Genomic DNA, 72,089 nt, shown 5'->3' on the forward strand with positions numbered 1-72,089 from the left:
TTGAGACTCGCCGAACGGCATTGAATTCACAGAAAAAAAAGATGTGGGTTCAACTTTCATTTTGGAACAATTTTTCAAGCAAGGGAAGGGAATGATCTGAGCATGCAGGAGGACTGACCCATCATAAACCTTTGTCAGCTGTGCTGAAGAGAAAGGTACAGAACCAAAATATTTAATTAGATGTGCGTTCTCCTGTCCTCTGTCCTCCGGGCCACACAAACACACACACACGGGACTGTCTCAGCTGTTATTTTCGTTACGGAGTGTGCACGTACAGCATGCGCGCCTCGTGCACGAGCCTACTATTGAAGCTGCCGTTACGCTTTTGGCCAGAGGGGGCAATCGCGAGCATAAAAATTCAAAAGTCTGTTAAGTCCCTTTAAGTTAATTAAGTTAAACTTGGGGAAAAGTTGGATTTTGTTAATATTGTTCAAGATGAACCAAAATTGGCCAAAAACCCATAATGGCAGGTCAGATATGTGCATGAATCCGACATCTGTATCGGCTCTTAGAACCAGAATCGGTGCTGTTCTCTACATTATTGCAGCATTTAGACAAAAAAAAAATTTCCAAAGGCATCAAAAGTGCAGACGATTGAAATTCAGTTGTAGTGAGTTTAAAAGGAAACGTCCCTCATCGTATCTCCTCTGTTGTAACAAACCCAGATTACATATTTTATTTATTAATATTGTTAATGATGAACTAGTTAAAACTTTTTTAATGATGTGCTTTTTAATTTAATGTTGAGATTTGTTGGACAGTGCTTGTGGTAATTAGGTAGTTTCCTTTATGTAAGGTAACTTTGATCCAATACTCTGATTACAAATCCGATTTTTAAACATGTTCCTGTCAGTGATGCTTGTATTTAAATCTGAGTATTCAGCCAGAATGTGAGTCACCAGAAATGTAAAGACTCCATTAGCAAAACAAAAGAAATCACATTTATTTTCTAGACAATGCAATCATTTGCTACTTTAAGACCATTTAGAATTATTCCTGATTAAATGTTAGAGATGTACAAAAACTGTCGTTTCTAAAGCATGTCTGGTAAGAAAAAGATATTTACATTTTTACAGAAAAACTAAAAACAGGTTAAAAAACAGAAGAGGGTGTAATTTACAGTGTTCAAATGGCTGACACGGACTTCTGAAACTGAAAAATGAGCAATAATCTAGTCTTTGTTGTGTGAAAAAACATGAAACAGCACATTTTCCTGTCTGAAAACAAAAGATGAAATGTTTTTGTTGTTTATGGTCAAGAGGTCATCTACAATAATTTTCCCACCTGAATTTCCAACAAATACAAAAAGATTAAGTCACATTAGGAAGCATAAAGCATCCAAACAATAAGACATCAAGTGTTTCACAGATGAAGGCGAGTGGGAAAGATCTGTTGACTCATTTCAGTGCAGATGTAATGAAATATAGTTTAAATATTCATTAAAATCCCAGGAACATTTAGGTCGTCCTGCTGAGTGACAAATACGAGCAGGGAAATAATCTGTTAAAACAATTATGGTAGAAAAGGAGGATTAATGGAGATTTGAGGATTATTTAATCTCTGAGATCAATTGTTCTCTCAACTAGGATTAGAAGAAGGTGCTTTATATAAGCGAGCACATTTAGCCTTTTGGAGCACTTTTACAGTCGGACACTCTCAGGTAAAAGAACAAAAGGTCACCTTTTACACTTTTCAATCTCTAAAATGGGTGAGAATGAACTCATCACTGTTTACAGCGGTGTGATGTCAGACAGGTCAGCGTGCCATTGGACACTGCGGTGTTTGAGGTGGTGAAGCCAAGCATGTGGGTGGACAGCACAGTCCGTGAGGACAGGAGTCCTCGTTAGGACAAGAGTGTGAAGGTGTACCAGGGAATCAAAAACTTTCTTCTTCTTTCTATTTTTTAAATACAGCATTTTTATCTCTGCTTCGTTTTTTACACTCGAAGTTCTGTAATGTCACCTTTGGTCTCTTAACCCTGACTGGTCCACCACAACCAGAAGCAGAAGATTCCCAGCAACGTTCACAGGCCCAACACTCAAATAAGACATTTGTCCTCTTCTTTATGAGTCTCTTCAGCAGGTGGAACAAAAACAAACGTTCCATTAGGAACCTGGATTGTCTGGGATTTCTGGCTTTATGTGAAAAGAAATATATGAAGTTGTTTTTCAGAAGAGATCCTTGTTTCTTTCCATCTTTTCAGTAGATGACCTCATAAACAGTGGCCTTCTTGTCCCCTGAACCAGTCACTATGTACTTGTCGTCCACAGATATGTCGCAGCTTAGAACCGAAGATGATTCTTTAGACTGAGGAGGAAGCAATCGAAGAAAAAGGGAAAAAAGTTAGTTTGTGTGTTGAACTCATCTCTTAGAAATCTTTTAGTTTTAACTGGAGTGTTGGTACAACTGTTCCTCACGCATGATTAAAACTAACTGCACAACCACAAATTCATCCTAACTGTTCACTATCCTGACTCCTTATAATCCTGTGACTGTCAACATCATGGCAGGAAGTGTTTAACAATGCTGCGGTTTTATACAGCACAAACTTTATTTGACTATAAAGAGAAACAATGTATTCCAACCTGGAAAATACTGGCTCCGTAAGGCGTTCTCCATGCATTCAGTAGGTTGTCCTTCCCTGTACTCACAAACCATTTGCCTGCATAGAAAAAAAAAAAATCATACAAACACTGGAAGAAATCAGATGAACATGAACTCAAATAAATCCTTAGAAACCTGGATCTGGGGGTTGAAAGAATAATTTTTGGCTGAAATAAAACATAAGGGTTGGGAATTCTTGACCTAAAAGAAAAACATCCACAGCCAAATTTCAGCTCAAATCTAACTAATTCCCTTAATCCTCTCAGTTTGTTTTCTAACGACACCTATCCTAGAGTTAGCTGGAGGCGAATCAGACAAGCAGCTCATATGTTGGTATGGAGACATCCTCACCACAGTAAGCAAACTGCAAAGAGAGAACACAACTCTCATGAAGGTGCAGCTGGTACTTGTCAGGCTTGGTGACATGAAGAACCTCAACGTTGCTGCTCTCCATTCCAACTGCAAGCCATTCTCCGGTAGGACAGTAGCCGAGCGAGAAGATCTGAACGGAGGGGAGAAAGTTTTAGCTACGCTGAATGGCTTTTTGGGTTTGGTAACAAGGAAGACGTTAAAGTGCCAACACGAGTGTGCACCTGTGATGTAAAGTCATGCTGCTGCAGCTGCCGTCCCTCCCTCAGATCCCAGGAGCGAACCGTGTTATCCAGGCCTCCGGTCCACAGCTTGGTGCCATCATTGGAGATATCGATGCAGCTGGCTCCATCTGTGTGGCCCTGAAATTGCCTGCAAAATACACAGACAGTTTCTTGGTAAAATAAAAGAGGAGGAGTCCAAACAAAGACAAAACAAAACTCCAGGTTACACGGGTGGCTAGCGGGTATCACAGCTGGAATGATTTGAAATCAGTTGACAATGTTGTAGTAAAATAATTCAATGTTTTGTCTCTTTGTGTCACACTTGTACAAACAAAAGCTCGACTGGGACTTTTTGTTTGGGGTCATTCCTGATGGCAACAACCTAATAATTCTTATTTATAAAAACTGACACTGAACACGGGAACACATCCCACACGCTGGTGTTCCTGTTGACTAAACACACGCGTGTATCTTCTTACCTAACTAGTGTCTGGTTGTGTAAATCCCACACTGCAATGTTTCCGTCGCTGCAGCACGAGAAGCAGACCTTAGAGTCCGGGCTGATGGCCAGAGCGTAGCATGCTGGTGCTGACGACGTTAGCTCTGCTTTAATCCTGGGAGTGGGCGTGGCCAAGTCCCAGATGGACAGCGTGCTCGCCTCACCGCCCACTATAAGCGTTCGACCGTCAGGGAGGAGTCGACATGAGCGGATGTAGTTGTCACGGTTCTAAAATGATGAGCACAGAGAAGATACTTTTCAGCTCTTAACGACAAACGTTTTCTACTTCTGTAGGGCCTGTACTCACCAAACAGTCGAGCTGGGACACGGGGCTCTTGTTTCCAGGGTGACTAATGTCCCAGACTTTGACACAACCCTTTCCACCGGTGTAAACGTGTCGGGTGGGGTTACTGATGGTGACAGCACACACCACCTCTCCGTGGTTCAGAGTGTTGATCTGACGAGCGTGACGGGGTATTCCTGGTCCCACTAACGCATCGGGAGGGAACGGAACAGGCTGCATCTGTCCATCCGCCGCCACGTGGAAGGAGTAGGCTCTGATGACGCAAAGAGGAAGGGGAGGAAAAACAGAGAAATTCAAGGAGGAGGAAAAGTACAAAAAAGAAATGTTCAAAAACTTCAACACTTACGGCTTTCCACCTGGGATTCCTGTAAGACTGGGGGGCATGCCAGGAACTCGCATGTGAGGATGAGGATCAAAACCAACCTTCAGGAGGGAAGACATATTTCTGAGTACAGAGCAAATATGAGCTCATGGGAAATGGAAGAAAGCACACAGGTCAATATTAACCAGTGGAACGAAGCACAAACACCTTTCAGCACAAAGCAAACACAGGCAGAGCTCTCAGTGCTCACACTACCACCTCCTCACACACACACACACACACACACACACAGCGGCTGAGTACACAACCTGAGGTGCCATCAATTGGTGCCCAGACACAGCTGTGAGTCTCTTAAACCTATTTAAACAGCATAATGAACACTTAGCAAACACAGCCAAGAGTGATAAGGTGATTGAACGTAATGCTCACTAGCAGCACGCCATTTAAATATCGTCACAAGGAATGGAGCAACACTGTGGAGCAACTGTTGACACTTTAAACACTTTGCAATATAAGACAGTCAGTGTTTGAACCCCTAAACATCCAGACTTGGGAGTTGAATGTTTTTGTCTCCATGTTGAAATTAGACCTGGCAAAGTAAATTTACTGAAGTAGAACAAAACAAATACACAGAGTGAGTGAACTCCCTGACGTGTGGACGACACCTGCGTTTAATCGGGACGTGACAAGTGATTTTAATTTGCACGTCTGGAAGGTGAAACCGTTCCAGCTGTCAGAATCTAAAAGTAACAAAAAAATCAGAAGCAGGAAGAAAGAAAATCTCCATCCTACTGAATATTTCATCAGGGGACAGGTGCAACAGGAGGAATAAAATCTTAGACGAGATGAAGATTACTTAAGCATTCTCGCATTAAGACTGTTGCACAAATCAAGGATTAAGTAAAGTAGAATCATAAGAACAATATTTAAAGAGTCGAGTTTAAAAAAAGGGTCTTGCTGAATGATGACTCACCATAGGAGAACGCCCATACGCAGCCACCGCGACTGCAGCTGCAGCGCTCATCTGAGGTGACATGTTGTGCAATCCAGCAGCATAAGCTGCAGCTCCAGCTGCTCCAGCAAGCTCCCCGTTCATCCCTGCTGCGTGGGGCAACATCCCAAACGCACCTGGATACGGACCTGGAACCGCCAGAGGAGTTCTCAAACCTGCAGCTGAAAGAGGAGAGAGGAGTTATCGCTAATCCTTAGGATTCTCTCTGTGGTCAAAGATATGTGAAAGGGAGACTAGGCAGTTTGGACTTGCTTTTAGCACCCCCTAGTGTCCGTTAGTAAAACCAAGAGTGAAACTTATTTCCTCGCTGTGCGTTTGTCTTTTTAACACCTTAATCAAACAGCTGCTATGTCTCCTCAGCCTTCCTTAATGTCAGGAGTGATTCATCAATAAATTAAACAAATCATCGGTGTTCATGATCCAAACATGCAGGAAACGTGCTGGAACTTTATTAAAACTAAAGCCTGACTCATGCTTCTCCGTCTGCGTCGGTGCGGAGACATGCAACATCCTTGCGGGCCTAATCGAGAGCTCTGCAAGGACGGACAGAGTCGAGCTCTCTTTTCTAAACATCCGTCAGTCGAGACGGAGAACGCAAGCTTGTGATTGGTCAAGACGCCGCTGTCATCTACACCGCCGCCATTGCGCCCTCAAAAACATAAAGAGAGCCGAGGATAACTAGCGGCAGACACGGAGAAGCTTGAAGAATACCTCGCGAAAAAACTCTAAAAATATGAACGTTTAATTCCCCCGTGACTGGAGGAGTGAAAAGATGCGCAGCAAGCGTTTTATTTGTGGACGGAAATGACAGGAAATGTGAGTTTAGAGGTGGCGAGCGCATGAACAGGTGGAGGAGGATGAGAGACAAATTTGCCCGTGTTAAAACGTCTCTTATATACAAAAACACACAATATAAACACACTATCTTAGACCGGATACATGACAGCATACCACAGAAGAGCGCTACGCCCTCTGTTGTCCTGGTGGGGAATTGCTTTGTAACACTCCCCAGGAGACGGAGAAGTATGAGAGCAAAACGCTTCCGGCAATCCATACGTGTTTGTCCCTTGCGGAGCTGATGGAGAAGCATGAATCAGGCTTAACAGAGACTGGACCAGCTCTCTAAAGTTGCGAGTGTGATATTCTGGCTACAGGGGGCGGTGGTGTCTGAGGGACATTTCATTGACCTTGTACAGGGTCATTTTTGAACATACTTGCTCAAGAAACTGATTTAAAAAATATGAAAAAGTTGCACAGTATGCCTTTCAAGCACATTTCTAAACAAACAGCAGAAATTACAAGAAAACAGCAGAAATTACAAGAAAGGTTCCTTCAGGGTATCTGCAGGTTTAAAGGAGCCAAATTTAAGACTTTTTAAGACCTTTTTTAAGGCCACTTTGACCAAATTTAAGCTATTTTTAAAATTAAATAAATTTAAGCTATAACTTCCAGCTATTTCCTGGAACCGGTGCTAACCACATCGCAAACGTGGGATTAGCCATCCAGTTACCATAAAACTTCCCCAAGGCGCAAGCTCCCACTAGCTTAACCAGCTAATGTGCTCATCTAAAAATAGCCCCCTTTCACAACCAACTGAATGTGTACGGTTCCGCTTACGCCAACATCGTACACAAAAAATCCTGAACACTAACTAGAAATTCACAAAATTTTTATTGAAATAAAAGAATCTTGTTTAGTGGACCTTTGGGAATTTAAGACCTTTGGAAACTGTATTTAAGGATTATTTGTCATTTTTAAGGATTTTTGAGGCCTTAAATTTTGAAAAGCAAATTTAAGACTTTTTAAGACTTTTTAAGACTTTTTAAGGACCCGCAGATACCCTGTTTCTTTAATATTGAGTATGTTGATTTTTTTTTCCATGGATGTGTAAAAACAAGTTCTTAAGACCAGTTTATGTCAGTTTACATTGTTTAAACAAAGACATTTCACAAAGTGTACAAACAAAATTATTGAATTATTTCTAATTCCCCACCCAAAAATATAGCCATGTTAAGCTCGTGTATAGACATACTGGGCGGATGTGGTATCTCCATAGATGGGGGTTTTGATAGACTGGGTCGGATTCCAGGTGTGGAGCTTGGACCAGGGGTGGAGTCACCTCTAGGTGTGGGGGTGCTTGACTTTAGACCTGGTGTACCTGCCTTTTCTCGCTGCCACACAGAAAAATTCACAAGCATTGTGTCACTATTAAATATTTTAATGGATCTGTCCGACTATAGGCTGAGACGGATTTCTACCATGGTCATCTCTTTGGATTTGAGAGAGGAGGAGCTGGCTGATGAGGCAGTAGACGCTGGACTACAGGGGTCCTTCTTCAGGAGACGTGCTTTATCCAAGCCATTTTCTCTAGGGGAGGCAAGAGGTGTCCCCCGGGGGGAGGCTGCGTCCTGGTGGGTAAATAAACAACGTGAATGACCTGACAACAAAACTGCAAGATTACAGAGAAATTAAGTCATACCACCTTCAGAAAAGATAGCATTCAAAGAATCCAGCCATTATTAGACACTGACCTCATTTGACACGTCCACCACCAGGTTATCATCACTTTTTTCTCCATCACTGTCCTAAAAGTCAATTAAACCACAAAAGACACGTTCACATTTAAATATTAGTATTTGGAAGGGGAAAAAAGGAAAAATAAAACTAAGAACTATATCGTACATAGTGGCTAGAGTCTTTGTCGTCCACTTTGCGTTTCTTGGTGTCGTTTGTGAGGTCGGGACCATTGCGTCGCTTATCAAAGTTCCTGAGACTTTCCGGTAACAGCGAGTTACTCTGTAGAAGGAGAGATGAGTGTTGTAGCAAGAAAAGAGGAGAAGGAACAGATTAGTAGACAAAAGAAAACCATTTCATAATGGGGCACTTATACATTTGATTGCATTTTGCTGAGTGTACGTTGTCCATGAGTTTGCTCAACCACCAGATCAATAATTACAAGAGCTCCTCAGCTGTGTGTGGAGCAGGTTAGAAAAACAGACCCTTGCTCACATATGGGTTAACAGTTCAGCATGTATTTAGCAGCGCTAACACTTACAGCAGCCTCTTTTCTCACTTGACCAAAGCCAGTCAGAGTCAAACACAAACACATGCCTCTGAAGCTGATGATTACATTAAGTGGCTCTCAAAATCTATCAGTGCTCCCTCTCCTGGCTCTGACAAGCTCCAGTGTGTGTGTGTGTGTGTGTGTGTGTGTGTGTGTGTGTGTGTGTGTGTGTGTGTGTGTGTGTGTGTGTGTGTGTGTGTGTGCGTGTGTGTGTGTAATTGACTGTGAAAGCATGTGTGTACTACTGAGTGTGTAAGAGATTGTGTATTACTTGCATAACATTCCAGTGTCCCTCTGTGTCCCAAGACTACACACATGCTTGTAAAGGTGCATGAATGCACACACTGACTCTGTCTCTCCCTCTCTCAGACAGACACACACACACACACACACACACACACACACACGCACGCACGCACGCACGCACGCACACGCACACAGAATAGGATTTGCTGGCCTCCTGACCAAAGGATCCTATTGTTAATGGATTAAGGCCTCATGTTGAGTCCATTATAGTTTCAGCCTGTCAATGAAATGTGCATCCAACATACACATGCACACATATGGGGAGAGAGAGAGAAAGAGAGAGAGCACTTTGAGGGGGAAAGGGTAAATGAAGGGGAATCAACTAGGAGAGATGGGTAGGGAGGAAGGGGTGAGAAAAAAAGGAGGAAAGGGGGGAGATTAGATTAGAGGAGGGAAGATGGAAAGAGAGTGTGAGAGTATGGAGGAAAAGAAAGGTTGACATGAGACAAGAGGGGGAGCAAAGGAGAGGGAGGACTGCCAAGGCCCCTTCCTTCAGCCGCCCTCCCTCTCCCCAGCCCTCTTCACCTCCTCCTCCCCTTTTATTGAAAGGTTTTAGTGAGCTGAGAGCAGAAGCACTGACCCGCAAAACATAAGCACCCCCACCTCCATGCTGTCGTTGCCCCCTGTTCATTTTCAGCATGGTGTCTCAAACACACACACACATACAGCTCAGTGTCATATGACTGCTGCTCCCTCACTCCCACCCTTTCCCAAGCGACCCCCCCCCCCCCCCACACACACACACACACACCCTCTCTCAGCAGCAGTGATATTAAACACAATGAGAGTCTTTAAGGGGGAGGGGGTAATATGCTCACTGAGGTGTTAAATAGACACAACAATGCAGGCTAGGGCTGCAGGACTGCATGCATGAGCACTAGCGCGCGCGCGCATGTGTGTGTGTGTGTGTGTGTGTGTGTGTGTGTGTGTGTGTGTGTGTGTGTGTGTGTGTGTGTGTGTGTGTGTGTGTGTGTGTGTAAGCTCACTTTGAGGAGAAAATGAAACCTAACAGTTCACAGCAGATTTGGGGCAGAACTAAACAAGCAGGCCAAATCCCTACCCGAGAGGTCGCTTAAAACCATAGACTGTACATATACACACACACACACACACACACACACACACACACACACACACACACACACACACACACACACACACACACACACACACACACACACACACACACACACACACACACACACACACACACAGGATGAAAGTTCTTTGGGTGTGAAACACTGTTGGAAACTACGAGGTGCTTTTCTTTCCTAATGACGGGGCGAGATGAATTTTATTGATCTCTGAAAACTGGGTCATTGCGGGAGGAAAAGAGCTGGATATCTAAGAAATACAATTAAAATGAAAAAGACTGACTAAAAAGGACACGTCTACATGTATGCATTATTTTTTGTGTAAAAATGTGCTGCAACTTGTAACTTTATTTAAATAACAAGTGAGACAATCAAGCGATTCACATTTTATCAGGAGTTCTGTAGATGTCACTAATCCAAAAATATAAATTAACTGAACAGAGACAAATTTATCTTACATCACAAAGCTGGTCAATCCACTAAAGATGAAGAAGAAAATAAACAGAGCTGCTGGTCAGAGCAGAAAGCATCGCTGCAGAAAGAGGAAGTACTCACCGTGCCAGGCTCTCGCTCTGTTGCCAGTGGAAAAAACATGCATGTGGTTGTAGTCACAGGGTTGGATGTTCACCAGATCAGAACAGAAAATAAACAACAGAAAGAGAAAGAGTTGTGTGTCTTTCTAACAAACAAGTTCTACTTCACACTCAGAAATTCCTAGACTTTGGCTTTCACACATATAATTTGCAGCACAAATGTCTGTAGGTAAACAAAACCAATTGTTTATTTAAAGTAGAGTTAAATGAGCTGAAGTGAAGGTGACCTTTCTTTACCTCTGAGGTGTTCAGGTCCTGCAGGGTGGGAGTCTGGTCCACTGAGGTGAGGTTTTTTGTCAGTACCTTCTTTTCCAGCCAGGTGAGGAGGAACAGCACCAAGAGCTGACAGAGCAAGGAGACCAGCTGAACCTCCTAACTGGGATGGGTGGAGGCCAGCAGGATGAGGCATAAGGGGAACAGGGGCTCCACCGTGGTTATGAGCTAGATGTTGCTGCTACCCCCAAAAAAAATACATGAAGATAAAGGCGATTAGTTGGGGGAAAAAAGTCAAGGATGCTGCAGGACAAAGATTGCAATCACTTGGTTTACAAGGCCAACACTGTCATAACATCTTAACTATTGCAAATATATTCCTGCTTAATTATGTCAATATAATAAAGTAAAAATTTAGTTATTTTCTTTGCTAATGATCCAGATGACCCAATGAATTACAGACCAATATCTAACCATCCATTTTTATCCAAAGTCCTTGAGAAAATAGTGGCCATCCAAGTATGTGAGCATTTAAACACTAATGCTCTGTTTGAGGAATTTCAGTCTGGTTTTAGAGAGTATCACAGCACTGAAACTGCATTAGTGAGAGTTACAAATAATATTCTCATGGCCTCAGATAAGAATCTTGTGTCTGTTCTAATCTTGTTAGATCTCAGTGCTGCCTTTGACACAGTAGATCACAATGTTCTTTTAGAAAGACTTGAACATGTTGTAGGGATCAAAGGGACAGCGCTAGGCTGGTTTAAATCCTACCTGTCTGACAGATTTCATTTTGTAAATGTACATGACAAATCTTCTTCATACTCCAGGGTTACTTGTGGAGTACCACAGGGTTCAGTGCTTGGACCAATTCTTTTTACTATATATATGCTCCCAATTGGTAAAATCATTAGACGGCATGGGATAAACTTCCACTGTTATGCTGACAATACTCAGTTATATTTATCCATTAACCCTGATGAACCTAATCGGTTGGGTAGATTACAGGCTTGTCTTGAAGACATAAAAAGTTGGATGACTCAAAACTTTTTGCTTTTAAATCAAGACAAGACTGAAGTTCTCATCTTTGGACCAGAACTCCAGAAAAGGAAATTGCTTAATTCAATCACCTGACCTGAATGGCATTAAATTAATCTCCGAGAACAAAGCAAGGAACCTTGGTGTTATCTTCGACCAGGACATGTCTTTCAAATCCCACGTTATACAGGCTTGTAGGATTTCCTTTTTCCACCTTCGGAAAATTGCTAAGATTAGAAGCATCCTTTCCAGGAGTGATGCTGAAAAACTAGTTCATGCATTTATTACATCAAGACTGGATTACTGTAATTCATTACTCTCAGGAAGTCCACAGAATGTAGTTAAAATTCTCCAGCTTGTCCAAAATGCTGTAGCTAGAGTTCTGATGACAATTAAAAAGAGAAATCATATCTCTCCTGTCTTAGCTTCCCTACATTGGCTACCTGTTAAATTCAGAATAGATTTTAAGATCCTTCTTCTCACATATAAAGCTCTTAATAATCAAGCTCCATCATACATCAGTGATCTGATTGTTCCATGTGTTCCTAACCGAGCACTTCGCTCTCAGACTGCAGGTTTACTGGTGGTTCCCAGAATATCTAAAAATAGGATGGGAGGCAGATCTTTTAGTCATCAGGTTCCTCTCTTGTGGAACCAGCTCCCAGCTTTAGTCCGTGAGGCAGACACCTTGTCTACTTTTAAGAATAGGCTTAAAACACTTTTATTTGATAGGGTCTATGGTTAAAATCTGATGTTAGCCTAAATCTGGACAAGCGGGGGAGTAGAGGGAGGTGGAGTGTACAGTCGGTAAAGACGGCTCTCCCTTGCCCTGCCTCCAACATGCCTCCATCTAAATAGGACAGATTATCCAGTTATCTCTATAGTTATGCTGCTATAGGCTTAGACTGCTAGAGGATACACTGACCACTTTTCACACTCTACTGCTTTCTTCTACAATCTGCTCTTTAACTGTACTATTTTCTGCAATTTCAGCTGTTAACTTTATTTTCTCTCAAAGTGTTTTTCTCCCCAGAAGAAGCTACAATGATGTTCTGCTGAGCTGTGGTGGCCTCATGGAGGGGGCCATCGTCTAGCACACTGCTGCTAACCACTTAATCATTCTCCCTCTCCTGATAATAACTTTTTGCTTTCCTTGACGTTGGATGTGCTACTACTAGTTTATCCGTTTAATTATAGATCCACTAGGATAAATACAATTAAGTTTATCTCTAGCCAAATAGAATATTTACTAAGAAATCACAATATAACCATAGAAACATTACTTGGTGCGTGCATGCGTGTGTGTGTGTGTGGTCTGCTCTGTCTTCACCATCCCCAGTGAGTCGTGGTGGATGGCTGCTTATACTGAGCCAGGATACTCTGGAGGTTTCTTCCTGTTAAAAGGGAGTTTTCCTCTCCACTGTCGCTAAATGCTTGCTTAGTATGAGGACTGCTGTAAAGTCACTGACACTAGTCAGTGACTTGATGCAATTTGCTGGGTTCCTTATACAGGGAGTGCAGAATTATTAGGCAAATAACTATTTTGTCCACATCATCCTCTTCATGACAATGACATCAACACCCTATACCAGGTGTGCATAATTATTAGGCAACTTCCTTTCCTTTGGCAAAATGGGTCAAAAGAAGGACTTGACAGGCTCAGAAAAGTAAAAAATAGTGAGATATCTTGCAGAGGGAAGCAGCAGTCTTAAAATTGCAAAGCTTCTGAAGTGTGATCATCGAACAATCAAGCGTTTCATTCAAAATAGTCAACAGGGTCGCAAGAAGATTGTGGACAAACCAAGATGCAAAATAACTGCCCATGAACTGAGAAAAGTCAAGCGTACATCACTGGAGTGCCCAAAAGCACAAGGTGTGCAATACTCAGAGACATGGCCAAGGTAAGAAAGGCTGAAAGACGACCACCACTGAACAAGACACACAAGCTGAAACGTCAAGACTGGGCCAAGAAATATCTCAAAACTGATTTTTCTAAGGTTTTATGGACTGATGAAATGAGAGTGAGTCTTGATGGGCCAGATGGATGGGCCCGTGGCTGGATTGGCAAAGGGCAGAGAGCTCCAGTCCGACTCAGACGCCAGCAAGGTGGAGGTGGGGTACTGGTTTGGGCTGGTATCATCAAAGATGAGCTTGTGGGGCCTTTTCGGGTTGAGGATGGAGTCAAGTTCAACTCCCAGTCCTACTGCCAGTTTCTGGAAGACACCTTCTTCAAGCAGTGGTAAAGGAAGAAGTCTGCATCCTTCAAGAAAAACATGATTTTCATGCAGGACAATGCTCCATCACACGCGTCCAAGTACTCCACAGCGTGGCTGACAAGAAAGGGTATAAAAGAAGAAAAACTAATGACATGGCCTCCTTGTTCACCTGATCTGAACCCCATTGAGAACCTGTGAGATTTACAAGGAGGGAAAACAGTACACCTCTCTGAACAGTGTCTGGGAGGCTGTGGTTGCTGCTGCACGCAATGTTGATGGTGAACAGATCAAAACACTGACAGAATCCATGGATGGCAGGCTTTTGAGTGTCCTTGCAAAGAAAGGTGGCTATATTGGTCGCTGATTTGTTTTTGTATTGTTTTTGAATGTCAGAAATGTATATTTGGGAATGTGGAGATGTTATACTGGTTTCACTGGTAAAAATAAATAATTGAAATGGTATATATTTGTTTTTTGTTAAGTTGCCTAATAATTATGCACAGTAATAGTCACCTGCACACACAGATATCCCCCTAAAATAGCTCAAACTAGAAACAAACTAAAAACTACTTCCATTAACATTCAGCTTTGATATTAATGAGTTTTTTGGGTTCATTGAGAACATGGTTGTTGTTCAATAACAATAATAATAACAATAATGTTGTTAATGAAGAATGAAAACTTTAGTAATTATGTGACATAATTACAGTCTGCTGAACTAAAAACACAAACTACCTCAAGCAAGAAATCAATCCCCAATTCATCATATATTCAGTCTTTAACTGACCAGCAGTCCGCATGATGCTGACACAATACTGATGACCTGACTGGAGCCTTAACAACCCCTCCATAGCTGCATAAATGTGGAAATCATTTATGTCCCGAACTCAAAAATGTGTCTAAAAATGAAACTGAGTCATGAGCCAAAAACACTTTGTAACCCAATCAATGCAGGCCCCATTAAAGCCATAAACAGATGGGATGGTATCCATGATGTCTGAGGTTTACACCACCTCAACAAGCTGCTGCACACATCTACCCCACACTGCTGCATACGTGCGTGCACACGCAGGCACGCACACACACACACACACACACACACACACACACACACACACACACACACACACACACACACACACACACACACACAGAGAGAGAGGAGAGAGAGAGAGAGAGAGAGAGAGAGAGAGAGAGAGAGAGAGAGAGAGAGAGAGAGAGAGAGAGAGAGAGAGAGAGAGAGAGAGAGAGAGAAAGAGAAAGAGACTCCTCTCTCTTTGACCAAACACTGAACAATACTGACAGCTGGGATCACAGCCCAAAGCCTGAGGATGTGGATGAGAAGAGGAGGGGGAGGGAGATGAAGATGAAAAGGAAGAATGACGGAGAAGGAAAAAGAGGGTAGATAGTCAAGAGTCCCAGCTGCTGCTTGCACTGTCAGGTCTTGTGAGGGAGTGAGGCGGCTGAGGAAGGAGGAGAGAAGGGAAGGAGAAAAGAGGGTCAGGAAGACAGAAAGGGAGGGCAAGTTTGGCTGGCAGCCCCGCTCTCTTTCACACCAAATCAGGCGCTCGTCTGAGCGTGAAATGTCTTTGTGTTCCAAAACATCATTATTGCCTCCTCAGACAGCAGCCGCGGGAATCCAAGCTCACTGATTCGCCACGAGAAGGGGAGGAGGAATTTTGGGGGGATGGGGCTACAGGAGGCGACTCAGCAGGGGTGGGAGGAGTGCTGAAGGTCAAACCGACTTTTATCTCACCTAATTGACTAACCCACCCCACCCCCTGAGCTTCCACCTTCTTTTTTCCTCTCTATCCATCCTTCACTCCCTACCTCCACCCCAGTGAATGAGAGCATAACAACTAAACAGTCTTCTAGCCCCCACAGCTGCCTGATGCACGATTTTAACAGTTGGCATGCATGCCAAAAAATGAAACACAAACACACCCACACATCACACTTGAGTGCACTAACATGTATGTGCAGAGTGGAGATAAACAAGGCAGGCAAAAACACTCTCAGTCAACTAACCTACTGCTGCCTGCATGTTGTTTTCTGAGGATAACAGAAATGCACGCTCTGCTTCACACTAACGCACAATTACGTACACAAAGTTACACAAAAAGCACCCCCGACGGGAGTAAATGGAGGGGAAGCATTGGTGCAGACAAGAGGAGCCCAGTTTTGTCATTGGATGGTGTGTGTGTGTGTGTGTGTGTGTGTGTGTGTGTGTGTGTGTGTGTGTGTGTGTGTGTGTGTGTGTGTGTAGAGGCAGGGCAACATGCTTCATTACACTCATTTAACTCACAAACGGGGTGAATGACAGGCTGGCGTGGGAGATGAGGGGAGATGGCGGGGTGCGAGGGCAACGACGTGACCCCCCCATTACAAACACAAAAATCCTGCAATTAAGACCAAAAAGCAACTGCCAAATCCACCTCTCACCCCATTACACAAAAAAACAGACCCCCATCAGTCCACACCAACTAACAAGCCCACCCCACATCTAAGCCAACTACACTCTGATCCCACTAAAACCACAAATACCCCCTCCATCTTTCCCACATTTCTTTTAAACCTAAACTCACACCCCTCCACACACACACACCCACACACACACACCCTTTTGTAAGGGTCGATATTATTGTCAAATCCCACCTCAAGAGTCATCACCACCAAAAGATCAGCTCCCACTCCTAAAAGCTCTTTCTTGTGGTGAATAAATATCACCACCGTAGTCTGATGCTGTGTAGCGCAGGTATCTAGTTTGATACCTGTTCTATGATTAAACAGCTTGAAGCCAATTAGCTGGGCAGATCATTAAACTTCAGTTAAACAAAAATAAACAGATATATGTCCTTTCATTTCATCTCCTGTTTCTTTATACAAGACTGAAGAACAGAAAATGGTCATAATGTTTTTTGATTGTGCATTGTAAGAGTCTCAAAACAACTTAAGTGAAATTTCTACAGATTTTAAGAGATCAAGCAGAGGAAGACTGACTTAAAGAGTAAACATTAAGATACGGAGTTAAAAAGAGTAAGTATTTGTGCAGAGTACTTATGCAAATTTGTAAACCCTGTAGACAACGCCACATATCAACCCAGCCTTCGTTTGTTGTAGCAGCTACTTTATATTTTATTTAACTGCAATTTTTATGCAGGGATTTTTTTCATATGTGTTAATATTCTATTTTTAAGGTTTTTACTCCAGTCTTATTATTTGTGTCTATTTTAGTGACGGATCTTGCCATTTTCAACTGCCAATATTGAAATTAGCTAAACTCCATTTAAAGGTTTCTGAAAAAAATACAATATAATTGTATTCTTTCTATTAGACCATTGTTGGAATCCTATTAGCAAACTGGGAACTTTCAAATCTAGCAACAAAAGCCATCAAAACCACAATAACAGCTTCCAATTCCACACCAGATCAAAGGAGGGAAAAGCACGAGGCACTGAAACAAACACTGAGAATTGAGAATTAGTGTAAGCATTTAAAACAATGAGATAAAAATATGCACCGTAGGTGGAAGACCTGGCAGTCCACGTACCCCGATGACAGCATTAAGCTCTGCCATGGTCACCTGTTTGGCTCGCTCCACAGCTTGAACCACCTGCTGCTGATGCTGGAAAGCAGGCAGACATACAGAACCATGCATGAGACACAGATTTGTCAGGACAGAAAACAGTGTGTGTCTCACACACACACACACACACACACTTACCTCCTGTGAGAGGAAGGGAATGACTTGTGCACAGATGGTGTTTAGTCTCTTGGCAATCTCAGTCTGATGACAAAAGAGACACAGAGAGATAAAAAGAGACTCAGTTGCTAATAACATAATTGCATCCATTTACAAATGACAGCTGTTCAGTTACACCAATAAAGTAATACAAGCCACACACACACACACACACACACACACACACACACACACACACACACACACACACACACACACACACACACACACACACACACACACACACACACACACACACACACACACACACACACACACACACACACACACACACACACACACAAAATATCAGATGATGACACAACAACAAAACTCTTCCACTCTCTTTTGCACACGGATTCAATGTGAGGTCATTTCTAGCACTCGGTAAAATATGATTTCGCTCTCATTTTCAACAAGCTCTCGTCTTTTTTCTTTTCGATTTTCTCTAACTCTGCCTCTGTCCTGTGTGTTCTTGTCCTCCTTCCCATCAGCACTTCAATATAATCTAATCAACGACTAACTTCATTTGCTCTCCCCTCGTATCCATGCCAACACATCCGCCTGCCCCCCTAACCCCCCCGAGGTGGCTACAATTGGCTGAAACCAGATACCCCCTTGGTGGCATCAAATCAGATAAAGAATCTTGAGTTACACATCATCCAATCAAAAAAGATGCAAAGTCCCGCATGAGGAGAGAATCGGAGGAGCCATCAAACGAAGGAAAGGCTCAACATAAACCAACCCTTCAGCATAAATAGAAACACAAAAACATGCTGAATGAGAACCACCTTGTGAATGTATTAATTCTGTAAAAGTATTTTACATGAAGCAACACAACAGCATTGAAAAGTTTCTCAAAGCAAAACGTTTTTTAAGGATACAGTGTTCCAGCGGACTGATTTAGTTTGGTACAATCATAGAAACATGACCCGGGGGCCAGGAGGATCATTCTGACCGAATCGATCCAGACCCTAATGGCCTCAAATCAAAACAAGCAACATTAATCAACAAAGAAAATATTGAAATGGTTGGAAATTACATTTAAAACTTTAGGACTGAAATCATTTTGAAATGTTGTTTAACCAGTTAACTGAAATAAGAACTAGATGGGTCCTCATGATTGTGCGTTTTTTTTTACATGATTTAACTTCTACATATTATTTTATCAGCTCACAGACATGAATGTTTGATATGCCAAAAGTAAACACTTTCAAACAAAACTATTCAACAAACTTATCCTAAAAGTCCAGAAAAAAACACATCCACCAACCATCCAGTATTCAGAAACCCAGAATGGATTCCCGATGTCAGTCAAGTTACTTGTGATGTTCTGGACAAGAAGTCAGTTTAGCTTAATCACTTTACCACTCTAGAATATTAAAGACTTTGTTGTACTAATGTAACATGCTGACATTTACCCTCGACATGTAGAACAAACTACAAAAATTAAGAAAGTTATGAGCACTAGAGATGGAAGTTTAATATCAAATTCAATTCCAAACAATAAAAAAAAGCTAAAGAAAGTTGCTGAACCGTCAAAGAGTCACAAAGAGGCGGCAGCAGTAGCTCAGGAGGTAGAGCGGTGTGCCTCATGATCGGAGGGCCATGGGTTAGATTCCAGCTCCCACCAGGGGTATTTTGCTGTTGTGTCCTTGGGCAAGACACTTCACCCAACTTGCCCATGTTGGTGGTGGTCAGAGGGGTCAACGACACCAAATGGCAGCCTCGCTTCTGTCAGACCGCCTCGGCGGCTGTGGCTACGTAGAAGCTTACCATCACTGGCAGTGTGTGAATGTGAGAGTGCATGAAATAGTGTCCTAAAAGTGCTACATAAGTTTGATGTATTATTATTATTATTATTTATCTGCCACAACATATCAGTTTGATTCAGCTCTGAAAATCATGAATACGTTCCAACCAATCAAATAGTTGCAGGGATATTTCCAGTCCTTTAAAAACGCCAATCTAGGTCTCTGAATTATTTAACTGTTTTAATGGGTTTGACGATTCCAGAAAAAACGAAGAGGAGCTTAACTCTTAAGCTGAAACATACGAGCGCCAACAGAAAAGCTCTGACACACATACAACTGGCAGTTCACCAGAGAGCCGACCCCGCTACGGGTCAGCCGATTATGTACTTGAGCAAGCTTAAACAAGACCTAGTGTGTTTTCTAGAAGTCTTGAAGCAAACATGTAACTGCTTAGCCTCGTACGTAATGTGGCAAATACCTGAAAGTAAATAAAAACATAATCCTTGACGAGATTAAAAATGACACTTCTTAGAAGAAGGGGAGTTAGGTGGGTAAAAACTACAGGAGGTAATTCATTAGCAAGACACAGTTTAAGCTTCATCATCACTGGGGTGGCCCGAGTTGCATTACAGGCAAATATTACAGAAACCTCACAAAACCTTTGGTTGGACGATAGGAAAAAAAAACCAGAAGATCATTTAAGTAATCTCAAGTGCAATTCAAAAATAAGTTTATACAGTTTTTAAGTAATAAGCAACTTGATGCTTTTACAAGCACAAAACTAAATACAAGCACAGAAAAAGGAGGCCATAATAAAATTACCTCTAATTTATTCTATTAAATTATGGGCTGCATGGTGGCGCAATTGTTAGCACTGTTGCCTTGCAGCGCGAAGGTTGCAGGTTCGAAACTCGGCTGCAGCCTTTCTGCTTGGAGTTGCGTGTTCTCCCCATGCCTGCGTGGGTTTCCTCCGGGTACTCCGGTTTGCCCCACAGATCACAACATGCCCTATAGGTTATACACTGTAAGTCGCTTTGGATAAAAGCATATGCTAAATGAATAAACATAAACATAAATGTTTATAGTGAAAGGCCTTATGGAGGAGTGGTTCGGTATATTAGATTAGCAGATACTTTTCTCTCAGATGGGTGCGATGGAGCCTTATCAAAACAGCTGATCTTCTCCACCTTCTTCAACCGACACCCTGCAATCTGCTTTGCTTCTGTCACAACTTGCTTTTATGTTGTCAGAAATCAGAAATGGGGTTTCTTCTCCAGTCTGTTACAGGCTGGACCCATTACAAATGGCAAGAAAGATTACTTCAACAGTCTAAACAATTACACCTGTTTAAAATACACTAAAGTAAAACAATAGCATTTTTAATGTGATAATGCACTTTAACAACTTTTCAAATAGAGAATGGACTCTTGATTCCACATCAAAAGAAAAGCATCCACGCCTGTCTTTGTATCAAGAACAGCATGTATATTTGGACATTTATCAACTAAACAAAGAGCATTTGGGTACAACAATAAAACTGTGTTGTGTCTTTATGTTTTGTGTATGTAGTTTGCAGCCATCATACCCAAAACATGACAAATGCAGTCTATTTTATTTTAATCTACAAGAACTGATTCTTATAAAATGTTAGCATTTTAATTTGCACATCTGAATTAATTTCAGTGCTTTCACCTGCAGACTGGTTTTATATTTCTCTAGTTATGGAGATCTGTATAATCTGTAATGAAAACAAACCGTTTACATATAAGGACTCTCTGAATTGGGTGGAAACTATTGGACATAACCTTATAAAACAACGAGCATGACCTTTTAAATTCATCCTGAGACAGATTTTCAAATGGCAATTGGCTTTGTTTTAACTTGAACATGTTCCTTTATACTAATATTGGTTGTTGCATGGAGAACAACACCAACACGTCACACAATGTACGACGAGGGATTCAAACATAACACGTAGCTGTTAGCCAGCAGACTAACGTAGAGCTAGCGTTTCATCTTAGAAAAGTGGATATGCCTCCAGTTTGGACGTGTTTTAAACCGGACAGTGAAGGCAGCACAACAGCTATGTGTAATGTGTGCAAATTGGGACTTTAAGGTGGTGGAAAACACAGAGCTGCATTTAACACTACAAATCTGATACGCCACCTTTACAACAAACCCTGGTCAGCTCACTGAAAGACATGCAGCCAGCCAACAATGATCATATTCATTAAAACAAAAAATAATTGCCTACGACAGGAAAAAAAAAAATTAAAAAAATTAAAAAGTCACAACCAAGATAGCAGTATATTTATTACACTTGATGACACGTCATCACGGCTGCACAGTGGCATAGTGGTTAGAGCTGTTGCCTTGCAGCAAGAAGGTCCTGGGTTCGCTTCCCGGCCTGAGATCTTTCTGCATGGAGTTTGCATGTTCTCCGGGGTTCTCTCCGGGTACTCCGGCTTCCTCCCACAGTCCAAAAGCATGACTGTTAGGTTGATTGGTATGTCTAAATTGTCCTTAGGTGTGAGTGTGTGTGTGCATGGTTGTTTGTCCAGTGTGTCTCTGTGTTGCCCTGCGATGGACTGGCTCTCTGTCCAGGGTGTACCCCGCCTACTTGCCCGTTGACTGCTGGAGATAGGCACCAGCCCCCCCGCGACCCTATGTGGACTAAGCGGGTTCAGAAGATGGATAGGTGGACACGTCATCACCCTTTACAGACAGAGCTCTACAGGTGTTTAGAAGAAAAGAGCGAGCCTGCTGGCAGTGACGTGCCTGCCCTGTCGCAGGTATATGAATCATTCAGTACAGCCGCACATTGTTTAACTATTAGAAATAAGAGCAAGAAACAGCTTTTAAATATATTTGTAATAGGATCATGTTTCTCCTCTGCGTACTTTCTGAACGAGTGATATTCTTTAGCAGATAAACTGAGGGAAATACATGAGTACAGAGAACAAGAAATACATAAATAATTATAATAAATAAATAATTTTGAAGTGTTCTCTTTTTCTTATTTGAATGCATTGCTGAAGTTTCAGATTAGGACTCTGTATCAGGAGATACTGAAAATCAAATGGCTCAAAAAATGGGATTGGAACATTCAATAGATCTGTGTGGGGCTGTATTTATGTTGGTAATGTTCTCAGTGCTATTCAGATATGTGGTTCTCGAAGTTGGTGTTGGGACTCCATTATGGGTCAGAAAATACCAACTTTATGGTCGAACAAGCTGAAAATGCCCTGTGTGAATGTGTGAGTGTATGAATAATGGAAAGTGGTTTGAGTGCCTTAAAAAGCACTAAATAAATGTAATCCACTAACATTGTCAAAATGACTCCTAACAGAAATTATTCACTGTAATTAATGCATAAATGGACAAATAATAGACTAGAGTATGAGAGGGTAGACACTGTTTGGTCTGGTTTAGTGAGGTCACACATCTTTGACATTGATGTTCTGTGGAAGAGAAGCTGAAAACTGTCTAACTAGTCTAGGTGTACCATATAAAATAAACTGATACATTGACTTAATTAAAACGATGAGGTAGGCGCGTCCTGCTAAGCGTGAGCATACCCAACTTATGCAAAGAGATCTTTAAATAAAGTTCTATTTCAGGCAGACCATACATGTTCATCCATTATAGGATCCTGCTGTAAGCCAATAATTAGATTTGTGTAAAGGTTAAGTGATTATGCTGTCAGAGAATAGTTTGACCAGCTACTATTAGGTTATCCTTGCTAATCAAATTTACTACACAAAGCCAAACACACTCAAAGTTGCAAACATCATGTGAGGCTTCATCACAAACTCTTCTGAGAGATTCTTAAAGGGAAAATAAATAAATATTTTACTGCAATTCTGGAAAAACAACAATGGAAATTTTTCACAGAAGCTTTCATGTTTCTAAGTTGAGAATGGTAAAATGGCCTGTATTTGATATAGCGCCTTCTAGAGTCATGGAACCCCTCAAGGCGCTTTACAACACAATCAGTCATTCACCCATTCACACACAGGTGGAGATGAGCTATGATGTAGCCACAGCTGCCCTGGGGCGCACTGACAGAGGCGAGGCTGCCGAGCACTGGCGCCACCGGTCCCTCAGACAACCACCAGCAGGCAACGTGGGTTAAGTGTCTTGCCCAAGGACACAGCGACAGACTGAGCGGGGCTCGAACCTGCAACCTTCCGATTACGAGGCGAGCACTTAGCTCCTGAACCACCGTCGCCCCAATATAGAATATAGAAAAAGTTTCAAGCATACAAACAAAATGTCCATTAGATGAACAGGCTTCCTATTACACATATAATTGGAGCATTATTGCAACACAACACAACACATACACACACACACACACACACACACACACACGAACGCACAACACACATTTTCATGCATCCCCAGCAGGAGGTGGGTTGTTAGTCTGTATGCCCGTACCACCCGCCCACAGAAGCTTGTTGCTCTGACAACTGCAGCCCCAAGCTAATGACCTCCCCTGAAGCTTTAGTGTGTGTGTGTGTGTTTACATGTGTGTGAACAATAGGAAGAGCTGCATCTCCTTCACAATGAAAGAACAGCAGCTTCACATGGACGTAGAAAGAAAGAGGAGTCAAGGAAAAACAAAGAAAGAGGAGGAGGCAGCTTGGGGTCTGGGTGAAAACCAGAATAAAAAAGGACTGGAGAGAGAGGAAGCGATGAAAGAAAATAGGGCTGCACGATATTAGGAAAACCTGCGATATTCGATAACAGTGCTTAATATTGCGATATCGATATTACTTGCGATAAATGAACAAATACTAAAGTATGCAGTGTTATGTCATCTGGCGTGTGACGTCTGCTCTGGGTTCAAAGCAAACAAAAACTAATGCATGAATAACATAACATTTTTATGGCAAAAATATGCAGCTGCACCTGCTACTGTATTAGCAGCAAAACAACAAACTGCATGCATGCAGTTCCTCAGTGACTTTAAAACATCACCTCCACCATAAAACTTTTCTGATGCTCCAAATACAGAAAAACATCCCTCACCAGGGTCTTTTGAATAAATTAAAAAATCAGAAAATTACTTTAAATGTTAAATAATAGTTAACATCACTTAAATGCAACAGCAAATTCTCTCATTGCTACTGAGCATTTTCTCCACTTATGTGGTTATGATATAAGGCTGTTGCTGTAATTGGGAAGTGAACTGTGCTGGGCCAAACTAGGAGAATATTAAGATTTTCTGAGGGAAAGAGAAAAACAGTTGTCTACCTTTCAGAAGAGGAACTGGCAAAAATCTACATGGAAAATATGTGAAAACGTTTGTTTTTAACCCCACATTGAACAAGTTTACCTAGATCTTAAAAAGCAGCTCAGATGATGAAACTGCAACTATGATTCTGATAACAAGCTAACTAATTGAACTAGCTCCTCTTAAGATAACCAGCTAGCAGAGCTTCTGACTGACAGTTTATGTGCAGCAGCAAATCAACTATCCTGATTAACAAGGTTATAAAAGCTCATAAATGAAAAATCACATTGATGTGTGGGGGAACTTTTCCAGGCCCTCTTTAGCAGGGTGGGACTGGGAGGAGAGTGCTGTAGCCTTTTAGCTGGAAGCTAACCGGAGCCTGGGGCTAACATCACCACCCGGTGGAACACTAGCAACATGAAGGTGGGTTGGTTCACCGGCACGTGTAGGAGTCAGCCCGGTTATTATCAGCTGCTTAACGACACCAAGCGGACTCACGTTCACGTTTGAAAGCAGCGCTTAGGGATGGGTACCGAATTCGGTACTTTTTAAGTTACCGACCGAATTAAATAGTACCGACCGAGCACCGATTCACGTCGTTTCAAACGGTGCCTCGTTTCGGTACCCGTCCTTCACAACGAGAACTTGCCTAGACAGCTGCTCATGCGCACGAGCGTTAAGTCATCGGTCGCTGCGAGCGAGTTGTAAACAGAGCAGCATGGTAGAAAGAACGCACGCTAAAGCTTGGGTCCACTTCACTAAATGTGATGGGTAACTGGGTGATGATGAAACCAGCAACAGACAACGATCTAAGTGAGACATCCTCATCTTAATCTGCTCCGGTAGGTAAATAAAATGTTTAAGATAACGTTAGCTTGATATGTTAGCTTCCATTTCGCTAATGGCGAGTTCGCTTTCTCCTCGAAACTCCGAATTTCCGACTAGAACATGAACGCGCTCTAAAGTTTGGCTTCACTTTACTAAATGCGACAGGTGATTGGGTGAAGATGAAACCAGCGACAATGATCTAAGTGTGAGACATCATCGTTTTAATCTGCTCCAGCAGCTAAATAAACTGTTAAAGATAATGTTAGCTTGATATGTTAGCTTCCATTGCCACCGTTGTTATCAGCTAATGGTGCGTTCGCTTTCTCCTCGGAAATTCTAACTTCCCAGTAGGAAAAATCAAATGAAAAAAGACGGCAAAAGGAATGAAGATATACAGTAAATTTAGTTCACAGTAAAGATGTTTGCTTCAGTTTAATTATCAGCTTATAAAACTACAAGGACGATGTTAAAATACAAACAGCTGTATGTTATTTATCGTGATATTTATCAAATATGGTTATATATTGAGAAAAATATATATTTAATTATAAAAGAGAATTAAAATAATAAACACTCAAAAGTATCAAAAATTGGTACCGTTAAGTACTGGTATCGATTCCTAGGTACCGGGAATTAGTACCGGATCGATTCAAATGTCAAAGGTACCCATCCCTAGCGCTGATTCCAGAAACGTCAGCACAAAGTGTGTTCGTTGCTCTGAGCCAGCATGACGAACAAGGAAACGGCGCCGCTAACTCAGTTCGGGTGTTGCGTTCCACCCATCCTGTCTACGTAGGGGCGGGCGTATTATGTGAACGGACCCATCTGATTGGCCGCATATCAGAAGGACTACATTTGATTGGTCAAATAATACTTCCACATAAAAAACAGAGCTGGTTTACAAAAAGTTGATGTATGACATGGATGGAAATGTTTGAACCAAACATTTATCGCCGTTTTTGACGTGTTTTGCGATGGGCCTATCGCACGTCCTGTTATCCCGATGACGATAATTTTTCGATATATTGTGCAGCCCTAAAAGAAAAGAACAGAACCTGGGGGTGTAAAACAGAGAGAATAACAGCAAAGGAGGTAGAGAATGTGAGAGCAACACTAAAGGAAAAGAGTTTAAAAAAAAAAGAAAAAAAGAAATGCATCCTCTACTTTCAGTGAAGTAGCCAAGCCAATCCACCTCCAATTTCCTCTGGTCTGACTGGTCGATAGCAGTGGTAATTACTGGTAAATGCTCTAAGCCCTGCACTACTCCTGTGGGAAATGTGAATAAAAGAAGGTGAGTGTTTTCTCCTGCAGTCAGAAATATATTTGTGTACACTCATGCATAAACATGCTTAACCTTCAGTATTTGTGCATGCATTACGCTGTATGAACTGCAGTAAATTACCCATGGCCTCATTTGCACACATTATTTAGAGTTTAGGACGAATGCCCTGTCTGGTTTGTAAACACAAGTATCCTTGCTACATCGTCTCATACGTTTGCATCTGCTTCTACAAAAGGGGAGCGACACTGTATCTCCTCAGCTGGCCTCACGTTGATCGATTCCTCTGCCCTCCCCAGCCCGGCCCATCTAATGTAATAAAGCAGACCGCTCCCCTAGACAGCACCAATCAATCTACAGAGCCATTCATTCTGCCTCTAGACTCGGCTGGCCGGCCCTAACTGGGAAAATGGAGACAGAGCCCCATCGATCACAAATAAACACACATCCACTGCAGAATAACACACACACACACACACACACACACACACACACACACACACACACACACACACACAAACAAATTAACAGACAAACACTTTTGAGCACGTACACACACACCCATGCTAAATACATCAAAATCCTGCCAAGAGGAAGTGGAAAAGGGGAGATGTACAGATCAGATAAGCAGCCATACCTGTTTGTGCATTTCTATGTTGAGCCCGTATGACATCTCGTAGTACTGAGGACAGAGTCACACAGTTAGCTTAGTCAGAGAAATCTTTTATTTTCACAACAATTAGTTTTTTTTAAACTGTGCAACACTCTTTAAAGGCCCCAGGAGTAATCACATTTCCTGTAGAAAGCCCACCATTCAAATGAGTCACTTTCCGTTAGAGGTAGAGTGCCTCAAAAGTGAATTAAAAGCCTTAAACACGCCTCCTTTTAACTCAGCTTACGTAAAAATATTGAAACTTTGAGGTTAAAACTGAAAGTTTATGTGATGCAAATCTGCTGCTGTTGTCTTTTGAGATCTCAGTTTTGCTTTTATTTAGGATGTTGTGTAGTTCTTACATTTAGTTTTTATTGCCGTTTTTCACCCTAGCGTCATTAAACTGATAAAAACGAAGCAGTCTAATCTCACTTTTTGTTGTGTCTGAGTAAGGAAAAGATCATTTTTACACAAAAAGCAGGTGTTACTTTCAAGTTATTGTTTTATTTTAACTTAAATAGGACTTCCCCTTGTTCAGGTAAACTCCATGAAAATCTTTTACACATCTGGAAATGGAACAACATGATCTTCCCCAAGGGCACCTCAGTGGCCTTCCTGCAGCATGTCATGTGAGGCATCGCAGCGAAAGGATCTTACCATGACATAGTGTCTCTGCATCTCGGTCTTTTCACTGGCCAGCTTCTCACACTCCAGTTTCAGGCTGCAAAATATAAAGCAGTGCACTGTTTAGAGGAAAAATAAAACTTTTTGAAAGCTTAACAAGTTCGGTTTTATTTGCCCTATATTTAAAGTAAGCACATAACAACTGTCTCTTGTCTTAAAACACCAATTCTCTTTGGAGCACCCATATGGATGATTGCAAACACAACTAGAATCACAAATTCTTGCAGTGACGTGATGAGTGTGTTCAATGCAGTATGCAGATTTATTAGTCTGAGAGCCAGTGGCTTTCACCCATCATTACGCCAACTACGCCAACTTGCACTGAAAACGCAATTAAATAAAAGTGGGTAGAGCTTCCACAAAACAGAATAAGTATGCAAAATAAGCCCAACAGTGGAGGGGAAAAACAGCGACTAATTCATAAAACCCTGAGCCCACATGACTCTTTGCTTTGGCTCTCACCCATCACTAAGACTTGGACCTACCGCAGTGTAAATGTTAAAAATGGTGCCTGCTGCATGCTTTTATGTGAACATAATCCAGGTTTATGGGTTAGTCTGAGCTCAGACCTGGGGTTTTTAGTGTGGGAGAGGGTGACGACTGTGGTTACACTGAGGTTTGATGTTGATGGGTAGACAGACGTGTGTGTGTGTGTGTGTATGTGTGTGTGTTTGTTCCACCTGTGGTACTGTGCCTGGAGGAACTGGAACTCCTCCTTTATGCGGTCCAGTGACTCTGGGATGGTGAACTTGAAGGGCTGGCCCGGAGCCTGATGGGGCGTCTAACACAAACACACAGGATTATCAACACCACGATGCCAAGTGGAGCCTGATATTAGTTTTTAAAAGTTCAGAGCTTCACTTCAAGTCTAAAAACTTGACTCTGTGATTGTAGAGCTCGGGTATCAGAAGGGAACCGCGGAGGAGGATGAAAAACAACTAAAACAGGAAGAAACTTACCGGGTGTCGCCCCTGGGGGAACATCGTTGCCTATCTCAGCGAGGATGCCGCGTGTCCTTCCTGAATCCCAGATAACGAGGGATCGAATAAGCACTGGGGTGTGTGAAGCTCCTCACGGACACGTATCCATCCGCCTTTTCTTTTATTAGAGTACCAACTGAATGTTAAATTCAAGCCTTGCAGTTTGCGGGCTCACCAAGCGTTTAACGGGAATGCCCCGACTCCTCCTCGCACCGACCCTCCGGATCGTTGTCTCTTCTTGTGCTCCAGCGACAGCGCAAGCGTTAAGTCAACCGGAAAAGCACCGCTCGTTACCTGGAGGCAGCAAAGGCTGGGAGGCGGGTCGGAACCAGGTGTAGTTTAAAGTATTCCGAGTCAAGCAAACACAGAGTAAAACACTCAAAAAACACCCAACGAGTCGGAACACACACAGCCACAAACTGTCCGCTCTCGGAGCATCAGACACGTAATATCCACACAAGTTAATTGCAGTGAAGAGTTCCCACTTGACTCGTCGCGGTCGTTGGTTGGCGGTTAAACAGTCAATAAAAGCAGAATTAATAATTTCCACGGTGACCTCGGGTGGGAAGCTACGTCCAAAACATATTTCACCGAAAAAAAGAGGAAATATATCGTTAATTTTATAAACAAAAATCTACAAACCAGCGCGAGCACTCTAACGTCTAGCTCTGCTTTACCTCAATGGCAACTTTCTCACGCGGTTTCACGCTTCCCATCTAACCGAAACTCAAGACCAGCCCACAAAATGCCTGCTGGCCAATCAAAAAAGCCGCTCCACGTGGGGACGAGAATACGGCATGTGGAATTGTCCAATAGCGGATTTGAAAAATTCCTAAAGTCCATTGACCTCGCGGAGCTTTGCGATTTTTGACCAATCAGCGCCTCGAACGAGCCTGCCACTTCGGAAGCGCGCGGGGCGGGCAGTGCGGTGGGTAATGGCCATCTGTCAATCAAAGTAACGTGGGTTTAAGCAGGAGCGGCGCGCGCACATGAACGTAAACACAGGCATAAACAAACAAAAATAAAAAAGATAGAAAAACGGCTTTTCTTGCTCCTTCTCAGCCAGTGTCATGGCAAATCAACAGAATTATTCTTTTCCCTCGTTTCTTTGTAAGCACCTATTCATTATCTGACACTTCATGGCCCACTTCTCTAGAAAATAAATACGATTTTCATCAGATTCATTTGATTTGTGCTTTGTTTTAGAGCCAGTAAGGTGCTGTAGAGGACTTTACAAATGTATCCTAGTCTATACTGTGAATACAAAAGAAAAGGAAACATGTCAGGAGACAGCCCACATAATATTAAAATGTTTTGCTCAAACAAGACACAGGACAAGGAGGGAAAAATGTAAAAATGTAGTCATTTAATGATGTCTTGCATTGTATAAATGCCAAGATGATAGTGAGAAAATGAAAAAAAGAGAAGATTTGGTAAACAAATGTACAAAACCTCCATTATAGGCACAAATTCTAACCTTTGCCATGTTTCAACTGGATAAAGTCTGACCTCATGATTAGACTAATTCCTGTGCTGGTCTTTATTTTCTCACTAATGTCAATATTTCATTGTTAAAAAGTGACTTGTGTTGTTTGCAAAGTCTTTGATCACTTTGAATCAGCAATAACCCTCACATGTAACAATCATGAATAACGTTAAGGCTTGAGTTGCTCATATTTATCTCCTCTAGCTCCTTAACTCTACAAGTTTCACTGATAAACAACCTCATCCTGATCAGTGAGTTGGCTGGAACTGGATCAGGCTCGTTTTCTCTGCTCCACCTATTCCATCTAAGCACCCCTCACTTCACATGGAAAGCCCCAGAGCCCCGCGCTGACCTGCGTTTGGCTTAAAGAGCTCAACCCTTGACCTCTCACCCTCTGACACCTGCAGCGGCTGATCCAGACCAAATGAGAGACTCCAGACTGTTACCATCGCCATTTTTCCACAACTCCAGCACAAAAATGTCAGCTCGACACATTTGTTTGTGCTTCATGCAATCGTTTCTTTTATCTTCTTCCTCTTTAACCTCTAATTTATTTGAAATAAACCAATCACAATCTAAATCAGTAAGTTTTCTGCATTTTTATTTAATGAAAATAAGGGAATTTTTCATCCTTTCTCTGAAAACCCGAATTTATTTAAAGGTGTGGAACTCTGAAAAAAACATTTTTAATGACTAGTTCTGATTGTAATAGTTCACTGTGAGTTTTCATGCAGGATGAACATGAAAATGGTCTCCTACATCTATCTGCTAGTTTAGCTTCTGATAGAAAATAGACGGTGAAACACTAGGATTTGAAAAGCCTGACAAATCTAGGTCACACTGTCAATTTTGGCTCGCAACGGGGAAGGCGGTTGTTGGTTTAACGTCCAAGAATCAGCAGACAAGGTCCTGACTGGTAGAAGCTAATCATTAGCATTAGCAACACCGTCACACAGAAAAACCCCTCGTGACTTGTGTTACTTGTGGAGATAAAACACCCACGTTGCAAGTCAGTGGTAGTGCTGTGTTGCTGTTATCCAGTCTGAGGTGAGATATCCAAATATCTGGAAATAAACCTGCTGATCCAAGCACTTTTGGGCTTTTCTCGCTCTGGTTTGCAAGGCATTCATTCCTAGAGACTACTGCAAATCTATTGATTAAACACACAGCAATGCAACCCTACCACTGACTTGCAACGTGGATGTTTTATCTCCACAAACAACCACCAGGAGGAGATTTTCCATGTAGTGGTGTTGCTAATGCTAGCTTACTTTTAGCTCATACTAGTCGGTACGTTGTCTGCTGATTCCTGGACGTTAAACCAACAACAGCCTTCCCCGTTGCAAGTCAAGATTGATGTGTCCGTGAATGTTAAGTGACAGTTAATGCATTTGCATACGCATCACAAAACCAAAGTATTGCCCTAAAATTACTTGTGTCAGTTTTTTAATTGCATGAAAACAGGTCAGCCGAACTAAACATATTTTCTATCAGAAGCTAATGCAGGAGATAGGTGTAGGAGACTATTTTCATGTTCAGCCTGCACGAGAAATTCAGTGACCAGACCACACCTTTAAAAGAAATACAAATTTTGCCTTTTTATTAATAATAAGATGTAAGGCGATCGCAGACAAATTGTTTTTGTTGTTAAGAAAAGTGAAATCTACATTCATGTGCCTAAAGGAACTTCTCTCCATAGATTGCTGTTGGTTTAAAAGCAGAACTTGAGACAATGCTCATGGATTCCTAAAAAAAAGAGGCAACACTAAACATTTCTGGTCAGTTCTTTATTAGCGCTCTAAAAAGAGCAGCCACGAGGACAGTGCCAAACAACTTGTTTTACCCCTTCATCCAAATTCAGTTTGGATTTTGCATGCACGTTATTTTCATCATCTCATCACTTCCTACAAATGCAAAACCTCCTCTGATGAAATCACCCGTTTTTTCACGCACCCTAGTTAGCTGCAGACCAAAGCTTTGCAAATATGGCCCCTTGCCTCAGAATGTTACTCGGTGTAACACCAAATTATCATACCCCAGAGAATTAGGAGATAAGCAAATGGAGGATTTACGCAGTATTTTAATGAGATACATGAAAGATTTGGGTTTTCTGTAGGTTTGCCAGTTTCAGACTGCTGCCTAAACACTCAGTCATGATGCTAATCAGTGACCTTTAAAACCTCACGTGACTGAAAACAGGGTTGAAGTCTAGACTGGGATCAGAGTAGATTATTTTTTTCTATTTCATCGTGAAACGTTTTGATTCTTTACAATTTTTAACCACTACCTTTGCCACTTTAAAGGTGTGGGAAACTTGTTTCGTCAATACATTTGCAAGCTGTACTCAGGTCAAAAAGATCCCAGAAGCACTTGGATCAGAATGGAAAAGTCTGCTGCACAACACGGCAGGATTTGATCCCTTATGTCCTGATTTCTGGAAATCTCACTTCGGATTGGATAACAGCACCACGACTCTACCACTGACTTGCTAAACAAACAACAGCCTGCCCCTTGTGAGTCAAGACTGACGAGTCCATGAATGTGAAGTGATAGTCAGTGCGTTTACATGCACATCAGAAAACAAAAGTACTGCTGTAAAAAGACTTGCATCAGTTTTTTTAATTGCTTGTAAACGTGTTAGTGTGGCTGATAGCGGACTGGTTCTAATCGAGCTGAAGCACCCAGATAACGCGGTAGCCATCCAAATGCATTCTGCATGTAAACAGGTCAGCCGAACTGAACCAGATTTTCTGTCAGAAGCTAATGCGGGATAGCCTGGCAAGCCAGACTAAATAAATGTATTATTTAGTCTGGCCACGCTCCATTGACGGCTCTCGGCTGTGGGGCGGGTTCTACCGTTGTCTTTCAAATGATTTCCGCATTCCACTGGACAATGAATGAGTGCATTTACATGCAGCCAGTAACCCTTTTAAAACCCGAATATTCACAATAACCCGGTTCCGCACGGCCATGTAAACACAGCCAAAAACCCGGATATGCTCATAACCGGGTTTTTAAAAACCCGGTTACTACACCTGGGGGTAACCCTTTTCTAACCCGAATGTTTGGTCGTGTAAACGCATACCTGGATATCCCCATCAAAGCGTGTGTTCTGCGCATGCTCTGTTCGCAAGGAATCTTGGTCTTTTGAGTAGCGAGACGTCTTGTATGCGCCAGAACACCGGAAGTAAACAACAAGTTGGGAGCAACGTGGCGAGTCGCGGCACAGCACCACACTTTTGGAGTGACGAGGAAACTAAAGCGCAAACAAACGCGGTCGCTATCTCTTCCGAACTGGGAAACATGTTGTTGTTTTCACGATACCGGAACAAGAAGAACCGCATATTGCGTCTGGGCCTAGTCCATACGTCCTGTCGCTACCCCAACGTCCGCATTTAAATTGGGTTATGCAAGTTAGGAGTAACTCTTTCTATTTATGCTTGTAAACGGGTTATTCTGATCAACTCAGAAACCCGAATACCGACCTTAACCCGATCATAACCCGGATATTGGCTGCATGCAAACGTAGTCATGTGACATACTCTTGTTTCACTCTGTTGCATCATCCCACCCACCAGGCATATAGAGTGCCCTGATTGGCCCACGAAGTGGATAAAGCTCTGTGATTTGTTCACTAAGCAGATAGAGCACTATGATTGGCCCACCATTATGGACCAATCACAGCTCTTTATGTGTTTGAAACCCCTCTAGAGAGCTGTGATTGGCTAGCCAGAGTCCAATGGAGCATGCCTAGACCAAACTTTGCAAAGCAAGAATTTGGTCTAGTTCTCTAGGCTAAATGCAGGAGGTATAGGTGTAGGAGAAGTTCAGCTTGAATGAAAAACTGACCGATTATAATCAGAAATAATCATTTAAAAATTTTTCAGCGTTCCACACCTTTACCCTTTTAATTAGCACTTTTTTATTATTTGCAGTGGTATTTTGGAATACGACTGGATGTGATATAAAAATAATAAGTTTTATTCAGGTTACATTTTATGATTACGAACTAGATGAAAATTAATACTAGAAAATAGTGAAATAAATGTAAAACCTTGTCTTTCAAAATATATTTCATTAAACTTAATTTCTTTTTTACAAAAAAATTCAACGGGCAGTTATGACCGGCATTCGTGTCCATTTTAACGCAGGTTGTGATGTTTTTCTAACTTATTTCTTAAAATCAAACTTACACTGTTATTTAAGCAACAGCAAATAAATCCATGTTGCCCAGAGAGCAGTGGCAATCTCATGACTTGGGAATTTAAAGTCTTGTTAAGTAACATATATTTAATTCATGCTGTTTTTCATACATGCATTAAAAAAGCTGTAAATATTCTGCATTTTTAGAGCGGATGAAAACACTCCTTTGTGTTCTGCTTCAGCGATCAGACCAGCACACATGAGCTCACTGGCCTCCTGATTTCCTTAACAAATATCCATCCCCTCATTCCCTCCGAAGGTCCTCCCCCTTCCTTTCCTCCCCCCTTCTCCCCTAGTCATTTGTTTAGAGTGGCCAAGCTCACAATTAGCCTCTGCTTTGGATGGGGTACAAGAACCTGCCATACGAGCCTCATTTGGTTTGCAAATGTACAATTTCTTTCTGATTTTAGTGGCTAAAACAAATGGTTGTGCTTTGTTTAGGGGGACGGGGGAGCAGGGAGGGAGAAGTGGCTGTTTCAGCAGCGACCTGGTCATTTGGTCTGTAGAGGAGAGAAGAGGCTCTCCCAGATAATGACTGAACAAGCAGCTTTGTGTGTGACAGTAAATAGAGTGATCCCACTCTCGTCCTACTTAGCACAAGAAGAGCTCGGCAACTGTGTGTGTGTGTGTGTGTGTGTGTGTGTGTGTGTGTGTGTGTGTGTGTGTGTGTGTGTGTGTGTGTGTGTGTGTGTGTGTGTGTGTGTGTGTGAGTGTGTGACCTTATATGCAAACATATGTGTTTAGTTGGGCTGTGTGTCATTTAAATGTGTGTTTATGCTCGTTTGCTTAGTTTGGTTGGAGATGGAGTATGTGTGTGTGTGTGCATTCGGGCGTGCACGTGTGTGTGTGTGTGTGTGTGTGTGTGTGTGTGTGTGTGTGTGTGTGTGTGTGTGTGTGTGTGTGTGTGTGTGTGTGTGTGTGTGTGCAGATTGTGTTAAAGAGTGTATTCATGTTCATGAGTTGGTGTGTGTGTCAACAGCAGATGATTTGCGTGAGGGTTCTGGCAAAGCTGTCCCATGGAGCTTTTTTTTGTTTAGTTTTGAATGTTGTGTTTTTAATGAAGAGCCAAGGACATCATCTGAATGGCATCAGCCCTGCATGTGTTCCACTTTCTCTGTTTTCCGACTGAAGAAATGGGTGGATGGATAAAAGTCCTGCTCGGCTAAATTCAGACTCTTGGTTCTCCTGCACTAGTCCTTATAAAATTGGTGAATCAGCAAAAGTTAAAGGAGATTTGGGTGTGAAACTGAAACAAGAGGAAGTTAAATATTTATCAAGATCAACTGAAATATCAAACCACACTGGGGATAAAGTCACTAATCTGCTGCGTCAACACAGTGAGTCTCTTCTGTTCAAAATATAATGTATATATATATATATATATATATATATATATATATATATATATATATATATATATATATATATATATATATGTATATATATAATTGAATCACCTCTCAAGTGCAAGAGAGAACTGCTGCTTGAGGATCAGCAGCTCTACATTGAGCCGCTTCCAGATATCAGAGCTTCTCAGCTTATAGCAACCTGAGAGAGGGATGGGTGGGAGTGGCAAGCTCCAGCTTGTTTTTTTAAAGTGACAGAAACCTGAAACAAGTCATTCTGGAAGGTATTAAAATGTCAAGAATAAAACTGCTGAATCTGCTTCATGGGAGTGGGATTTAGTGCACAGAAATTCATTAACATGCTTTGTATTGACCGTAGAACTATTATAACTTAAGAAAAAGTCATATAATGTCCTCTGTAAAATGTTTAAAATCTGCACATGTCTACAGTTCTGTATTTTGTTTAATTTATTTAAAAAAAGTTTTCTCATGAAAATGTTTTCAGTGTATTTAGTTCCGTTTGAAAACGGAATGCAGTTGAACAAAAAAAAGACCTTTTTCATGATTTTTCATTCATGATTCTACACCAAAGGTTTGGATCACTTTTATATTTTTATGTAATTCTCAAGCAATTTTATGGTTTTCACAAACACAATCAATTAGATGACTTTTTCCCTGTAGAGTCAAACAGCAGCTGTAAGCTTTCTGCATCAGTCTCCAGGTTTAGCTGCTGGTAAAAAAGAGTTTTTTTCAAATAGATAACTGAGTCTACTGTTGCTCTTAGCAAGGAAAGCTATTCTGTACAAGAAATGTCCCTTTGCAATAGGGTAGCGGCCCAACTCCTCCAAAATGTGGCAGCAGCATTTAAGGAACAAATGCTCCCGACTGTAACGGAGCAGGCAGCACTTTCTCCAGAGAAGCTTCAGGCAGTTAAAGGTGGTGATTGAAATCACACCAGACCACCTTGAATCCCATGCTGTAGTTCGTTTTTAAAACACAGAGCAGTTTTGTTTACCTGTTTTCCCGCTACATTTCGTTTGCAGTTGCAAACTTCCTCAGGCTGACCCTGATGGTGGCGTCACTTCCTTCTCCGTTTATCCGCGGGCAGCAGAGGACGTTGTCGCCCTCTGCTGCCCGCTCTCCCCTCTCCGACGATGCAGTCCCATGCGCAGTCCAACGTGTAAACTCCATCGTCTCTGTGCATGGTCCCACATCCACGTCTCCTTATCTCGATAGCTTCTTTTATCCATCTTTTGTATTTTTGTTGTTCGGTGTTTATGATCCTTGTGTTGTCCCAGTCCATTATATGGTTTTCTCTTATGCAAAACATCAGCCTGAGGACGTTTGCAGCCGCAAACGAAACGTAGCGGGAAAACAGGTAAACAAAACTGCTCTGTGTTTTAAAAAAGAACTACAGCATGGAATTGGAGATACGACACAGCAAGAACACACCTAAGAAGACCACCTTGAAATTTGGCAGCTAGAGTGACTAAGATTTGCCAGACCATAATTACTGCAAAACATTTTTTTTCTATAGTGACAACAAAGTTTGAATAAAACAATCGTTGTTTCCTAGATGCTTTCTACCATTGGAAATGTCTGCGTGTTCATTTGCTGTATTTGATATTCACACTAGTTTCATTCATGATACTGTGGAAAACAAAAAATGTAGCCTGGCAAGCCACCCTATACATGTGATTATATAGTCTGACCACAACCCCTAATAAGATCTCAATCGTGGAACGGATTCTGAACTGTCAAACTGACAAACTGTCTTCGCATGCTGATAGACAATGAACAACAGGATGTACTCAGTGCTACATATGTCAGTTAACTGGGTAGAAGAAAATACAAATACATCCTTTTTCTAAATAAAGGGCTTATTTGCTCTTGACTCAGAGAAAAGCCCAAGTCTATAGTCTAAAGTTGATGCCAAAGCCATTTCTAATGTGCCATTGCCATCGTAATTCAGTCGCAGTAACATCCCATTCACCAAACCGATAGAGCGCTGTGACTGGCAAGGTGCATGACTGATCTGGCCTGCCGAGGCTCTAATGGAGCGTGGCTACACACACGTGCAGAGCAAAATCATTTTTGATTCGGCTGCCTTTCTAAAATCAACCAATCAATCAATCAATCAATCAATCAATCAATCAATCAATCAATCCTTTATTAATCCCAGGGGGAAATTAGAGTACACACAATTCAGAGATCAGACATACATGGGCAAGACACATGACAAGAATTGGTGACTGTGGTCATTCGCAACCCTGAGTCGCGCTACCTTAATAGAGATAAGAGGGTTACATGAGGATTGGTTCAGGTGGAGGGAAAAAGGCCCTTCAGAGTTACCATCCACTGGGAGGGCTGCTTTGCTCTGCAAGAAAAACACCTCAACAGATATGCAACAGACTTCAGACAACAGAACATAACATCAGGGGGGGGTTGGGTTTTCACAGCATCCGTCTGCATTCCTTCGTGGGGGTTTTAGTTGCTTCCAGCTCAAGGCTACCAGGGCGTCAGATTCAGATAACAAGAATTTGTTTGGATCAGGCTGAGATAATTTTCCTCTCTGCCTTCAGCCTTTAAACTGATCATTCCCGTCCTTCAGTGAAGCCAATTTTGGGTTTTAAACCTGTCCATACCGTCCGGTGACTCTCTCCGAGTTGACATCCATTATGCGCACTAATACCGGTATCGCAGCTAGAACATTGTCCAGCTTATGATTCACCTCGAGTAACGTCCCAGTCTGAGAAGTCTCCACACGAACGGTGCTTTCCGTGGGTGCAGGTCGCCCTCCAATCGCTCCCGTCTTCCCAAATTTCCAGAAAACCAGATATCCTCCCACTCCAATCAGGAGAAATCCAGTGATCTTCAGGCCAAATATCCACACGTCTAGATTTCTAAGCTAGGAAAAATGTCCTGTTATCCCAAACTTTTGAGGAGTAACTATTTTGAAACCATGTCTAGAAAGGTTGTGTCATAAATGCTCACAGACATACATACCAAACCAAAACAATGAGCGATCTGGAAGGAAACACATTAGTCAAACCTCCAGCCTATGATTTGTCAATTCCAGGCATTTTTATCCTTTAACTTTTGAAATAAAGAACTATTTCTCATTCCTATGAGTGCATTTGTTTAGTGAAACTCAAGAATCTGTAAAATATTTAAGAAATTACTCCTTTCAGATGTGAAGCATTAAACCTCCTGCTGTAAATCACTGCCGTTGTTGTTCTCATGTCCCATGCAATGGTGTGGAGACATTATCTTCACTGTCCCGTTTCATGTCTTTAGAGAGTGAAACTGTGATGTCTGCCTTTTAACTGAGGCGTCCCTCCTGATTATGGTGATAGCAAGTATGAGCATGAACCGAAAACTGAAATTTGGTTGAGTCAGGTTTGTGACTCAGAGTTATCATCAATAATTAGCCAGATATTTATGCATGGCTAATAACCTTCATGATAAATGCTTATTTGATTAAAACGTTGTCAGAAACAATACACAGACACAGACAAGATCTTCGTTCCTGGAAGTAAAACTAACTTGAGGAGCTAATTGTCATGTGTGGCTAATTTAGATGGGAAAATTAAAACACAAACCTCAGGGGTTTTCTTTATCAAAATGACTAAGAATCCTCTTCCTCTGTAGCTCGAGGGTGTCCCTGATGAAGCTATTTGAAACAGGTTTTTGGCAACATGAACCTGCAGAATATTGTTCATTCCCAGTGTGCTGAGATCTTGTATAATTTACGGCTGAGCGTTAAACAGCTCAGCACCAGGCAGCCTATCATGTAAACAGACCGGGGCTTTTACAGGCCTCTTGCCGGCTGTTTAAACAGACAGAGAGAAAAGGGGAGAAAGAGAGAAATTAAAAACCCAAATGGAAACCATGTGCCGCAGTGTGTGTACATGCATGTGTGTGTGGCCATTTATGGGGAAATTTCACACGTAAAACACTTGCAAACATGTATAAACTTGCACACACAGACAATATTCCATGCACACAGACACACACCATGAACCAAAATAGCCCCAAAACCTCCGGTTTAATCAAGAGCAGCTGCGAGCAGAGTGGTATCAAAGGCAGCAGAGCTGTGGTTCTGGAGATCAGATCAAATCCAGATGGGCTTCAGTCTGTCCCACCGACCTGCTCTCCCTCCTGTTTTATCTGACTCTGTTACCCTAGAAATAAAGCTCCTAGGCGGATCTTTTCCATCTCCACTCTGCTTCTTTTGTTTTAATTTCACGGTTTCCCTGAATACGGGGGGGGGGGGGGGGGGGGGGGGGGGGGGGGGGCTTGTTACAAACATTACAACAAAGCAGCGAGTCGGTTCAAACTCAGTGTGTGATGTGTACCTTGGCTTTGAGCCACCAGGACGTCCGTCTGTGTCTCTGATCACAAAGATAACAAACTGATGCAGGACTAGATGTTGTCAGGAGGCGGTTCAGAGAGAGAGTGTGTGTGGAGGAGGTTTTATGGCGTTGGTGTGTAGTGGTGGTCATGACTAACCATGATCTACATAAGATGGTTAGCATCACCCACAGTCATGCATGTGAGGAGTTGTGTGTGTTTGGTATATGGCACGTCCCACTATGGGTAAAACAATCATTTTGAATGTTGACATTTCTTTTAAGTCATTGCTTTAATTCATTGCTTGGACCACATCTGGTTATATTAAACATAAATTATATATATATACATATATATATGTGTGTGTGTGTGTGTGTGTGTGTGTGTGTGTGTGTGTGTGTGTGTGTGTGAGAGAGTGTGTGTGTGTATACATGTATAAATAAATTTAATATTATATATATATGTACATGTATATATAAATATACAATACAATATATATTTAAATGATAAATAACTTTATCTCCGAACACAATTAAAAATTCTTATTAAAACAGACGTATGTCTAAGCATTTTGTTCTGTTAATGTCACTTTTTCAAATAAAAGGACCATAAAAGTTTTTATTCTTTCAGTGAAGCTGTAATTACACACAGACAAATACCAGTGCCCTGCTCTAGAATTCACTCAAACCACTAGAAATCCATTGGTTTTTACACACAAACCACCGCTTTTGACAACATTTTGTCTTTCATTTAGCGTTATAAAAGTTGTCATTTTTCCCAGTAAATAATGTTGAGCTGATGTACTTTGGATCAGCCAGAACGAATAATGACAGGCTGCATTCGAGGCAAGGTTCTAAAACCACATGTATGATTTTTGAGATTTTCCTTTGAGCAAAACAGGAATTCACAACTCTGTAAATATTCAAGACATTTTTTATTTGTTGCAAGGTAAAAATGGCTTGTCCTTAAATCACTCAACGGACACATTATGATGTTTTTTTCCGAAGTTATAATAGATGTATGGTACAAAACATGTTCATGAAGTTCTTTGCACTAAATCCCTCTTACATGAAGCGATTTCAGCTTTCATTCTTGACATTTTCAGTACCTTCCAGAATGAGCCTTTTCAGGCCTCTGTCGCTTTGGGAAAACAAGCTTTTGGGAAAACAGGCTATTTACCACAAAAGGATGCAAAAGGTGAATTGTTTTACAATATGTCCCATTTAAAGTTTTTCCAGAAGAAATTTTACTCGACACCTTTGATGTAAAACTTATGGATTATTTAATTCTTGACTCTAATTCTGATGGGATTCTTGAGCCACATAAGGTCAAATGAATAAATGAGATCTTTTAAAAACATAACATAAACAGTGCAGGTATTATATCTGAGAGACTGATCATTGTCTGACCTGACTTCGCTCAGATTGTGTCTCCTATCTGAGTATTTAGAGCATTCTTCATTCCAGAGAAACCTGTGGAGTTTACCGCTCTGCTTTGTACTCCTATCGATAACACTCAGTCATTCTCCTTCACTAATACGCTCTATACCTGCAGAAGTGGCTTGCATAGAGCTTGTTCATAAAGGAAAACGAGGATAAAAATCGAAGTCCGTGGGCAAAATCTGCACATTTAATCGCATCAAATACTCTCCATAAAGTGCTCCACCTGCTGCTCGATGGTGTAAAAGCTCCTGAGATGAAGCTCTGAGGTTTTTCTTTTTGCCTTCAAACGCCGCAACTGCTTTGAAGGGTTTTGAACATCTATGTTCAGCTAATGCTATTCCTCATGAGTTTACAGCAGCTACAGATGTTCAAAGTTTAAAGTGGATAGTAAAACTTCTTCACCAGCGGCGTGTTTCGATCTGTCTTTTTGATCCACGTGTTTGATCTATCTATTCTTTTTGATGTCCTCTCCTCTAGTTTTCCTCTTCACTTTAACAAAGATAAAACAGAAAGCAGAATTGTAGCCGCCGTGTTGCTTGGCCACGAAAACTTCTTTCATGTTGAACGCAGGATCGAGCTGATCTGCAGCCTCGGACTCTGAGACAACATCGCTGGCTCAAATGCATTCTCTTTCTTATTGTTGTTGTGCGTCAGACGTGGCCTCTTCTTGCACACGCACAAATGTTTTATTCATGATCTCTGTTGCTGCTGCCCACAACATTTGCTTGTTTTGTTTGCAAGGCTACACTGGTAGGTGTGTGACAGGAAGGAAGTGTCAGGGGAGCATTCATGGTCATCACGTATCTTTTTTTTTTTTTTTTTTTTGCCAAGCTGTAACAGCCATTTATTTTTGCATATGAGCTTTTCTGGTCTTTTGTTCAAATAAAAAAAAAAAGGTACACCAACACCCAGTTTGTCTAACAGCCATGCAAACAGGCCCAGGGGAAGTACCCACCGCCAGTGATAATCAAAGCCTTGTTATGGTCTGGGAATGCAAACAGCAATTTGTGTATGTGTGTCATTATGTGTGTGGTAAAGGTGTGTACACGTTTTCATTTGGAGATGCACGTTTCTATGGAATGGCTTGATGTTGAAATTTTCTTGTTTCGATAATTTGCACGCAATTTGTTTGATAAAGATCTGTAAGTGTGATGAAATGCAAATAGAAAACTGTGTGTAAAAGTGTGTGTGTGTGTGTGTGTGTGTGTGTGTGTGTGTGTGTGTGTGTGTGTGTGTGTGTGCGTGCGTGTGTGCACGCGCAATGTTCTCAGATGTCACGTGCACGCTCTCCTTGACTGTTGAGCTAATCCAAGAGACAGGCTTAGACACTGAGACTCCTGCGACCCTTTAAGTAAGCACTGATACTGTTAAACCACAACTGAGCTCTTACACAGCGCACACACACACACACGCGCACACGCACACACATGCACACACGCACACACACACACATGCACACACACACACACACACACACACACACACACACACACACACACACATACACACACACACGCACACACATGCACACACGCACACACACGCACACACACACACATGCACACACACACACACACACACACACACACACACACACACACACACACACACACACACGCGCACACACACACACACACACACACACACACACACACACACACACACACACACACACACACACACACACACACACACGCGCACACACACACACACACACACACACACACACACACACACGCACACACACACACACACGCACACACACACACACAGATAGATAGAGAGCAGATCAAGCTAAAAGCCATGTGCAAGCTGTCTAACACACATACACACAAAGAAACACACACACACGTGCACGTTTACCGTATAAACCACTAATCAACCTCTTTCGTATTTGGCGAGCCGTGCCGCTCAGATGTTGCAGTGGAAATGTTGAACATGTGTGTGTGTGTGTGTGTGTGCGTGTGCGTGTGCGTGTGCGTGTGTGTGTGTGTGTGTGTGTGTGTGTAATAATGACCCCAAAGCCCAATCAGACGGAGTGGACAAGGTTGAGGAGGGTTTTAGACTGCATGACCGCAGGCCTGTGTCCTTGAGCAAGTCAGGAAATCCCCACGAGTTCCATCAGAGCTGTTGGATCCTGATTTTTATTTGCAAAGAGCATAAACATGAGCAAACTCCAATTTTACACTATCACTCACATTAAATGTGCACTGAAGACTGTTTTGCCAAAGGAAATCTGAGGACAACCTTCATCACTTCCAAAACACTGACTTGATCTGACTTGTCTTTACTTTAATAACGGTTGAAGCGTTTCGGTGGATTCATGCTACGTTTAAACCAGAGCGCTCTCATCCTGAACCTAATCTCCATAAAGTGTTGTTATAATTAAAAGTGAACTTTCAGAATTGGACCAAGATGGGTTTGTTTTCACCGCAAACATAATTCTAACCACAGAATAAAGATGTTGGAAGCAGATGAGAGGGTGCTGAAAGGGGGAGCACTCTGGTCAGCGCAAAAATGAGAGAGTAAAGTGACAGAAATGAGCGATGGAGGCTACGAGGGAGGGAAAGATGGAGCGATGGGAGACTAAGGAGATTTACTGTAAGTGAGTTATTCAATACTCGTGTTAAAGAGGCTTATGATTCCTGCATTGATGCCAACTACACACACACACACACACACACACACACACACACACACACACACACTAATGATTGAGACACATTGCCATCATCTGAGTGCCCCCATGTGTGACCAGATTCACATTGTACATGTATGTTTGCCTAGACTACACACACACACACACACACACACACACACACACACACACACACACACACACACACACACACACACACACACACACACACACACATTAGTGCCAAACACATAACTAACACATACTTATTTAATCAGTTTTGTGCTTTTTACGTCTGAACAACAAAAGCTAGACAAGACAAAAGATGTTGACTAAGGTGCAAAAGTTTACTTTTTTTTTCAACTTTGAAATAAATTGTTGTTTTCAGGATTTTGGGTGGAATGCTGAAAAAAAAAGTTTTTCATACACCCATCTCCTGCATTAGTTTCTGATAGAAAATAGACGGTGAAAATCCTGGCAGTCACACCGTCACTTAGCATGCATGGACTCACCCATCTTGACTTGCAACATGAAAAGCTGTTGTTGGTTTTCAATTCAATTAAATTCAATTCAAAAATACTTTATTAATCCCAGAGGGAAATTGATTGCTGTAGTAGCTCAGAATAATAATAATGATCAAGTCATCAAAGAGTTGTTGTATATTACAATGGCTGTTGGCAGGAAGGATCTCCAGTGGCGGTCAGTGTTGCAGCCAAACTGAAGAAGCCTCTGACTGAAGACACTCTTCCGTTGTCGGACAGTCTTGTGAAGAGAATGCTCAGGGTTGTCCATCATTTTCTTGATTCTCTGGAGAATCCTTCTCTGCATTATCTCCTCCAGCAGTTCTGAAACTGCCGAAACTCTGGCTGAGTCCTTGAAAGGGCTTGGAGTTCCTCCATCTTGTTGGCCAGTGATCTCACATTGCCCATTATGATCGATGGAAGAGATGGTTTGAATTTCCTCTTTCTCTGTCTCCGTTTTGCTCCCGCTCTGCATCCACGCTTCTTGCGTTTTAGCTCATTTGGGATTTGTGGCTTCAGTTGAGGTATTATTTCAGCCTTTCCAATGTTAGTCAGCTGCTCCTGATTGTAAACCAGCTAGTTGCCATGGTTATGCATCATAACAAATGCTCAAAAAGTGAAACAGGCTAAAAAAAATGGCAGTAAAAATCCTCCAAGCTTCACAGCACCAGAAATTTGCGTTCAGGAAACAATAAAGAATGTCTCGGCTGGTAGAAACTAACCATTTGCATTAGCACCACCCCACAGCAGAACTCCTCCAGGCTCAGAGTCAGTGGTAGAGTTGTGCCGCTGTTATCCAATCCGAAGCGAGATGCCCTACTATCATCGCCTGGCCTGCCAAACTGGCCTGTCAATTCCACACAGAGGACGAGTCATGATGCTCAGAGGCAGAGAGCAACATGAGGGGTGGGACTAGCCAGCTCAAAAATAACCAATCAGGAAAAAGGCAGAACTGATGACAGTATCGCGCAATGGTGTAGTTTTTTAGCTGAAGTCAAAGATGGCGTCTAGCAACGACTCAAATATCTTTCTTAAAAAAAAAAGACTTTAAGTGCTTTTTCTTGTTGTTGTTTTAAAAACATGTCCAAGTAAATTAGAACAGAGGAAAGAGCCGCAGCAAACTCCAAATCAGATGCCATCATTATTAATGAGAAACTGAGTGTTGCGGTGTGTGACGCACGCTGCTAGCTTGGTTAGATTTATCAGGAGGTGGGGTAATTTGCTTCCCATGAAGCCTGGGGCACACTGGAGGTGGACATGCCATGCAGCATGACACCCGCACCTTCATTTTAAATAGAAGCCATTATAGTTCATGAGAGTGGGTACACGGGGTTGCCACGCCATGTACCAGAAGCGCCGCGCCGAGGCGCTGAACATAGGCTCCAGTTGTATCTCAAGCACCGCGGCTGTTTGTAACATTGTGGAGTACTTTACAACAGGCAACGCGGAACAGCTTTAAGGTACAAACCCAACCGCTGGCACAAAACCTGCTGCAGTTTTGATAACTTTAAAGTACTGTTAATCTTAAAATAATTTAAGAAATAGCGTACTTACCCACTGTTAATGAATTAGAGTCTCACAAAACACAACAGCATGTCTGATCACGTATTAACAATAGAGTCACTTCCCTCAGTGGCCTAGTGGTAGAGTGTCCGCCCTGAGACTGGGAGATCAGGGTTCAATTCCTGGTCGGTACAGAAAATCTTGAAAAAATGGGACCCAATGCCTCCCTGCTCGACACTCAGCATTTAAGGGTTAAATGATAATGACCCGCACTTGTATAGCGCCTCTCAGAGTAAGGACTCCAAAGCGCTTTACACTACAGTGTATCATTCATCCATTCACACACTCATGGTGATGAGCTACGACGTAGCCACAGCTGCCCTGGGGCGCACTGACGGAGGCGAGGCTGCCGAGCACTGGCGCCACCGGTCCCTCCGACCACCATCAGCAAGCAAGGTGGGTTAAGTGTCTTGCCCAAGGACACAACGGCAAAATTCTCTGTCCGGAGCCAGGATCGAACCTGCAAACTTCCGATTACTGGACTACCCGCTCAACCTGTTGAGCTACTGCTGCCCCTTGGATTGGGCTGCTCCCTCAGGGGTCATATCCGGAGAACAAAGTTTGTACACACTTCAGTGTGTGTGACAACCATCGGTGACAACTAATGGGACTTTAACTTTAACTCTTCCTGTTCTCAAGTCCCGCGTGATGTTGTGACTATCGCGCAACTGTCCAAGAAGCACTTAGCGGCGCGTCCTGTGTGACCACTTGACTTCTCAAAATCGTGGGTGCGGTGCTACGCGGCACAGCGCATCCGCCTCTGGTGTGCCCCAGGTTTAAGGAAGGACTGGCCAGGCTACAAATATCAGGAAATACGAGTCCAATTCCACCATCTGCAGCTATTTTCTCCACCAACTTGTACTTCCTGATTCAGGCGCATCTGAGTTTTTTTTTCCCCAAAGTACAACTTACAAGGCATTAATTCCTACTGGAGACCATTGCAAATGTATTGATTAAATGAGTGTTCCACACCTTTAAAAAAACACTTGTTTTCATTCATTCAGTTGCAATGAATCTGTCTGTGTTTTATTGTTCTTGCTATGTTCAGAACTTTGTCCAACCACTGGCCATGTGAAAGCGCCATCTATATAAATAAAGTTTGTTGTCTCTGATGAACTGTCACTCATGGACATTGTCACTCTGCTGGGAAATCTTGCAAGATAAAACATGATTTTGAGGCGTGCTGCATGTTTTTGTTTCCTGTATTTTGGATTTGGTACATATCACATTTAACAGCCAGTATGCATATTTGTCCCCGACACACGGGAGGCGACATCACCGCTCCTCCATTCATTTTCAATGAGACATGCGCGACAAAGCGATAATCGCGGGTCTCCCTCCTACTAAGCAAAACGCGAAAAACGTGCATGTGAAATTTTGCACTCGTGCACGTGTCGTGCACAGGCGACCCAGCGACGCGATCCCAGAAAGTTGTAATATTTTCAACTTTTCATCTCTGTCGCTCGGACGAGGACCAATCAACGGAGGTTTCATTCACTGACCAATGAGCGGACAGGATGCTCCGTACATCTCCGAGCAAACATGAAGGAGAAGTTAATTATTATTATGTTTTATAGTAAAATCAGAAGTAAGATTTCACATAACTCTAGCAGCACCTTGTGAAACATCATATCTATCGCTTTATTAACTCTGAACCGCTTAAATAACCTTAATTCCCTCCAACCTGACACAGCCAATCACAACAACGGAAGTTTCGATTTCGCCATGGAACGGAACGGCTTTGCCGCTGGCCGCTGCCGCGGATCGCCTCCCGTGTGTCAGGTAATAAAAGCGACAGCGACGAATTTCGCTGATCACGCGGTCGTTTGTCGCCTCCCGTGTGTCGATTCCCTCACAAAGAGAACTGAATATGTTTCAAAGCCTGGATTTAGGATTGGAGCGGCCCCGGCGTCCTTTCAAGCTGACCAGAGCGCTTGTAGCACACCATAAATGGAAGGGTTGGATTATTTGATAAGATTATCTTTCTAGTCGTTGCTGTAATCATGCACATCCTTAAAGTTGTCAGAAGGGGCGGGACTGGTCAAAATTGGCATGGTCGACCTGCTGTGTGAAGCAGGCTTAAAGGTCAGCGCCTTCAATACACACCTGTTAGTGATTGAGCTAATCACCTCCTGCAATATGTTGAACAAAAAATTCAAGAGAGCTTTCAACTTATCACAAAAATAGAATAAAGGTCAAACAAAGTCAGAGAAAAAATTTCAGCAAGAAAAAAAACACATGCATTTACTAAATATAATATACTGGGCTTATAAATGCTAAAATCTTCAAGGAGCTTGACAAGAGGCTTGATGAGAAAGCAAAACATTGTGCATAAAGCACAACTGTGGCTTCAGACTGCATAATTTGAGCTCTTTTAGCTAAAAAAAAGTGTCATGGATATCCATTTAACTGACAAAAATAACTCAATGTTCATAATAGGTGAATTAAAATAAGAGCAAAAAAAACAAATGTAAGTTATGTTGATGAATAAATGGCTGGAAGGAATTTTGTTTATTGCTTCTAAAGTCTTTAAATTTCCCCCAAAATGTTATGATGTGCCCCAAAATCTTCAGTTCTTCTGTGATTCAGCCACATGAGGGTCTACCGCAGTGGTCAGACTCCACAGTTTCCTGTCTGTGACGCCGCTACAAAAATGACCACATCTGAGAATAAATACGTGGTCTATATTTACACGGACCACATCTTTGTGTGGTAACATCTGAACAAATTCAATTTAACAATGTTCAACAACAAAGAAAACAGAAAAACCACTATAGAAAATGACATAGTGTCAAAGAAAAGTAAGTAAGTGGTCAGAAACTCCAAAAAGTTGGCATGAAGGGAAACAGTGTCAGAGGCATCCTCATCTCTTACTGCGTTCTTGACCTTTTGTGAACCTTCCTAACAGCTTTACCGCTTCACAGGTCGATGCTTAATCTACTAGAAGAGATTAGCATTACGGCATTTTGTGATGCCTATCCCTGCGTTGGTAGAGATCCCAGGTGTAAATACAGACTAGCGTTAATGCCATGGCTGGCAATTGCTGCTGATAAAACCAAGTCGGGACTTGTGTGCGGGTAATGAGGCTCAGTGAAGGTCACGTTGAAAAGGCAACAGGAGCAGAGGTGCTCTAACTCAAACTGACTGCACTGTAAACATCACACAGAGGTCAGAGGTGGCCCACTTTTTTAAGACACACTCTTTGAAAAAACTCTCAAAATGAAGTGCAGACCTGCGAGATACTTTCTTCTAGACACTCCTCCGTCGGCGCTTTGCTCACTCAGACCGGATATTGAGCTGTTGGGGTGCAAAACTTGAAAGTAGGAGCCAAGTCTTTTTTGAATTTGCGTTCTTTAATGTGGATGATTTAAGCCTGAGAGGAAACGGGAAGTCAAGAGGGGAAAAAGATGAGTGGAAAAAGACAGAATAATGTTTTTCACTATAACTTTACAGTAAAAGAAACAATAAGTAGAGAAAAAGTTTATGCAAACCTAATCTGTCTCATGGAACTGGTTGCTATAAGTCTCACACAAAATAATGTTTTGTCTTTTTATTTGCAATTTAATAAATAGTATTCTTTTACAGGTAAACATATCCTGCAGTAATTATTTTTATGACACACAGTTCACAGAATCCACATCAACCGAGAATGAAGAAACCATCAAGAAACTGTTAAATAGACCCCCATAAAACGTTTGACAGATGGATTATAAATAAGTTGATTGGCAGCAGATTTGTTATTTGTTGTGCTCTGGGGAGGAATTTTGATATTCACAAAGCACCCTTAGGACTCTTTGAGTCGAGTGATTCATGCTCGAGTTTCCACCTCGTCGTGTCAACGAGCCAAACGGACCTCAACGCCAAGCCCTCTGGTCAGACCTTAATGTTTACTGCCCTCATGTTGCAAGTGTGTGGGTGAGTGTTGAAATTAGCAGCAAATTTCTTTTTACAAAATCTGCACGTTTTGGTTTGCAATAAAGGCAAAAACAAAGAGACTAAAATAATCAAAACCTTTTTATTAACTGGATTAATTTAAGTTATTGGTGCACCAAAAATGTTTTTTATAAAACTTTTAAAAATCTAATTTAAAAGTTGTGTCAACAACAAAACTCTACACTCTGGGGAAATAATATTGGATTTACTTAACCAAGTAATATCAACTGTTTCCACTATAGTTGCCCCCAGAGACCCACGGTTGTAATATTACAACATCAGATTTAAGTCTACAAAATAAACCTTCCCCATTTTTTTGTCTTTTTAAAACCACATTTACATTGCTAATAGGTCCTATTGTTCAGTTCTGCAACACTATTGGCTGTTAAAATGTGTAAATAGGCCCATTTATCTGGCCTCCTAGAACATGTGAAGGGTTAAAAAAAGATTTTGCAGTTGTTTTCTAAATTTGGGTTTCTGGGGGTTAAAGTGACCATGTGTATTTTCCTTGGCGATAGGGGGCAGTACATACCTAAATTATTGCAATCAAATGGTACTTTTGTGTTCGACTAAGACCTTACCAAAGGATGGCCATTAGGGTCAAAAATCCCTTGGAGCGCAGCTTCCAGCAAAACGACAAGAAGCACACCAGTAGACGAGTGGGGGAGTTGAGTATTCCCAGATAAGCTGAGAAGCAACTGCAGCTCATTCAGAATGCTGCTGCCAGAGCCTTAACAAGAACCAACAGAACCGAGCACATGACTCCTGTTCTTAATGAAATCGGACTCCCTTTTATCACTGGCAGCAAGTGAAGAGGTAATTGTGTAAAACAACAACGTTTATGAATATTGAAAGTTTTGTAACCATTTGCTACAAATCAGTAAATTAATTTTGTCCTCACAGGCTCCCGTAGAAGGAAACAGGGCGTTGAATATGGTGTCGCCCAGACTTAGGCCGGCTCCCATGTATTTTAGACCGGATTTTTATGGTTATATGTTACAAAACTGAAAATATTTCTCAACAACTGGGCATCATTACTTCATTTTCAACAACATTTTGAAGAATATTTCTAGATATCAACCATAAAAACTGCACACTGTCACTAGAGTAGTGTACATTTTTATATGCTATATGTTAAAAGTAAATGTGTATTACTCTTTTTATTAGAGCATCCAGGTATATTGGAACCAATTGACATAACTTGGTTTTATTTATTTATTAAAGTGTACGTGGCTCTGTTCCAATTAGAGGGACAAAAACGTTTAGCTGCAAACTTCATGCCCCAATTATCATTAAATATCGTCAAACTGCACCTCTAGAAAAACTGCAGAAACTTGGCTACAAGAACATATAAACATTTTCTACAAACATATAAATCTTTTCTACGTGCTCAACACAACTTTCCCTCTTTCCAATTCAATCTCTCTCTTTCTTTACAGTTTTTAATCACAATTGTCTATTTTTTGCTCGTTTGAAATATATTTTAAAACATTTTCTAAATTCTTTTTTATGTTTTTCCATTTTTTGGTTTTGTGAAGCGCCTCGTGATTTTTATCTTGAGAGGCGCTATAGAAAAGATCTTTTGTTCTTCTTCTTCTTCTTCTAAAACCACATTCTAATGAGTGATCAGAAATCCCTCTTTGTGCAGCACCACTGTGCTACTCTATGTGTGATACTCCATGGAGGGACTGTTATAATTGTCGTCGTCGTCTTCCTCCGCTTATCCGGGTCGCCGGGGCAGCATCCCAACTGGGGAGCTCCAGACCGTCCTCTCCCCGGCCACCTCCACCAGCTCCTCGAGCAGGACCCCTTATGTTCGAACATGGTGTTCGTTATGGCCAAACTGCGGCTTGCACAGAAGTCCAATAACAAAACACCACTCGAGTTCAGATCAGGCGGGTTCCTCCCAATCACACCCCTCCAGGTCAAACTGTCATTGCCCACGTGAGCATTGAAGTCCCCCAGCAGGACAATGGAGTCCCCTGATGGAGCACTATCTAGCACTCGTCCCAGGGACTCCAAAAAGGGTGGGTAATCCGAACTGATATTTGGTGCATAAGCACAAACAACAGTCAGGACCCATTCCCTGACCCGAAGGCGCAGGGAAGCTACCCTTTCATCCCCCGGGGTAAACCCCAACACACAGGCAGAGAGTCTTGGGGCTAACAAAAAGCCAACCCCAGCCATCCACCTCTCACCCGGAGCAACTCCAGCAAAGGAGAGTGTCCACCCCCTCTCAAGGACTTGGGTTCCAGAGCCAATGCTATGTGTCGAGGTGAGTCCGACTGTATCTAGCCGGTACCGCTCAACCCCTGCCACAAGCTCCTGCTCCTTCCCCGCCAGCGAGGTGACGTTCCATGTCCCAAAAACCAGTTTCCTTGTCCGGGGATCGGACCGCCAAGGCTCCCGCCTCGGTCTGCCACCAGCAAATGAGAACTAAATTAAAGATAGACTGACATAAATGCACAAACAATAAAATATAACTATAATTTACAGGTTTTACTCCTTAATTTGAACTGATTGCAGGTACAAAGTTGTATTATGTAGAAAAAAATCACCATGATGTGCTTTCACACTCTCGCCTGACAAAACCAATTATATCGGCAAATCACAATGACATTCAGTAATAACATTTATATTCCCCTCAGGATGGGGTCTACCCTTTTCAGCTACATTAGCAGGTAAAAATGACAATTTGCTCTGAAAAACAAGAACTGCAAAACTAATGAGTTTCACATTAGCTGCAAATGTTAATATTCTATCACAGTGTCAGCACACTGGCTGAACTTTAAGATAAAGGTCAGCTGATATTCTGTCACATTACTAATAAATGCACAGGCTAAAAAGCCCCAGCATGTAAGTTAGTAAAGCAACAACCAGTCAGATTAAATAGAGAGACTGTGTTGCTGGATTTAATGAGGATTTAGATTCCCTTTAGTGACCCTTAAAACAAAAAAACTTGTTGAGAATTAAAAGCAAAATAGGAATCAGCCAAAAAAAGGTTTCAGTTACTTTTTGCACCTCCCTTGACCTAATTCCTCTCATGGAGTCCATTACAGGTACGCATGGGCTTTGGGAACAAAGCAAGAGAGGACTTAAAAGTTTTAAGTGTAAGAATATTAGGTAAGGCAACTTTAATTGTATAAAACATTTGATTCCATTAAGGTAACGTGACAGCAAAATTAAAATACACAAATAAATTTAGATCGTGTTAAACCAGAAAAAGAACAAAGTTAAAGGGTGAGCAGTTGCGGTGCGGAAGGTGCAGCGTAACACAACGGCTAGTGAATACATGAAAGTTTTTAAATTTTATTTAAAAGTTACCAGAGTTGGGGCACGTGTGTGGTCACGAGGAAGCTAACTCCATCTTTGTGCAGCGTAGTAGCTAAAAGCAGCTTCGCCCTGTTTCCTCAGGATCTCAGAGCCCTTTTGGGGGTATGTGTCGGAAGATCTGACACATATTTTGTCTCCATGCCTTTGAGTGATTTATAAACTAGTAGAAATACTTAGAAATATTATTATCAGGTGGTAAAAAGGTCAAAAGCTAAAAGCGGTTGTGTTGTTACGTTTTTCTCGTTTGCTTATTTGTTTTGTGAATCTACTTTTTGTGAAAAATACGGAGAAAACTCCTTACACTGAATTCCGTATACATTTCAGTTTTATTTCTAGTTAGCGCCTCGTTGTTGCAAGGCAATAGGGCAAACGCTGAGGAAGCGTTAGGAAAAAATATGTAGGCCAGACTGTGCAAATTCACAGCCGCTTACTTCCGGACTTAACGTCCAAGGAAGGACCCGACCAATGCCAACCAGGTCGGACATGTCCTCACATGCTGCCCCTGAGTTTGAACACTACTCCAGTAGCTAATTTCCATACTGATGAGGAACACTGGGCTGACACAGCTACCAGTGGAAATTTAACACACGCTCTCAGATTTTCTTAGTTTCAAAACTAATCCTAAAGTCTAATTTAGCTTGCAGCTAAGTGTCTGTCCTGAGATGCTAGTCTGGTGCATCCATGACATTTAGTCTTGTTAGTATCAGGAAGCTGAAAAGCTGCTTAATGGGAAAAGTCTGCCAAATGCATTCAATCACATTTTTGTTCTGTCAGACTCCATAAAGCATGAAGTCACCGAGGGCAAATGTGTCAAATGCTGAGCTATTTCATGCCACACGATCTCAGGGAATGACTGAACCAGTCTACGACGTACAATGTGCAAGTCACCAAGTGCGACCAAGCTGCAAAGAGATACAGAATTGTGTCAAATGAGATACTGATAGTATGCTGAGGGTGACAGAACGTCATCTGCAAATCCTTAAATGCAGATGGTGGAGAAAGAGGAGAAAGGTTTTATTTAAGGTTTGCAACTTTAATCTGCAATGCTTAGGTTTACATCCAAAATAAAACTTGAGCAGAAAGTTGGTTTATTTGTTTAGTAATATTTATGTAAGTAGAAAAGTACAATTATCATTGAGCAATGATTATTCTCACTGATGTTTTGACGACTCTGCTGCAACTGATCAGCTGAGGATGACGTTTTAAAATGTTTTATTTGAACAAGAGTTTTTTAAAGGCACAAATGTGGAAAATCATCAGAAGCATCAGGACCATCGTCATTTATGAACAGAAATATTACACTTAATCTTTTTCAATCTTTTAGATCTGAGCATTGTTTATAAAAACATGTATAATTTGACTAACTTTGATGCAATTACAACTATTTAAAAAGGAAATCAAAAGATAAATAATTGATTTTTACAAGCATGTTTTCTACGTGAGGATCAAAGCAGTTCAGTGGACGAGAGTACGGTATCAGACTATGTTAAGTAGGGCTGTTGTGTGGTTCTGTGTTTTTAACACTCATAGGAGAGAGACAGGATCTAATGAAATCCAGACGGATTACAACCCCTGACAGGCTGCAGGGGAACATAACAAGGTTTCCTTTAAAATGGCTTATCTTAAGATGAAATGATATGAACACAGCTGCTGTACACAAACAATAGGATGTGAATCTTCCCTTATGTAACTAAAAGGCATAAAAAAACACATTTCTCAACCCAGAAACTGAAAGCTCAGCGCTTTACAGGGGTTAGATTGCCGAGTGATTAGAAACGACGCACTTGACCCCAGCGGTGCTGCGCATGAAGTCGACATCAGTGAAATTACTTCTCTGCAACCAAGGACCAAAGTTGTTGCTAAACGTTTGAGCGTGGTGGAAATCACAGTCCTAACGGGGACCATTTGTGAGGCTGAACTCCACGACCTTTGGTAATTCAGCAGATCACAGAGAAACAAAATTTTTAACAAGTCATAATCTTCTCTGAGTGCTGAGATGTGAGGGAAGGAGAAAAAATACACCATTTGGATGCTAATTAGACACAGGGTGAGAAGCTCGGTCATGAGGGTCTCAGAGTAGATCCGCTGCTTCTCCACATCGAGAGGAGCCAGCTGAGGTGGCTCAAGCATCTGGTTAGGATGCCTTCTGGATGCCTCCCTAGTGAGGGTTTCCTTGCACATCCAACTGTGAGGAGACCGAAAGGAAGACCCAGGACACGCTGGAGGGACTATGTCTCTCGGCTGGGACGTTTTGGGATTGCCCCAAAGGAGCTGGCCCAAGTGGCTGGGGGGAGGGAAGTCTGGGACTCTCTGCTTAAAGGGACTTTACGGACTTTTGAAATTTTATGCTCGCGATTGCCCCCTCAGGCCAAAAGCATAACGGCAGCTTCAATAGGAGGCTCGTGCACGAGGCGCGCATGCTGTACGTGCACACTCCTTAACGAAAACAACAGCTGAGACAGTCCCGTGTGTGTGTGGCCCGGAGGACAGAGGACAGGAGAACACACAGCTAATTAATTAAATAATTTGGTTCTGTACCTTTCTCTTCAGCACAGCCGACAAAGGTTTATGATGGATCAGTCCTCCTGCATGCTCAGATCATTCCCTTCCCTTGCTTGAAAAATTGTTCCAAAATGAAAGTTGAACCCACATCTTTTTTATCTGTGAATTCAATGCCGTTCGGCGAGTCTCAAATAAAAATTTGGGCATCCTACTGCAAAAAAATATACCATTTATGTAAAAAAGAAACTCTAAATTAACTATGTTCACATCCAGAATCAAACCCAGGTCTTCTGCACCAGCGTTAGACATCTTACAAGGTGAGCTGCACTCTAGTAGCATTCACAGTATCCATAACTTTTATATCCTTGATGACACCTGAAACAACGTCAAACCAAAGAACGGTTTAAAGCAAAAATGGCAATTTTGTTGCTAATTTGCAGGAAATATCTAGAAGAAAGTTCTACAGAAAGTAGCTAAGGGTCCTCAGAAATGTAGCTAGGTTCATCACTAGGCGTTAGGAACAGCGACAAAGTGGCTGAGTTGGCACTATCTCTCTCTCTCTGCTGCTAAAGCTACAGATAGCAAATGCTACGGGCTATGCCTGAGCGTGAACATGCATGAAGCAGCCTGCTCGACCCGAGCATCTCTCTTTTTCTGTGATTTTACAGAAAAACAGGCAATTACAGTAAAAATGCTGGGGCTCATTCTACAGGACCAGGGCATTGCAGGAGAATGTCTGAAGACATTTATTATTTCTATACATGTTTTGACTGTCAAACTTCCATAATGCCCCTTTAAGCCTGATTCATGCTTCTGCATCAGTGCAGAGACACGCAACGCCATTATCCGTCCTTGCAAGCCTGCTGGAGAGCCCGCGCAAGGACGGACGGAGTCGAGCTCTCTTTTCTAAACATCCGTCTGTCGAGACGGAGAACGAAAGCTTGTGATTGGTCAGGGCACCGCTGTCATCTACACCGCCACCATTGCGCCGTCAAAAACATAAAGAGAGCCGAGGATAACAAGCGGCAGACACGGAGAAGCTTGAAGAAAACCTTGCGAAAAAACTCTAAAAATATGAACATTTAATTCCCCCGTGACGGGAGGAGTGAAAAGATGCGCAGCAAGCGTTTTATTTGTGGAAGGAAATGACAGGAAACGTGGGTTTAGAGGTGGCGAGCGCACAAAGAGGTGGAGGAGAATGAGAAACAAATTTGCCTGTGTTAAAAAGTCATTTATATACAAAAAAACACATTATAAACACATTATCTTGGACCGGATACATGACAGGATACGACAGAACAGCGCTACGCCCTCTGTTGTCCTGGTGGGGAATTGCTTTGCAACACTCCCCAGGAGACAGAGAAGTATGAGGGCAAAATGTCTCCGTCCGTGCGTGTCTCTCCCTTTTGGAGCTGACGGAGAAACATAAATTAGGCTTTAGGCTGCTGCCCCTGCGACCCAACTCCAGATAAGCAGAAGAGACCAGATGCCTGGATTATATTTAAACCTCTGTACCCTATGGGATAGAATATAGGACCTAACGTTTCGGTAATTTTGTGTTCTCAAAGTGAAAATATGAACTTATTGTTCTAAATGGTAAGGTACAATACTGGGATTCCATCTGTGTTTCATGTTTAGGTCTGGTTTTGATGGAAATATCCTTAAACAAAAGTCAGTAAACAAGGGATTTTACCAGCAGGGGCGTGTCCAGGGAGTGGCCTGAGACAGCACATGCCACCCTTGGAATCTGATTAGCCACCCCAGGCAGCACCCCACTGAGTTCCATTTAAATTGATTTTACATTGTCCATAAAAGGCTTATGGGTCGTAAACCCAAGCATGCACCTTTAATATTGGTTTCTAGCCCTAGCCTACAGAACATTTCTACATTATTGTTATTCTTTCTTTTTTTTTGTGTGTGTGACATAAATAGTATTTAGAGTCCCCGTTCCACTCCACCCCAGTTGGTGGCAGGAAAGCACAAAGAAGTGGCTAGCTAAAAACGTTGTGATAAAGACCTTTTGGAAGTTCAAAAAATTAACAAGATTCTGGATACAAGTGGCTGAGGGGAACATTAGAGGTGGGGAATAAAGCCACTTCTGCTCCGACACATCAAAAAGAGTCAGCTGAGGTGGTACAAGTGTTTGATTAGAGTCCCCACAGGTTCGCCTTCATCTGGAGGTGTTCCTGGTGTGCCCTGCTGGGAGGAGACCCTGAACTCACTGGAGGGATTATGGCTCAGGAACACATTGGGATTTTCCACATGGGAGATCTGTTAGCTCTGGAAACCAACTTTTGATAAGTGATGGATGGATGGATGGATGGATGGATGGATGGAATTTAAGATTTGCTCTATAAAGCCTTAGTTTGCTGAGAAGTAATCTAACACAGTTGGTGCCATTATGTTGTCACATAATGATTTAATGGAAACTTTAAAAAAAGCTAAGTAGCGCTTCCAAAGTCACAAAACATCAACAAATCTCTCCAAAATGACAAATATTTTCTGTGGTTTTCTTGTTTTTTGTACTTTTAATCATCATGATGATCTAATTTGTCTGGTACACAAACATGAGTTTGATAAAACAGCAAAGCAAAGACGCAAATCAGGAAAATTCCTGCTGAAACACACCTTTATTTGAGTCAACCTAACACTATCTGCTTTGTAAAGCGTCCTCAGATGTGTGTTACTGCAGCTGTGTGTGTGTGTATGTGTGTGGGTAAGTGTTTCCTGATTGTGGGTGGGCCCATTAGCCCTCAACCTTTCATAGCTTGTGGGTCAGCGGTTTAGGAAAAAATGTCTGGAACTACACACACGCTCTGACACACACTAAACCACAACACACACACCACCACACAATTTTGACAAACTACAGATATAAATGCACACAAGTTTAAAAAAACACCCTGGAAGTGCGACACCCATCATAATAAACAATACTCAGATAAACCAAACACCCTGGTGTGGTGTGTGAACATGTGTGTTTGCATATGTGTGAGTCTCTTTTTATTTGAAGTTTTATGATGAAACATGAAGCCTGTTCCTAATTCGAACCACATGACAACATCAGTGTTTGATCTCTGCAAGCTCACCGCGACTCAGACAGATTCACGGTGTGTGTGTGTGTGTGTGTGTGTGTGTGGTCACATTCTCTTCACACATGTGATGGGTTAATGGTCACGCACACACATGAGAGAGGAAAGTTAGCGCTGCAAATGGAGACACATGTTTGAGGAAAACTAGTGCCCAAATCTTTACATTAGCCTGCAGCTTTACCGGTCACATGGTAACAACTTGTACTGACTCGAAGACAAGTACTGTAGCGTGGGCTTCGGCTCATATTTTCACTCATTTTTAAGATTACTAGTACTAGTTTCTTTTCATCTCACCTCATTAATGTTTGAAAGTTTGCTGCTGAAACAGAACTGTGCAGAAAAACTGGTGCTTTAACAACAAACCTGTAGAACATGCAAGAATGGAGATGCATCGTGTGTGTGTGTGTGTGTGTGTGTGTTCGTGCTCCATAAATAAAACCATCATGAAAGATCAGACATTTTTCTTGGACAGTGAACTCACCAACGTGAAGACCTATAAAGACCAAGGGAGGTTCTAGACTGACATGGGAGGGGGCAGCTCCTCTACAAGAAAGGCACATTTATGAGAAAACCTTACAAACATTTCCTTTAATTATTTCAAGTCTTATTTAGTTACTACAGCAATATTACAGCAATTTAAGTACAGTTGTATTAGATACATTCGTTTTTATACAAGTTTTAAAATGTAACTATTTTGCTAAAATAGTTTAGATATCCTATTATCCATTCCTAACAACATGAAAGTATTTGTCTCTGCATCTCTTTTTAACTTCAGATAAATTAACTCACATGCTTTGGTTCCACATCTCACATTAGGCAACATTATCACAAAAATCCAAGTGTACTAATGCTTAGAATCTGCCCTCAACAGGGGGGCCACAGGGGGGTCCGAGCTTTCCTTCAGGGTGGCACTGGCCCACCCTGTCACGAGTTGGGCAGGAGGAAGTTTAGGACCCAAAATGCAGAGAACCAGATGAACGAGGCAGGAGGTGGAGGATGAAAATAAAATCCTTTATTTAGGAGTAATCCAAAGGCAGGGAGCCAAAAACCAAAAAAATCAAGAATCCAAATGTCTAAACCAAGAAATGCCAAAAACACTAGAGACCTAGAGATACTAGAACACTGGAAACACTAGAGAGCAAAACGAGACGAGTCCAACAAGAACAATGGACCGACAAAATACTGTGACACAGACAGGGTTATATACACTGGGGAGGATGAGAGGGAGATGAACAGCAGGTGTGTGGGGAGAGAGAGAGAGCAGGTGAACTCAGTTACTAATCAGGGAGGAAACTAACATGACCTAAGAATAAAACCTAAAGACAAGAAAAGCAGGAAACATAACTAATAATCTAAGGGGGGAGAAAAACCACAAACACCGGTGGGAAAAGCACACTAAAGAGACTAATAACATGAACAGCTGTAACTAAAGGAAAATGACCTAAGGGGAAAAACCTAAAGACCAGAAGGGCAGCAAACATAACTAATATTCTAAGGGGGAAGCTGAAACTACAGGAAAACACTACAGAAAGAAAAACTACAGGGACGTGACTAAAGGGGGCCAAGGGAGCACAGGACCTGGTAGGAGGATGCCTGAGGAAGGAAACCTAGAGGGCTGAAGATCTGGGGGCAAATGGGGAACACCAGGAGACACATGAGGAAGACACAGACAAGGACACATGAGGGCGCTAGGAGACACAAAAGGAGAACCTAGAGAAGGATGGAGAACACAAGGAGACACGTGAGGGGAGACGCAGACCATGACACACCCTTGAGCAGCCCTAGCACCACCCTTGATAAAGACATCTTCCATGCTAAAGTTTTTACCTCCAGAATTATTATTGTTAAGGTAATCAAATAAATAAAAGAATAAATAAATAACATACTAATATTATTTGAATAACTTACTTGAGATATATATGAAAAGTTTCTGTAAGTCAGAGATGTAAAAAAGTCAGAAATGGTCATCAACCCTCAAAATCAAGATTGATGCATCTTTAAATACAACATTTGTTGTGTTCTTTCGAAAAGATTATGAGCAAATATTTAGAAACACTAATGTATAAACACAAAAGTATTTTAAATTTAACTGAGTCTATATGTTTAAATGGATGCTCATACATCTTTTGAGGCAGGTATGTGTGAGTAGTTATATCTCACCTGTTGTCGATAATTATTGTAAGGTGTGGAAAACTGAAAAAAACATTTTTAAAATCTTATTTCTTAATGTAATCAGTCACTCTGAGTTTTTCATGCAGGCTGGATATGAAAATAGTCTCCTACATGGATGTAGTTTAGACTTTAGAAGTGGTGGGGGGACACAACCGGCATGAGGACGGGGATGGGGGCTTTACAGTAAGTAAATGGGACTGGGAAACAGGCTTCAACACAAGCAGTTGTTTTCCGCTTGGTCCTAGTCTTCAACCAGTTTCTATTTGATCTAGCGTAATATTGTTTTCGGCTGGTAAAAAGTGTAGGGGACAAAATTGTCTTTGGAAAAAGTGGGGAGGACATGTCCCCCCAAAACAACGTCCATGAGTCAGACTATCAATTTCTCATGGCCTCCTGGCTTCACGCTAAGCTAACCATAACATGTTCTCTTATTTACAGTAGAACAAAGACACAAAGTGAACTTTGCCTCAGGTTTCCCCCAATAACTTCCTTCATTCTCACTAGATCTTTTTCCTCACTCTATTTCTCTCTTCTCTCTCTTCCAGTCTACCTGCTCCCTGTCGCAGCTCTTCTTCTTTGTCTCTGTCCCTTGAGACGTGGCTCAGTCCTGGTCTTTCTTTCACTGTCTCCCCTTTCTTTCTAAACAACGTTTCTCAGGGGAAATTTGACAGAGGAGCTGCACAAAGCTGCAAACCTCCCATGGCTCTGTCTCTGCTTCCTATCACAGCCTTCCAGGGTTTACTGCACACACACACACACATCTTACAATGTTAATACCACACACACACGTCTGAGTGTACACGTGTGACAGAGGGAAACAGAGCGTGCACAGCTATCGGTTTATATTTATTCAGTGTGGACGCTCTTCAATGCTGTAATGATGCTTGTCACATTCCACTGGGACAAATGGGCTTCCTAACACAAACACACAACATTCAAGCTTATACCGACTCACACAAATATGTGCAGAAAGATAAACACATGCATACACACAGCAGATGCGGAAAATTGGATAACTTAACCAACAAATATTCAAGCCTCAAAATAAACATAAATCAGATGTTTGAAGCTCTCATGGGCTGCAGCGATAACATTAAACCCAGGGAGTTTCAAACCCCTCGCAGGTTGATTCTATCAGATCTCAGTTGCTATGCCCCAGGATGGTGTCGAGTTCATTTTAACTGTATTTCATATTTGTAGTCCTAACCCTACAAGACTAATAACCGAATGGCACAAGTTTGCTATTTGTGGGAATTGAAACAAGAACTGAGACATGTAGGTCAAGTCCAAAATGTTAATTTAGTCCTAAACAATAAATAAATGTGTCATGTCATTTTAAAAAGTTAGAAGAAAGTCATTCAATCTTGTAACTTGTTAACAGCCCTGGAATCGTTTCAAGTCAATTTTAAAGCTGTATTTACCTTGTTGATGAAGACAGCTTGGAGCGTCTAATGTAGCATACTAAAAGGTCTGTTTCGTCTCCAACCTGCTTTTCAATGCTAATTAGTAATGTTGTAAAGGCGAGGGAGAAACAGATTGTTCTGAGAAAAACTGGTTTAACACATCACAAGCTTGAACACACACCATTAGTACACCATACATAAATGTTGGTCACCCTAGCTAGCTGAGCTACTGCTAACACTAGCCAGAGCCGCTCTAGCCCAAGCTTCTGCTAGCGCTATCCTAAGCTTCTGCTAACACCTGAACTACTGCTAATGCTATTTACAGCTACTGCTAACAGCCTTGATGGATGAATCAAAAACAACAAAGAGCAATGTCAGAGCACATATGTAGCATTCCAGGGTGTACTGGGAATATCTAGACTTTGAATAAATGCTAGATAGATCCATAGACTGCACACAGTGTTTCTAGCTTTAGGCAACATCTTAATGTCTTTTTTGGTAAACTGACCAATCAAAACGCAGCTCATTTAATATTCATGCCCTGGCCAGGTGGGTGGGGGAAACGTCCTTTTTGGGGCTTCATTATTGAGTTGCATTTAACCATTTTACAGTTTTCCAGGGACTTTGTGAGCCTCAACAAAATTTTAACTAAAATTTTAACCAACAAAATTTTACTACACATTCCAACATTTTTACTATGTTAGATTCCATTCTCATGTATGCATACAAAGTGATGCATATAAATAAAATAAAATAAAATTACTAAGGGTGGGAATTAACCCGTTAATTATGATTGATTATTTAATTAGAAAAAAAATAAGGCAGAACTTCTCCTGAACTCTACACTACACCTCTCTCTGTATATATATATATATATATATATATATATATATATATATATATATATATATATATATATATATATATATATATATATTTGGTGTTTTTCATTCATCCAACAAGGCTGTTAGCAGTAGCTGTAAATAGCATTAGCAGTAGTTCAGGTGTTAGCAGAAGCTTGCTCTGCTGCCACCTAGTGTTCGGTTAATTACACAAAATTTATAATGTTCCATGTCCCTTTACACTTTATCAAAAGCACATACACTTAAATACACACATCCCAACATATCCAACAATAATTATTTTTAAAATAAGACCAAAGTAATTAAACATATCTTGTAGTTACAGAAATACACTCATCAAAGCGTGGGTATGTAATCTGTGTCTCACTAACATAATTTTTTATTTTAAAAATTGCTTGGGCGCAAATTATCTTGAATGATTAAAATGTGATTAATCAAGGTTAAATTATTTCAAAGTCTCTGGTTAATTAGATACATTTTTTTATTGACTCTCACACCGAAGAATTACATAATAACAGAATACTAAAACACACTAAAACAATCTAAGAGAGTTCAATAAAAGAAAGACAGTGATGATCTCTTTTGGAAAATCCTCTCTAACTAATTAGGACACTGGACTCGGTTTTAAACTGAGCAGAAAGCCAGTAAAGTCACAGTGTTGCTGAGGGGTCTGGCAGCTGGAAGTCATAGTAGATTCTTTCTGAAGGAGGAAAACGTCAATGCTAATTATGCTGCAGTATCCCAGTTACCTCACCTATTGTAAAATAACAACTGAGCCTTTCAAAACATAGATGAAACCATCAGATTGGCAGCTTTAGCAGCTAGTGTGTGTGTTTGTATGCACAGACAAGCGTGAGTGTGTGCCGTTTATGTGTGTAGCCGTGGGCTGATGAGGGGAGGCATGTGGTGGCCATTTAGACGGATTAGAGCTGTCAGAGACATCAAGCGCGACTAATTATTCTGTTAGCACACTACACTGCAGGGACACAAAGTGTGTGTTTTTGTGTAGTTGTGTGTGTGTTACCAAAGAGGGTGAAGATGGAGGGCGAGTAAAGCTAGAAAAGAGATTTTAGAGGAATGGATGACAGATGGAAATGAATCGAGGCAGAAAAATGAGCAAAGAGGGGAAGGAAAGGGGAAATCTAAAAGCTTTTGTTGTTATTTGGAGAATTCTACGTGTGGAAGACGTACTGATGGAGGTTAAGTAAAAGGTGAATTTGTAAAATGTTCTGCAGGTAAATGTGAGGAAGACATAGAGCAAGGACACAAAAGTAAGACAGCAGAGATGAAGGAGGGGGTAGAGGATGTTAGTAAGAAAAGGTTAAGGACGTGTTGAAAAAAGGAGGGATGAGAGAGAGAGAGAGAGAGAGAGAGAGAGAGATGACCTACCTCATGTCTTCATGGATAACTGCGTTTGTATCCAAACATCCCAACATGCACCGCTCTTCCACTTGGGATGAAATTGGCCTGCAGCATCCAATCAGCCGTGGCCTTTTACCACTCTGCCATGGGGCAGAGTGTGTGTGTGTGTGTGTGTGTGTGTGTGTGTGTGTGTGTGTGTGTGTGTGTGTGTGTGTGTGTGTGTGTGTGTGTGTGTGTGTTCAAGCGTGATTGCAAACACGCATCTGCTTGTATGTGTTTATAGATATATACCTCCAGACTCCACTGTCTGCCTGATTTATCTTCAAACAGACAGCTCACTCATCTTCTCTCTCCCACACTTCGCTTTTTTTTCTTATCCATTTCTTCTCTTATACTCACCACCAGTCCATCCATCTTCTAAACACCTTCCATCTCAGGCCAACCATCCCATTTTATTCCTCCGTGCATCTCTCCATCTGCATCCACTTCACGCAAGGAGACAAGTTTCCTGAATCCCACCAAGGTGGAAAGATTTCAGATTTATGAGATCACCAGCCTGTATGGTGTGTTCGGGATTCAAGGGAAGGAGTGAGTGGTTCATAGGTGAAGAGGAATGGGAGTTCATGATCATGACAGCATAGTGTGTTTTTCAAAATAAAGGAAAATGGCATGTGGAGGACTAAAGACAAACAGTAGGGGTTAAACAAAAAGAAAACTATGCGAACAGAAGCTGAAAAATCATATTTTTCAGAAAAAGAAACAGTTCCATTTAGTAAACATCCAGCGCATGACATGAGAGACCTGAGCATTTACCCATCCATTTTCCATTGGTTTCTAATGGAGGAAACAGGGGTGGTAGATCATTTTCACGTTCAGCCTGCATGTGAAGCTCAGAGTGAGCAATCATATTTCAAAAATTACAAGTAAAAATGGTTTCATAGTGAACTTGCTCTTTAAGGAACAAGTTGGTTAAAAATGGATGTTACTCTTGTTGGAAGACTTAGCTCCAGAACAACATCTATAAGGAACCTAAGTCTCCTCTCCTTCTGGTCAGCTCATGGGTCTCTGCTACAAAAGCTTTCTAATCTACTTTGCCTTACACCCTGAACAGCACATGTGTACTTAAGGTTTAAGGAAAAGTAATAATGTGAGTTTTCAACTGGTTGTCACATACTTTGAGATTTATTAGCTTGTAAAACTAAAACAACTACAAATCAGACGTTGCATATATGACGTAACCACAGAATCTCCTCTCCCAGTGTAGATGCTAATAACCACATGGCCAGATTTAAAGTGGTTTTCTCCATGTTTAATGCTCCTTATTATGTCCTGGAAAAGGGATTCAAAGTTTGCTAAACTCACAACCATTTTTTTCCTCGTGTCTGGTTCGATGATGTCAATATGGTGAGACGCATTTGTAGTTCCATACATCTTTTCACACAAAACCTAAAATAACTTTTGCCGCCTTTCAAAATTAGTGCTTTCTTGGCATCAAAATGTGTCTTTAAAGGGACTTTACGGAGTTTTGAATTTTTATGCTCGCGATTGCCCCCGCAGGCCAAAAGCGTAACGGCAGCTTCAATAGTAGGCTCGTGCACGAGGCGCGCATGCTGTACGTGCACACTCCTTAACGAAAATAACAGCTGAGACAGTCCCTTGTGTGTGTGTGTGTGTGTGTGTGTGTGTGTGTGTGTGTGTGTGTGTGTGTGTGTGTGTGTGTGTGTGTGTGTGTGTTGTGTGTGTGTGTGTGTGTGTGTGTGTGTGTGTGTGTGTGTGGCCCGGAGGACAGAGGACAGGAGAACACGCAGCTAATTAATTAAATAATTTGGTTCTGTACCTTTCTCTTCAGCACAGCCGACAAAGGTTTAAGATGGGTCAGTCCTCCTGCATGCTCAGATCATTCCCTTCCCTTGCTTGAAAAATTGTTCCAAAATGAAAGTTGAACCCACATCTTTTTTATCTGTGAATTCAATGCCGTTTGGCGAGTCTCAAATAAAAATTTGGGCATCTTACTGTAAAAAAAATACCATTAATGTAAAAAAGAAACTCTAGATAAATCATGTTCACATCCAGAATCGAACCCAGGTCTTCTACATAGGAGTCCGATGTCTTTCTAGGTGAGCTAAAGCACCAATTATACCCCTTGTATCTGTAACATTTATATCCTTGATGATAGATGAAACAACGTTCAAGAACGGTTCGGAGGGCTATGCCTGAGCGTGAACGCGCATCAAGCAGCCTGCTCGACCCGAGCAGCTCTCTTTTTCTGTGATTTTACAGAAAAACAGGTAATCACAGTAAAAATGCCAGGGCTCATTCTACAGGACCAGGGCATTGCAGGAGAATGTATGAAGAAGAAATGTATCATTTCTATACATGTTTGGGCTGTCAAACTTCCATAATGCCCCTTTAAAACTCACTGGCATCATATGTATGGAACATAACAAACTGGATTAGAAAAAAGCTTTCATAGTTCCATTGACTTGCATTGAATTTATCTTATTTCCAAGGAACCATCGTCCGGAGGTTGATGGGTGTGACTACGCTACCCTGTAGATTTGAGGATGGATCTCATTAAACCCTGAGACTCTGCCACCATGCAGATATTTGACTATACTTGTGTAATCCATCTCCAGGTTTCTTGGCTCTGTTAGATTACATGTTGGTTGGCTTGGGTACCCCATGTAACTGGTTCAAACTGGGCCCAGCTGGGCCTAATAGGCAGAAGTTTGGTCCTCAGGCTCCACAAACCCTCATTTGCTTTGGTATCCTGTCATACCCATGAAGGGTCTTTTGAATCGCTCTTTGCCATGGGATACCCCGCTAAAGGACCACTAGGGTACAACGGTATGGCGGTGGTTCTAGGAAAAGTTTTGAGTATGTATTTGAGTGTTCACTGCGATGAAAAACTCTAAAATTACACAACCTTGTCTCTTTGCTGAGGGAAAAATCTGTCATGTAATGAATAGTTCAGCTCAGAATACAGTTATTTCAACTTGTATTGGATGTTCAAACCCTAAAAGGCATGTCTCATAAAAGAAAGGAAGAAACGTTTCTCACAGACATTTTCAAAGGGTTTGTGCTTTATCCCTGTTGTATTCTATTCTAAGGAAGTTACACACATGTCAATGGCTTTTTTACAAATAAGGGAAAAGAGGTATCTTGTGAAAAATATTTCTGTATTTATCTACACTAAAAGGCCTGAGTTTTCAGCTCTTAGCAAGGCATTTAGCTTGGACCTTACTGCTCTCTAGTGGTCAGTGTAGGACATACATCCCAAAACCTCATTAAAACTGTTTTGTCGGGTTTAATAACATTTTGATTATTTAACAGCAAATTTGACATACCTTAAGCTTCTTTGATCTATTTGTTAAGTTTCATGGGTTAGGGTTAGGTTACATGAAAATGGATGATTGATGCTGCAATACATTTTTTCATGAAAGAAGATGAAAATTTATTTTATTTTTATGCCATTGTATACCTGGCCGATGGATTTCTATTAGCAACAGAACAACAGAGCCAAATGAAATGAAAAAGGGTAGAAATACAAACAAAGAAAATAACCACTGACCATTAAAGTCAAATTTAAAGGACATGCCAACAACATCAGCTAATAAAAATGCTAATAAATTATCTCTGTGCATCTCGTCAGTAGGTAATACTCACTTGTGCATCTGCGTGAATGCTTAAGCAAGCTTTCAGTATTCTCAATAATATGGAGAGAATAGCATGAAGGATAAGCTGTGCCTCTTTTTCTCCCAAACCACACGCTGCTGCATCTGATTTCAACTGTGTAATTAGTGCCTCATTATCTACAGAGAGGAAATAATCTGTGAAATTAGCATCTGTGATGGAGCAACTTTAATAAATCTGTTGTTTCACTTCATAAGTAATTGAGGAAACTCAATGTGAAGTGTTTTATTTTGACAAGAGTCACAGTTTTCATTCTGGGGAAGCCCATTTTTAATTGAAGGTTTTCTGCTGTATAGATCGTGATGTTTTGTTTTTAGAGAATAATGCTGAAAATGAAGTTGTTCCAATTGAGTGTTTCATAGACTGGAGGTGAATTGTAAGCTGATCATTCATCTGTGTGTTCACAGTTCCTTCCTCTTTTGGAAAAAATCCAAACACCTCTAACCCAAGGTGTGGATTCGAGTCACATGACTTGGACTCAAGTCAGGCTCGAGTCATTATTTTAATGACTTCTGACTTAACTTGATAAAATCTATAAAGACTTACGACTTGACTCGGACTTGAACGCCAATGACTTGTGATTTGAATCAACTTGCATCTGTTGACTTGATGATGACTTAGCATATTTGATATTTTATCACAAAAATGGCACGACATGGACAAAAATCATAAATCATTCTTCATTCTGGGGTTGATCTTGTTCTGCTAACTGCAGCAGCACTTTGTTTAGAGTCCATTTCAGTTGCACTTTCTGCTTGTTTGAGCAAATAAATGAAGCTTTAAGAAACTTTATTTCTGTGATTAATTTATTATCTTTGTCATTAAATTGAAGTTGGACAGATGACTTGATTATGACTTGAAAATTCACAGTTATGGACTTGGAATTGATTTGGACTTCCACATCAACGACTTTGGACACAACTTGGACTTGGTTGTCTTTGACTTGGACTTGACTCGAGACTTGACTGGAAAGACTTGTGACTTACTTGTGACTTGCAAAGCAGTGACTTGGTTGCACCTCTGCCTGTCATGTTTTGCGTCCTGCGTTCTCCTCATGTGTCTCATATCACTCCCTGTTAGTGCCTACTTGATTGTATATTAGTTCTCCTCATCCCTCTAGTTATTAGTTGTTTATATTTGCCCTCAGTCTCTAAGGCCTAGTCCACACGTAGCCGGTTTTTTTTTTAACGAATATCCGCCCCTCCAAAAACTTGCATCCACACCACCTCGTTTTAAAAAAAAACTGTCCACACGTACCCAGATAAATACGTTGTTAAGGACATGCCAGACCTGTAGGCGGCAGTACTTCCCCCGTTCTTAACCTCGTCCTTCGTCTGTGGTCTTCCGCAAGGAGCAGTAATTCCGCTTGCAAAAACAAACAAACAAAAAGCGCTTGGACAATTGATAAAGCGAGCGCAGCTCTGAGGGCATCCATGCTGTCGGCTAGTGTAAACACAGGTCGCACACGTGATGTCAGCATTTTTTTGTCGCGGAAAGTGACGTTGCGGACCTTAAAACTCCGGTTTTGTCTGTATACATGTCGATGGTCCACACGCAGACACCCAAAACGGAGAAAACACAGATCTTCACTTTGGCCGGAGTTTTAAAAAAGATACGTTTTCGTGTGAAAAAACTCCGTTTTCGTGTGGATGACAGGCCAAAATGTAGAAAAATATCTACGTTTTGGCAGATCCCCGGCTACGTGTGGACAGGGCCTTAGTTTAGTTATCCGTGTTTTATAGGTTAAGGTTTATCTGCCCTCCTGCTTGTTTCTTTCCCCCATTTAGATTATTGTATGCACCTGCCTTCCCTCTCTCACTACTCACACCTGTCACCTGTTTCCCTCTGTGTATATAACCCTGTCTGTGTCACCGTATCGTTGGTTCATTGTAATTATCAGCGTGTTCTGTCCTCCTCTAGTTACCCTAGTTCGTGCTTGTGAGTGAGTGAGTGAGTGAGTGAGTGAGTGAGTGAGTGAGTGAGTGAGTGAGTGAGTGAGTGAGTGAGTGAGTGAGTGAGTGAGTGAGTGAGTGAGTGAGTGAGTGAGTGAGTGAGTGAGTGGTTTGATGTTAAGTTGGGTTTGTTTTTGTGCCTCTGGACTTTGGCGCATCCGCCTTTAAAATAAAGGAAGTGTTCTCTTAAACCTCTCCTGCCTTGAGTCGTTCTGGGGATTCTGCATCTTGGGTCCTAACCTCCTGCTCTCACTGTGACGCCGCCTCTAAATGTAACTATAAACCATGACAGATCCTCCACCGTGTTTTGTAGGAGGCTGAAGAAGTTTACATCTTTATGTAGGTCTTAACCTCTTTAGATATTGATAATTGTTTCAGCCATTTGGGGGGGCTGAATTTAACATGAATCCTTAATAACTTATCACATCATAAGTATTTCTATTTCAATTCCTTTACAAATCCCCTCTTGACAGCCTTTAAGCATTAATAGTCTTTTAAATAGTTTTCATACCTGCATAACCATATACTGTAATGCATTACTAAGCAGGACAGTTAAATGACCTTTGCACTAGGTTGTGTTAAAATGGGAACCCTTGTTGTAAATTGTCACCCAAAAGGCATTGGAAACAAAAAGGCCATCTCAATAAATTGTAATACAGAAATATTAGAAGCAAAATAAGTCCAAGAGCTGACTAAACAAAAACTTTGAAACAACCACCCTAGAATAAGCCAAATGTATTTAAGTATGTGGTTACATTTGTGTTTGCAGTGCTTTTTCTAAAACTAAAACTTCCTGGTTGATTATTTGTTGTAGTCAGCCTCTGAAAGGTTCGTGTGCAAATACCTCATGGCCCATTTGATGGAACCGATGATCGGAACTGAAACAGCTCTAAGGCCCTGTCCACACGTAGCCGGGGATCTGCCAAAACGTAGATATATTTCTACGTTTTGGCCTGTCATCCACACGAAAACAGAGTTTTTTCACACGACAACTGATCTTTTTAGGAATAGTCCACACGTAGCCGGGTTTTTAAAAAAAAACGAATATCCGCCCCTCCAAAAACTGGCATCCACACCACCTCGTTTTTTAAAAAAAACAGTCCGCACGTACCCAGATGAATACGTTGTTAAGGACATGCCAGACCTGTAGGCGGCAGTACTTCCCCCGTTCTTAACCTCGTCCTTCGTCTATGGTCTTCCGCAAGGAGCAGTAATT

At 41.6% G+C, this 72,089-nt stretch overlaps 1 protein-coding gene across 1 annotated transcript; it reads right to left on the reverse strand.

The window, feature by feature from the left end:
- Window positions 1-2,016: 2,016 nt before the first annotated feature.
- LOC107394045 (TLE family member 1, transcriptional corepressor) lies at window positions 2,017-29,217 on the reverse strand. The gene is made up of 20 exons (XM_015972779.3): window positions 28,996-29,217; window positions 28,717-28,817; window positions 28,010-28,073; window positions 27,338-27,382; window positions 17,583-17,645; window positions 17,379-17,483; window positions 10,629-10,845; window positions 10,354-10,370; window positions 8,017-8,130; window positions 7,866-7,919; window positions 7,593-7,742; window positions 7,367-7,505; window positions 5,296-5,495; window positions 4,347-4,423; window positions 4,004-4,253; window positions 3,677-3,924; window positions 3,198-3,345; window positions 2,956-3,106; window positions 2,586-2,662; window positions 2,017-2,307 (listed from the first exon to the last, which is right to left on the reverse strand). Exons 1-20 carry the CDS (start codon window positions 29,017-29,019, stop codon window positions 2,200-2,202), a joined length of 2,352 nt encoding a protein of 783 aa, XP_015828265.1. The 5' UTR covers window positions 29,020-29,217; the 3' UTR covers window positions 2,017-2,199.
- Window positions 29,218-72,089: the final 42,872 nt, after the last annotated feature.

This window comes from Nothobranchius furzeri, chromosome 17, assembly GCF_043380555.1.
Source record: "Nothobranchius furzeri strain GRZ-AD chromosome 17, NfurGRZ-RIMD1, whole genome shotgun sequence".
Taxonomy (NCBI): domain Eukaryota; kingdom Metazoa; phylum Chordata; class Actinopteri; order Cyprinodontiformes; family Nothobranchiidae; genus Nothobranchius; species Nothobranchius furzeri.

Excerpts from the sequence above, each read along its gene's own strand:
- LOC107394045 (XM_015972779.3), bottom strand. The coding sequence starts at position 29,019 with ATGTTCCCCCAGGGGCGACACCCG. Across the intron at positions 5,496-7,366 it reads GGAGATACCACATCCGCCCA|CTGCAGGTTTGAGAACTCCT; the intron begins GTATGTCTATAC and ends CTCCTCTTTCAG. Across the intron at positions 3,107-3,197 it reads AGCATGACTTTACATCACAG|ATCTTCTCGCTCGGCTACTG; the intron begins GTGCACACTCGT and ends CCCTCCGTTCAG.